This window comes from Cibotium barometz, chromosome 51, assembly GCF_041138505.1.
Source record: "Cibotium barometz isolate CiBa-2024 chromosome 51, ASM4113850v1, whole genome shotgun sequence".
Taxonomy (NCBI): Eukaryota; Viridiplantae; Streptophyta; class Polypodiopsida; order Cyatheales; family Cibotiaceae; genus Cibotium; species Cibotium barometz.
Window position 1 is genome coordinate 46004154 of NC_141096.1, and position 68856 is coordinate 46073009.

Below are 68856 nucleotides of genomic sequence, written 5' to 3' on the forward strand. Positions count from 1 at the left end.
AGGATATCATCCATAGTTTAATTTACATGTTATCTCTAGCCATTAGACTCAGGATGACCAGATGAACTCACACTCAACTTGGTATCCAATTTCTTGAATACTTCATGCCAAAAATGTCCAGTGAACTTTGAATCTAGATCACTAATAATATCGACTAGCAGACTAAACAACTTTTTAATAAACAAATGAGCAAGCTGTATAGCTTAGATTTCTCTTTTTTAGGAATGAACCTAGCTAATTTGGTGAGTTAGTCCATAAATGGCATTATTCTCCCTCAAAGCCTATGGTAAACCCCAGCCACAAAATCTACAGAAATACTCTGCCATTTCTTTTCAAGTATCTTCAACGGCATCAACAAACCACCATGTCTCAAGCACTTAGCTTTATTGACTGAGCATTCTAGCATTTTTGAACATATTGTTCTCGCCCAAAAAAAAAATTTGGCCAAAAGAAATCTCTTTTTACCAAATTCTCATCAGTCCTTAGCACACTTGGATGCCCACTAAAAGATGTTTCATGACATTCAACAAACATAATATGATTCCTCACACCATCAACATCAGCATGTACATAGACTTTTCCCTTTCAAAAGAACAAACCATTCTGAAAAGAATACTCCCTCATACTAATAGAAATAGGGGTCATTCCTAACCTGGAAAATATCCAAGATCCTACACCAAAGAATCCATCATGAGGATACAAGCTCTTGAGAGAGCAAACCATTCTGAAAAGAATACTCCCTCATACTAATAGAAATAGGGGTCATTCCTAACCTGGAAAATATCCAAGATCCTACACCAAAGAATCCATCATGAGGATACAAGCTCTTGAGAGAGTCAAATATGTCAAACTAGATCTCAATAAATGAAAATTGATTCATTTAACCGATTCAAGTCAAAGAATCTTCCACTTTATTGTTAGATCCTTTCCGATAATGAATCTCGAAATCAAACTCTTGCATAGGCTTAGACCAATGAGCCTTTTTCCTCCTTAGCTCTAGAGAATCGCAAAAGTATTTCATAGATGAATCATTCACAAATACCATAAAAGTAGAGCCATAAAGATAATGTCTCCACTTTTTCAAAGAACGAATAACAACAAAAAGCTCTTCCTCATGCATAGGCCACTTTATCTGAGGATCAATCAGCTTTTTACTTTCAAAAGCAACTAGCCTACCATCCTAGAACAACTCCAAAAGCATACTCACTAGCATCCGTTTCAACCATAAATGGTTTACTTAGATCCATAATTTGTAACGTAGGAGCAATGGTTGCTTGAAGTTTTTATTCATTAAAGCACCCATCCAACTACTCAGTCCACTCAACAAGCTTATACTTCTTGTACTTGCCTTTGTCTACCCCTTTTGAAAGATTTGAAAGAGGCGTAGCAATTGTTGCATAATTACAAATAAAAGTATGGAAGAAATTGACAAAACCTGAAAAGGATTTGACTTAGGTAATGGTCTTTAGGATGGGCATTCACAGACCTTCCTAATCTTCTCATAATTAATATAGATACCATTAATAGTGATAACGTGTCTAAGGTACATCAACTCTTGTCTAAAGAAATCATATTTACTTTCTTTACCAAACAAGACTTCCTTTCTAAGAATATCTAACATAATTCTTAGACGATGAGCATGTTTCTCAAAGGTTTTACTATACATGAGGATATCATCTAAAAACACAATTCACAAACTTTCCCGATATGGATGAAATAAATCATTCATCATCTACTGGAAAGTTGCTGGTGCATTTGTGAGTCTAAATGGTAAAACCAAGAACTCATAATGCCCATATCTAGTTCTAAACCCACTCTTAGAGACATCATCCTCAAATATCCTAATCTGATGATAAGTTTTCCTTAGATTAATCTTTGTGAAGTATCACGCTCCACAAAGCCGATCAATAAGGTCACCCATCCTTGGCAAAGGATATTTATTCTTAACAGTAAACTTATTAAGACCCTTGTATAATCAATACACATTCTCTTGGTCTTATCTTTCTTGTCCACACTAAAAGAATAGGTGCACCCCACGGCAACTTACTCGATCTTACATGCCCCATATGAAGGTATTCCTGAAATTATCTATCAAATTCATCCTTGTCTTAGCAATCTCTTGCTCTTATCTTTCTTGTCCACTAAAATAATAGATGCACCCCACGATGACTTACTATGTCTCACATGCCCCATACGAAGGTAAGATCTTGCCACCAAGAGAAGGCATGACCTCTCGGAAACATTTCTACCCAGATAATTTTATGCTCCTCTGAGCAACGAACAATGGTGAAATGTGTCTCCCAACAGCTCACCCAAGCTCTAACAAAGTATGGATAACTCTCCTTCTTCTCCCTAGAAAACAAGGAGTAAAAGGAGGATACATCCCAAAAGTAGCTAATGGCCCAGCCTGTGGGGTGATCCATTATTGTTCACTTTGGCCACTTGAGTTGATAGATCCTAGACTTGCTGGAATAAATTCTAAAGCTCATTCGAATCGATAAGAATTGTATGTGGTTGTAGCTAGGTAGTATCCCCCTCACCCACTGTAGCTTGAGAAACTGCAGGGTGAGGACCACTAGTGTCCTATCCCACTACAACACGTCTATGACCGAATTGGTCAGAAGGAGAAGCTTCTATGTTTTCAACCAAACATTTTCAAAAGCTTAGGTTTGGTTTATGTGTAAATAATTTCCTTTAACCTAAAAAATTCAACAAAGCTTTAGTTTTCTTCACTAACTTTCAAAAAATTCAACAAAGCTTTAGTTTTCTTCACTAACTTTCAAAAATTTCATGCATGAATTTTTTGGGAAAATTTTGACATAATTTTTTTGTATTTTTGAGGATAATGATATTTTTAAAAATTAGCCAAACCCATGTGCTTCTCATGGCACAAACCAAATATTAACAACACAATTATACATATACAAATGTATAATTTCTTCCCATATATAAAAATAAATAAAGACATAAAAATCAAATACGTGACTGTAGCAAATCACTCGCATCTATAACACATTATACTAAGAATATACATACAAAATACACATTTTATCAAGAATGTACAGGCAAAAAAACACATTTTCACCCCAAAAAAGGGTATGAAATATGTATTTTTAATGTGTTGGATATTTATAAATAATTATATTTATTATTAAAATTTAGTTGATTTTTAAAATTAAACTTTTTGAAAATTTGAAGAAGAAAAAATAATCTAAATTTTTTTACACTTACTTGGAATTCAAAAGTTTTGTATGTCAGTTTAAAGGAGGAGAGGGGGTTTGTTGATGAGTTCCGATTTTACTGTCTCATAAGCACCCAAAAATCTTGCCAGCAAAGCAATAACATGAGACAGTAATCAAATACTTTTTCTCTCAAATCTTTATCAAGCAATAAAAGACTCAACTTTCTGTTTGAATTTCTTCGGAAAAAAACAACCAAACCTCTTGCAGATACATCAACCAATCCTCTACAATGAAAAACAATAAACACAAGAATAAGAAAACATTTCTTTTAAGGATTAGTCAGGCTCTGATACCAAATGAAACACACGAGCATGAAGTTTCACTTGTTTGCTCGCCCAAGACTGACTCTCACTATTTACCATGTTAGAAGCTCATCCCTCCCCAGTACTTAGCATTGTTGTGTATCAACATAATATCCCAAAGTAATAAAGGGAAAATATAAGGGTTCCGCCACCCAACCATGGGCTCCAAACCACACGTAGTGGTAAGCCACCCACCGAGCTAGACACCATCACAACCCTAGCAATCCCGTGCCTACATACGCATGCGTGTCCCATACCATGCACCCCCAACCATCACTGGCACTACCCACCAAAGAGGGCTAACCACTAGCTGCGACCCTTGGGATGCCCCAGTCCCAAGGTAGAGCTCCACAACTGGAACTCATCACAAATAAGCCATAATCCCAACTTTATAGCCACTTGACCAGCTCACACTGCTATAAGAACCATAGGCTGGTGGTAAGCCACCCACCGAGCTAGACACCAGCACAACCCTAGCAAGCATGTGCCCACAAAACATGTGCATCCCATACCATGCACCCAACCATCACGATTGTCTCACTAACATTGCCCACTTGTGGGCTAACCACTAACTAGGACCCTTGGGATGCCCCAGTCCCAAGGTAGAGCTCCACAACTTGAACTACTAAAAAATGAGCCATAATCCCAAATTTATAGCCGCTTAACTAGTTTACACTGCTATAAGAACTATCCAGCAAGCCTCTAACACTAGCCACATTATGTCCACACAACACGGGACCTAACAAAACCTTTGGCACCCTTTGTAGTGTTTGACATCAGCTATATCTCCAAAGAGTATGCATCATACAACCCTTCTCTTGGACCATGGCAAACCTTTGGCATTCATCCCAACGTTTAACAAACTCAGCTATGTCTTTAAAGAGCAAGGGCATCATACAATCGTTCTCTTGGACCATGGAAAACCTTTGGCATTCATCATAGCATTTTTAACAGATTTTCCATTGTGTCTCCAATGAGTGTGGGCCATCATAGTTTTTAGCCTAGAGAACCTTGAGGGTTACCGTTCCTTGTCCTTTGCCAATGCCAAAATGAGGTTACTCTCATAAGAACGTCGACAAAGTCATCTTCATGAATGCATTTCCTCATGATGCCCTTCTTATAAAGCATTCCCTCTAAGGCAATCTGGCTTTGTCCTCTTGATGGGACAGTCAATTAAGAATCCATTGGCCAAGAAGTGGGTGATATCTTCACTCTGTGTTCCGGTACATGGTTGATGTGGAACAATGGAGCATGGGGAAAATCATCTTCCACTCCTAGAGGGGGTTCTTCGTTTGGAATTTTGGAAAGGAAATCGGCACGGACATGCACTAACCTCTTTTGCACGGTGATGGTGAAGTCAAATTGCAAAGAAAGGGAAACCATATGGTGGTGCAAAGCTTATTCGGAAGGGTGAATATTTCAAGGTTAATAGAGTCGTGATTTAACATTTGGATGTGAATTTTTTTAAAACCATCACAACAACTCAAATAATGTTTAATGTACGTTTTCTTAACCAATTAAGCTTCGGTGTACATTTTCTTAACCTTCTTTGTGCAAGCATCATTTTTACAAATGGGGACTTGTTCGAGTCGATAAGAAAATTGAGTTGCATGATGTCCACATGTGGCCACTTAGAGATGTATTGTGGCCTCCTCTCACATCGTCGATGGTAGTCTAGTGTTGTGCTCTTTGATGTGTTCGATATGTCCCATCATTGTTTGTGTGAACCGCTGCCATGTGAATCGCACCTTAGTGGCAAAGTGGAATAAATTCAAAGAAAGAAATAAATGAGAATTCAACTTGGGACTCCCTCGTGTCTAAAAGGCATGGTGCATTTAAGAGGGGGTTCAAGTGGGATCGATGGTTGAGGGGGCCCGATTTTGGGTGGGGTCGATCTGGGCCGTCAAATTCCTGAAAGTAAACTAGGGCCGCCCGATAGTAAACTAGGGCCCCAAAGTAAACTCCCACATAACAAAAGAATATATTAATATGGGCCGGATACCCTAGCTAGCAGAAATTATAGCCTAATGGTAAGACTATGGCCTCCCTAGCGGAACGTCGTGGGTTCAAATCCTTTCTTTTGTATTTTGAGACTTACGCAAAAAAATTATAAGTCCAAACTCGGGAACTAGAGTAAACTAGGCAATATGGCAAGCTCGACTTTACTGCGGAGTGGCCCTAGTTTACTTTGGGGCCTCAGATCTAACTAGGGGAGGCGAAACATGACATCTTTTGCATTTTGAGACTTAGGCAAAAAAAAAAAAATCTAAGTCCAAACTCGGGAACTAGAGTAAACTAGGCAATATGGCAAGCTTGACTTTACTGCGGGGCACGGCCCTAGTTTCCTTTGGGACCCTAGATCTTTTGTAAACTAGGGGAGGCGAAGCACGACATCTCAAAAAAAACTTGGCAATCCGATGGCCCAAATCGCCCCCGCCCAAAATCGGGCCCCTTAGCCGTAGATCCCACTTCCTTTTCCTATGTGTCCGCAGACTCTCCCTGGCTCTTAGACCACTCCAAACTTGAAGGCATATCACCTCACAGGCTCTTTGCTGCCAACAGTTACAAGCCCACAACTAACTCTGAATGACTTTCCTCTTGAGGATGACTAGCTCTGACCTAGCTGAAGTAGAATCTCTCTTTTCTAAGTCAACTAGCACTTCTAGTTGCTCACACCACTCAAACCACACAAAATCCCATCACAATGGATACTCAACTGATAGCACCTGAATCACTGCTGCCACACAGAAAGCACTCAGAACATAAAACCTTCCTACTGCTAATAGTAGCTAATAGCTCTGACTATCATACGAGGCCCAAAAACACTTCTTACACACTCAGACAAGTCAGCTCAAGATCCTGGTTCTGATGTTCTGCTTACACAGAACTAACTTTATATACTTTCTCTTCTAATTCTAACTCATAATCAATTGTGGCACAAAAGACACTTAATCTGCCCTCTCAGAGATCCCTTCTCCATCATCTCACTCAACTCAACACAAATAAATCATCAAGGCACAAAAACAAACTACAAAAAACACAAGCTCAAAACACTCTACCCTTCATTCAAACCAAACAAACAATCTCAACAAGCCTGAGACCTTGGTCTTCAAAAAAAAGAAAGCACAAGAAACTTTCTGGATCTACCACAAATAGACCTGCAACTTCAAACTTCACATCATCATCATCTTCATCCTCCACTAACCAGCTTTCAACTAACAAATAGGTATAGTCAAAGAAGTTCTAATCTAGATCACGTTTGTAATAAAGGTTTTGCTTAGAGAATCCAAGAAACACCTTGGCCAATCCTTTGCTCGACTACCTCCTTGTGCTTTGATCCAAACACTCCTCCCTCACTGCATCTGACTCTTCTTTGTAGACCTAGAAAGACATGTAGGCATCTCCAACGTGCTACACTGAGACCTATAAAAGCCCACACAACTGTAGTTCTTTCCTGGTGGTCTCTCCAACCTTACTGCTATCAACCACACTTGATTAATCACCCCTTTTCCTCTTCAAGCCCTGTTGTTTGCCGCCTTTGTTCTCTTCTAGAAGATTATGCCGCCTGGCTTCCATGATTGCCCGTATTGCTTCTATTTTGGTTTAGCACATTTGCATTTTTCCTTTGCCTGCCACATGTCTTTGGCTACCTTGGATTCACACAACACTATCATACACACAATCTATATATACACACATCATGTTTGTGAGGGGCTTAGATTTCCCCTCACAACATGCCAAACTAGAAATGCGCATTCTCACTTCTGAATGCATGTTCATAAGTTTGCAGGTATCCAACCACACATGTTCATATGTTCACAATTATACTGGGCCACACATGTTCCTAGGTCCTGACACATGTTCCTAATGCCGTGACGCTTATAAAACCTCAGAATATCCAAGATCACTAAGGTCACCCCTATAAGAATGATATATACCAATCCATGATGCTCCTATATGGCCTACATCCCAAGATAGATCTATCTCCAATAAAAATGGATCTAAGTACATATCTAGATCAAATGAAAATCTCTCTAGATCCGTATGCATAATCCTCTCTCCTACGAGGTCTCACCTCAACAAAATTGTGGCTATGCTCATGTGCAATGCCTGACTACCCAAACATATGCACTAAACCTAAGTGAATGCTACCAGATATGCTATGAGAGCTAGGAGTAGAGATAGAATCATAGATATTCCCGTGAATAGAAGACCTAAAAGAGTAGCCTGACTTATCTAGCACTAGGAACTTAGGTCTATGCTCCTCATGCACTATCGTATGCTCATCAACATGTAAGGTATCATCATCCCCAATCTCAAGCATGCCAATGGATGCATCACTAATCAAAAATTGATCCACATGATAGTCTAATGCATCTATATCTCCTAATGCATCACTATGATTGACTGGAAAGTAGGTAGACATAGGCGTATCATCAATCATAATGCTCAGAATGTTCACTGTCATCCCTCCCATCAAGATCATGCCCACATGATCATGTGCATATGTGTCAGTGGCATCATGTGCACGCGTATCAATCATCATTTGTATGTGTGTACGATAACATCAATATCATCAGTGTATGTTTGTGTGATACAACAATATCATCATGTGTATGTGTGCATGATACATCATCATGGTCATCTGAATCTGAGTCGGCATAGTCTACATCCTCGAAAACATAGTCATAGAGGCTCAAGAGTGTGGGACACTCAAACAAGGAAGACTCATCCCATGTGAACAATGCCGCACCATCTATGTTGAGGTGGCACTGAAATAATAAAATCGCCATGACCACAACATGTGGACCATCTGTCATGTACACTCACCTCATGAAACAAATACCTCGAGTCATGAGGTATCAATGCCTCGAGCTCAAATAACCACCGATGGCATGAGTAATCCGTCGCATCATAGCATGAAGTTGGCGAGTAAAGATCTAGAGGTCTAAGTCTCAAAGTGCCAAAGGTATACGTGAAAGCGGCGAAAGATGTGTGATACAAAGCACAAAATGGCAAGTCAAAGTAGCGATCCCGTAACCACAAAGATAGTGCCATAGCTGATCTCATGCAATTGGGATTAATAATAGAATCGAAACTGTGTACAGAGTGTTGATCGTAAGAGGGATAGAGGTAATAAGAAACACCCATATCTACATGTGAACACTCCCCACAAAGCACACAATATGTGTAAACACACTCACAAAGCACTAAGCATGTGAACAATACCCAATGAAAGCTTAAAATGTGCGAGCACCCCACAAAAAACTGTGCTCGTGTGTGAACAAGATCCAAAACCACATAGGAATCACCACACAAGTGCCCAAAATCATGCAAATCCACACCACAAGGTAGGGCATGTGTGAACACTCCCAAATATGCCAAATTGGCCCAATGTGTGTAAATAACCTCCTCGAGGCTCACCCCATGTGAACAAGCCTCAAAACTACCACGTTGTGCATGAACAACCTCCTCGAGGCTCAAGGCAAGTGAGCGAACTCAATCATTGCATGTGAACAGTCCAAATCCATGTGGATCACTGTGGATGTGAACTACCCTTTGCTCCCAAAGAAAAAGGTAGATGAGTGTGGAATGAAAGATTAATGGCTGGGGTATGTGAATAAAGAGACCAAAGGATTAATTGGAAGGTGGACCAAAGTATAGAATGGCTCCCTTTTCACCTCACACTGGCAGCAAACCCTAAACTAAAAGAGCTATTAATGTTTTTATCCTCCTTCCTCACTTGTGTGTGCTAGAACAAACAGGCTGCCTAGCTCTCAGAGCCATCGGATCGCCAAAAGTAAACGCGGGCCGAAAAAAAACTCGGCCTATGAAGTAAACTAGGGATCCTAGTTTACTTCACAAGCCGAGTTTCTTTTGTGATGTCCGCACTTGGCTTGTGAAGTAAACTAGGGATCCTAGTTTACTTCACAGGCCAAGTTTTTTTTTTTGAGATGTGCTTCGCCTCCCCTAGTTTATAAAAGATCTAGGGCCCCAAAGTAAACTAGGGCCACCCCGCAGGTAAAGTCAGGCTTGCCAAATTGCCTAGTTTACTCCAGTTCCCGAGTTTGGACTTATAATTTTTTTGCCTAAGTCTCAAATTGCAAAAAAAAGGATTTGAACCCACGACTTGCCGTGAGGGAGGCCATAGTCTTACCATTAGGCTATAATTTCTACTAGCTAGTGTATCCGGCCCATATTAATATATGATTTTGTTATGCGGGGCAGCCCTAGTTTACTTTGGGACCCTAGTTTATTATCGGGCGGCCCTAGTTTACTTTCGGGGATCTGACGGCCCGGATCGTCCCCGCCCAAAATCGGGCCCCCTCAGCCATCAATCCTACTTGAACCCCCTCTTAAATGCACCGTGCCTTGTGGACACGAGAAAGGACGGACGGTGTCAAGAGCTGAAGGAGAAAGTCGGAACAGAGAATAATAATCCAAAGAACACACTGTCAAAAGTAGAAAACACGCTCTCCTGAGGGTACAAATACGCGTAGCGTAGCGTAGCGTAGATTGGAAAATTTAATGCCAAAAGTAAGATGAGGCAGGCAGGCCACGACTGGGAAGCCGCGCCTCGCTGCCAAAAAGTGCCTTTTCCGCATTGCCGATGATATAATAATAAGAGAGCATGGGAATGGGCGACATGACTTTATAACACTGGGCCTCCACTGAAATAGAAAACTTCGATTTTATTATTTTTATTTTTATTTTTAAATAAAACCTACAGTGGTTGTACTTAAAAGATGCGCCACGGGTTGTTGAGATATTTTGCAGGCACAAACCTCGTCTCTCTGTCTGTCTGTCAGTCCACACTGCTGCTGCTGCACTCTAGAGTATAGTGACTCGTGAATTTTATTTAGGGGCTATTCGCCGGCTCCCACGCTTCGCTTTGACTCTTGGGCCGTTCACGGCCCTCTCGTTTTGGCCTAGCCCCCCAGATTCACGGCCTTCTCCTTTTCTACACAACGGTTAACCTAGCGTAATAAAATTTAGAATTCTCGGTTGCAATTTGATGTTACATTTAATTTCTACATTTTAGTTATAAATCCCAACATTTGTATGATTTCCATAAATTTTTAAATCTAAATTTAGGTTAAGCCTAAGCATTGCCTTTAATTTCAAGGGTTATTAAAAAAAACATTTTTTCAAACACATTCAAAAAGCGCCTTGAGAGAACAATGGAGTTCAAGGGGCCACTCAGCCCCCTAAACATACGCAAATTGGATTGGGGAGTCCCATCAATGACCGAGCTCACGATGTAAAGCTAGCTTCACCACCTAATGGCCTTTTTTTCATGCAATGCGTGCATGAACAACCTCTTAGTTAACCATAGCAGCTAAATCAACCTATGGCTCCTAAATCTATATCTCCTTCCCTCTAGTACACGAGTGGCCCCACTATCGATATTGGATTAGAAGATTAAATCATTAAAAAAAGCAAAAAAAAAATCATCAAATCAATATTATTATCGAGTGATCACCAAATCACTATTTATATGTTTATTTTTGGATATTAAGGAATATATTCAATTGTTCTCTTTATTACTATCCAAATTTTTAATAAAAGGTTCCTTTCCAAGATGTCTTCAAGCAAAAGCATTAAAAGTGCTTTTTGATGAGACATCCATTATCATTGATATGATTGATAGCAATTTGAAGATGCTTCTCAAAGGATGTTCATGTGAGTTGATAGATTGGCATCCCAGTGGACAATTTTGGTGGGAAGCCACCCAGTTCATCGAAATTTGCCACTGGTGGGTCAATAGACACAAGTGAGCGTAGGATCTCAAGAGAAGCTCCTAATGACAGATTGCAAATACCACTAAGGGTGTCCCCATGATCTATTTCAAAAGTAAAAGCTACATAATAAAAGCTCTCTCTGCAAGTTGGGCGGGAAAGGTTTTTTTTCACTTCAGTTTGCAAGTTAGAAATAATGAAATGAACTTCAGTTTCTCTTCGGTTTGCAAGTTAGAAATACTAAAACATGCTTTTTTAAACCAGCGTTTTTACATAAGCGTCATGCTTATGGGGCAAACTAGCACTTGGCCCACACTTTGTGCTTATGGCAAACTAGCACTTTTTAAACTGTAGTTTTTACATAGCAGCATGCTTATGGAAACTAGCACTTGGCCCACACTTGGTCTCTACATGTGAACCGGCAGTAACCCATACTAACTAATAGGACAAGCTAGTGGTGGGTTGCTCTAGATTGTTGTGGAAACATGCTCTTAGCCTCATGTTGAAGTCTCATATTGTTATACCACATACACCATTGAATTTGTTCTTCAAAATTCATTGTCATTTTTCTATTGCAATATTTAAGATTGATCTGGGAAAAAAAACATAATGCTAACATTACGAGGATTACACATGAAGTTACACATGGACTTTAAATTAGCTTCTTCCACTCCTTCCCATTCTTAACATTATATAAGAAAATGTCCCTCCAAGTGGATGATGCTTCATGTGGAACTTCTCATACATGTAGACTTAATCATAAATTTTCACCCACATGAAGCAAACTCTATTTTCCAACGCATCTCTTCACCAAATCTCTCAAACAAATCTTTTCAACTTTTTAAATCCTCTTTTGTGTTAGAAAACTTGGTTCTAACTATGCCAAAAACTGCACAATTGAGATCATTAAAAACGTCATCATGATACTGGGAAGGTACTAAAAAAGCGCAAGGGCAGCTTACATGGCCCCAGTTAATTGGGTCGTGGTGGGAAGACCCTTTTAAATTGTGAAAAAAAAACACGACAAAGAGCGATTTATTATCCTATTTTGCAAACTGTCTATATGTGCTTGTGGAGTAATAATGGCTCTACTTATTAAGTGTGCAAAGTTCGACTTCACAATTCTCTTTCAAGAAAATGTAAGAAGATTCTTTGTTTTAGACTTCTTTTGAAATCTTTGGTAAGCATATCAATTGATTTACTTTTTGCTTTCATGAAGTCCCTTTGTAGACGCAAATTGTCTGGTAAAGATTGAGCTTTTTTCTTTCTTTCAAGAAAGCTATTAACATTTATCAATTCAAAGCTTAGTAAATTTATTATTATATTGCATCATGAAGGTCAATTTAAAATAATAATCATAATAATATTACTATTCAAGTTAATGCCATGAATTAAAATCAAATTGTAAAAAATATGTTCACTGTATGGAGCATAGGAGCATAGAGGGGTTGGGAAATAGATACCTTTAGCTTAGCCTACAACTTGTTTAATTTATATATAAAAAAAGATGGCAGAATGCCTCCTCATCAAAATTGGTGTGGGAGAATGCCTCCTCAAAATTGAAAATTTCAAGATTTACTACATTTAGATCAAATTGTGAAGAAAATGCTCGCTCAAAGCCAAATGTAAGATTAATAGTGATTTACTTATGTATATGAATGATCTTTTGATATAACTCAAGTTTTGAGGTGTTGATGGACAGGTTCACATACCATTTCGGTAGTTTCCCATGTATGTATCAGCTAATGATGTGGTTTTTTTTCTAGCTTGTCCATCTAGTTCCTTCTTTCAAAAGTGCCATGCTGAAGTCATTTTGAATCTAATGGGTAGTCAACCATTACTTTGAAGGCAAGCCAAATTCTAACATTTTTTTAATATATCTTAGTCTTGAAAATTACACAAAAGGATGAGTTTTTTAGGCCTTGAATGTGCAAAGCAAGGGGCCAAGTAGGATAGATTGAAACGCATCAAATAAAATTCTCTCTCTCTCTCTCTCTCTCTCTCTCTCTCTCTCTCTCTCTCTCTCTCTCTCACACACACACACACACACACACACACACACACACACATCAAGGTGTGTGTACATATTTTGTGCGTCTCGTACTTAAGAAAAATAGGTGCACTATTTTTAATTTTTTCCTTGTGAGGTCTCAACAAGTCCAAAGTGATTCATATTTTCATTGTGCACATTGCATGTCTACCTTGGTCCAACCCAATTCCAAGGTCTCATGTCCTCCTAGCTTCAATATGGAGCAAGCTTTTTCTTTAGCTTGATTATATTTTTTCCACACTTTCCTAGTGGATTAGGCAAATCTCAAAGCAAGATCTTAAAGGTAAGAGAGAAAAGTCACTTCACAAAGTAAGAAACCATGTGCACAGAGGCAAGAAAGCAATCTAAAAGTCAGAAAAGAGAAGTAGAACTAAATAATATGCAATTGTAAATTATGAAAGTTTTACTTTATTTATTCGTTAATCCCCATAAGGATTTCCTTTCTTAATGTCTTGTCTTGGAGAAGGGAAAAGTGAATGGCATCTCACCTTTAATTTCACAAATGCCCACCCATGTACAAAGTTCATCTTACTTAACATAACTTTTAAAGAACAACTTTCTCTATCTTTGAAATTAAAAATGATTGTTGAAAAGAAAATAATCCAATAACACATAAAGGTTTCTTTTACATAAAGAGTCTAGCATATCTATTTGCATAGGACAATGTGAAGAGAAAGACTTTAAATGTTGTGTAAGTTTAGAAAGGTTGTATAAAGCTTCTCAGTCATACTAGGGACACGCCTCTTAAAGGTAGAGAATCATAAGCTTTTTAAAAGTAATTATAAGTCATTATTCCTTACCAAAAGAGAAGTCATGAGATAGTGTACTACACAATAATATATTTATTTAAGTAAAGGAGCTACTTTTTGATGTTGTAACAACTACTAGTTTTTTGGTTTCAAAAGATGGAAGGTGCTCTTCCTAAAACCATATTAATGATTCAATCTACTTTTGCATTTTGTGCTTTCGAGCATCTTATATGTGGTGTAGAATAACATGTAGGATCCGTTTTCTCAACATGGAAATTAAAAATATTCACTTGAAAGAAAGTAAAGCTTTTATTGTAAATCTTTATGCTTGTATTGAACAATATTATCACATATCTTAATGTGCTAATTCTTTAATCCTTTTTAAAAATATTAGTCTTCCACCAATCATCTATGACATGAAGATAGTTTTTAAATGACTTTACATATTCCTTATGTTAGGACCTACTAGCTTCATTAGCTTTAAATAAACTTTTCAACATGCAAAGCCTTTGGAGTCAAATTTTTATTGAGAGGACACCTACACAACTTCAAGCAAGATTTCGTACTTTCAATAAATATCTAACAAGCTCAGTGCATGTCATTGAAGGTACTACAAATTGGTAAATTAAAACTTTAGATCTTTAGTAATAATAAACGAGGATTCTTCTCCCAAATTTGTTTCCAGGATAATGTGCTCATGGGAAGGATAAAAGTAGATAGTTAGAGATATCGTGGGTAGTAGACACACGCATGCACATCTTCTAGGCTATGATTAAGTGCCCACTACAAAGCAATACGAGTCTAGTGGAGTCCAAGGCACCGCTGGGGTGAGCACCCACCATGGATCAGTACGGGTATGGGGGTCTAAGGCACTGATGGGGTGGCACACACACATAGTGCAAAAGTTTGATTGCTTTATTGATTATAAGGGTGACAATTTGCCACCATTTTCTTGAAACTAGATTAATGTATTCTTCAAAGGACACTTTTTAGTTGATTATAAGGGTGACAATTTTGCCACCATTTTCTTGAAACTAGCTTAATGTATTCCTCAAAGGATAATTTTTAAACAAAATATTAAATCATAGTTTCATAACATAATAAAACAAGTACACATTTCAAAGTTCTCTAAATATGTAGTTATGTTAGTAGCTTAATTGAATCTATGCATGATGATTCAACCATGTATAGGCATAGTTTTAAGGCACATGCACTTTGCACACGTCATCTCACCTACCTAGCATGTCAACTCACCCCCACCTAGCACATGTGAACTCACCCACCCAACCTAGCACATGTCAACTCACCCCATCTAGCACATGTGACTTGACCCCACCTCTTACATGCTCCTTCTCTACTCATGAGATCTAGTATTCCCACATACTTCTAACACCCATGTCAATCTCCATATGACTCTCCTTGTGTCAGCCCACATCCACATGCTTTCTACTCTCGCATGCACACACACACACACACACATATATATATATAGAGAGAGAGTTCATACAATATGAGAGAGAAAGAGAGTTCATACAATTTGAGATCATCACTCCTAGACATGCACGTATGTAGAACCTTTCCCTTTTAAGTCACAAAAATTCACACTTCTAGGCTAATCATTGAATAATATTTTTTTAACAAGAATGGAATTGAATCTATCATAGTATTCAAACTCTAACAAGGAATGTACAAGCTTGTTGGTGGATTAAGTAAAAAGTTTGGGGAGAAAATAAACAAATCACAGGAAACATTCCTTTTTTAAAGAAAAGCTTTGTTTCAAAATATCTCACCATAGCCATGAATTTGAAGCTATTTATGATACATGTGAGGGCTACATAATTGGTTGAAATGCTAGAATGGTGCAAATTTGTCTTATATCATATTTAGGCACATGATGTCTTGTAAAAAACTTGGAAACATGCAAGAAATTTGTGAAAAATCAATGGACCAAAGGAGATCTTTCCTTTTAATTCATAAATCAATCATAAGTTATGGAATGAATCTCATTTCCATCATTAAAAAAATGATAGTAGTTAGATAGTACTCTGATCATGTGAAACATGACCATTGTCTCCTTGACTTTTTAAAAGTCCATAAATAGGTTTCAAACATTAAAAAATAGTATCAAGAATTATACCATTAGGTTTCAAACTTTTAATACTCCATAAGCATATTATACAAACATGTTTTAAACATTTAAAAATAGTTGTTTTTTTCCTCTTATAGTTGAATGATTTGGGCTTTTGTCCCATTTCATTTTCTAGAAAAGCAAGTAAAAAAGAAATTAAATTATTTATCCCCCCTCTATCTCAAGAAATGCCATAACTTATATCCCCTATGAAATCTCCAAATCTTCAAACAATAAAGGCTTAAAATAATTTATTAGTTGTAAGGATACCTCCTTTATAAGAAAATCTAAAAAGGTAAGCACACTCTCATAGCTACCTTACAAGCAAACATTCTCAAATCCAAGAACATCAACAGCTTTCTCTTTCCCCATAAAGCTTTGATTGTATTCTTCTTACTAGTTTATAACATCAAAAGTTACTTTTTGAATTAAATCAAGTTTATTGATCTTCCATAATTGTATTTGTTCTTTGTTTTCATATCATGATTTATTTACAAACTTAATATCAAATGGCATTATATGTGTGCCTATTTAGATTGGCAGTCATGTGCACTTGTTCATGTCTATTAAACTTGGTTTTAAGAAAATTCTCGATCGACTCCATACAGATTGTAAAAGGTAGATTGTCAAAGATATCCTCTTTTCAAATATTTGCCAATTAAAAGGTAGATTGTCAAAGATATCCTCTTTTCAAATATTTGCCAATTAAAAATCATATGTAAATTTCAATGTGAACTAAATATTGACACAAAAATTCCATGCTTTGCTCCTTAAAGTAGTTTTTCAAGTTTAAACGACTTGTATATCTATAAGAGAAGCATCGATTGCTTTACTTTATTTGAAAGCAATTACATGACTAGATTTTTAAAAGCCATATAAAAGGGTATAAAAGTTATATGTTTCTCCATGCATCATTATCATTCTATACGACGGCACACCTTTGCAAAAATATATTCATGACTTGGCAACAAAATTTAGTAAGAACCAAGTTGCTTATCCAATAAAGTTTTGAAGCATCTTTGTTATTTACTGGTGATGTTTACAATCCAACGTCCTCTAAGAATCTCTTTTTCAATACATCATCCTCTAAGAACCCCTTCACCATTAACATTTATTTTAAATTTTTTTGTTTATTTATTCGTTGAGAATCAAGCTTCGGTAAATTAGCATGCACACACACACACACACACACACACACACACACACACGATATTTATATCTACATTATAAGCTTCCACACAAGTAAAGCTTTAAACTCAAAAGTGGGATATGTAATAAATTCCTTTATAGGTATGGTTTTTATGATTAAAACTTATCAATGCATGCTTCATAAGTTAAAACTCCATTTTCTATATCAATGATTTTCAATAGAGGTAAGAAAATTATATCTTTTACATTGTATTATGATTTATATAAGGAAGAGAATACCAATCAAAATCATAATTAAAGTAAGCAATAAAGGTTGAAAGAAAAAACTTATAAAATTCATGGGAAATAAATTCCGTTATATGTACTAAAATTTCTTGATATACTTACACTCAAATAAATGACTTCAAAAATAAAAATCATGATTTTTAAAATGTAAAAGGATAAGATCTCAACAAAATCTTCTTTGAGTTGCCACATCACCAAGTAAACCAATTAACATCATGTTTACTTATTAAGTTATAATCCTTCAAAAACTTTTCTTATTCTATACGTAAAATTTGAAGAAAGTAGTTTGAAGTGCATATTTTATAATACAAAAGAATAGGTTAAATGTAAACAAATAAATATTTGGCTATTTTTTGGCTAAGTTTGAAGCCATCATAAGATCTTTGCAGATGAAGCATCAACGTGCCATGCCTTTATTTGTATCCATAGAGGTTTCATAGCATTAAAGCAGCTTTAAAAAACATGCTTAGAAATGTGTTACCTATAAATGCATGCACCTCTATGTTAAGATAAGACTAATCATTACAAGAAAAACATAATTCCATTCGTACAAGTTATGTTTCTATTGCAAAATAATGTCTCAAACTTCTCCTTGGGTTGTATAGGAAAGGTAGTGGTTGATGAATGTAAAGTGTGTGTGGATCTAGTGTCTAATATCAAAGTAGGGTAATGTTCAATTGAATAGTATTGTGGGAAAATTATTGCACTAAAATATATATCAATAAAAAAGTACATTGTTCTTAAAGAAAACCCAAGCAACTCTTCAAGCTACTTGAAAATGACATGAGTAAGGAGGATGATAAGAGTAAAATGATGCTCTTAAATCTACTACCATAAATGCCTCGCCCTTTCAACACAAGATATAGCATTCCTACTTGTTATAGAAAAGATCTCACAATTTAATAACCAAGGAATAGAGGCTAGTACATGGAAGGCGTGTGTTGGATGATCATCTTTCTTGTAAGTGGTAAGCCTAACACAAAGAGCATGCATGACTTAACACTTTCAAAGTGACTATACATGCTATAATGAAGAGAATCCAACACAAGAATAGAATCCCTATTATTATTACAAGGCGTACTTTTAGTGGGGAGAGAGAGAGAGAGAGAGAGAGAGAGAGAGAGAGAGAGAGAGAGAGAGAGAGAGAGAGAGAGAGATTTGTTACCATTTATGGGAGGTAAAAGTTACATATGAAACCAAGAGAGTAAAATGTGTATATGATATGAGATGTGTAGAGAGCATCTCCAAGAGCTTTAACAAACTAAGAAATAGATATGAGATGTGATAGTACAATGTGTATATGATATGATATGTGTAGAGATCATCCCTAAGAGCTTTAACAAAACAAAGAAATAGATGGCATAAACAAGGTAGGTAATGTTATAAAGTATACGTATAAACCTCTCTCTAACCTAAACAACTAAAGCAATCTCTTATTTTTTAGGATGTTGGATAAATAATGTGATTTGTAGTATAAATCTCTTACATTTCACTATTTTGCATATTTTTAGCTCTTGGTGCTCTTGAAGTGATGTCATCGCCTTAATGTGAAGTCTGTGTAACGACACTTTAATCTAAACTCTCAAAAAATTGAGTGCATATTTATATGTATCCCCATGTGAAGTATGTAACGACACCTTGCTCTAGACTGGAAATCCTGAGTACATATTACATATGTATCCCCAAGTATCCTTTCATACTTGGCGACACAGTCACAACGAATGCACACAGTGTGAGTGTGTGTATGTATGTATATATACACATATGTGTGTGTGTACACACGCTTGCACACACACACATATATGTATGCATATGTGTGTGTGTGTGTACATATATACATGTGTGTGTGTGTGTGTGTACACACACACATATGTATATATGTATGTATACATATATATATGTAGATATATGTATATATGTACACACACACACATATATGTATACATATATATGTGTGTGTGTATAGATATGTATATATCTGTATACATATATATGTGTGTGTGTATAGATATGTATGTATGAATGTGTATATGTGTATGTATATATGTATGTATGTATATGTGTGTGTGCATGTGTATACTTATATGTGTGTGTGTGTGTAGAGAGAGAGAGAGAGAGAGAGAGAGAGAGAGAGAGAGAGAGAGAGAGAGAGAGAGAGAGGGAGGTTTGTAGTCATTTTACTTTATTAATACACTATTGAGTAAAAAGCTAACAATGAGATAGCACACTTGTAAAAAAAGAATTTTTGTTGAAGGTGTGGATTAGAATTTATTTCGTTTCAAGTTGAAAAATGGAAGAGAATATTACATAGTAGAAACATAAGAATATAAAATTAAGTGGACACACTAGTTGGAAAAACAATCATGTTAAGTGTTTATGATGGTCAAAAGCACTTAACTTGAGCAAGGTATTCTAACTTTTGACAACCTTTTCCTTAAGGTTCACACACTCTCATACATTAACACATACATGATAACATATCTGGCACCACATTTTTAACACCCCCCTTGGTGCCCAAATCATACATGACGTGACATTCTTTGCCCCCCTTGATGGAGAAACATATACGTCACTTAGCCTACATCATGAGGTGATTACATCAACATGACATGAGACATAACATGAATATAGATATAGAACATAATCATATCTAGAAAAGATGTTCTTTTGGAGCATCATCAAGAGTTGCTTCCATCATTATATTTGATTGTTGCTTCTCCTTTGACCAATAATTCTTCTCAAGGTGACCTACCAAGCCATATGCATCACATACAAGCTTGGGCTTGTTCCGATAATGTTGGGCCATCACATGCCCCATCCTTTCACAATGGTTACATTTGATATTGGACTTGCAATAGAAAGTAGCTTCCCCTGCTGCTTGTTGAGTTTTGTTGTGTACCTTTTTGCTTCTTATCCTCTTCAAACAAGGAGGACTCAACACCTTCAATAGTAAGATTTGGAAGACTAGTAAGATTTGTTACCATGAAAGAAAACTCTTGAGGCATGCTTTTAATTAAGGTGGCTATTGCATCCTTCTCATTCACGGGTGCCTTGATACCTGCAAAGATGCATCATAATACTCTTTATCTTACCAACATGCTTTTGATTAAGACGGTTATTGCATCCATCTCATTCACGGGTTCCTTTGATACCTAGAAAGTTAAATCATAATACTCTTCATCTTACCATCATGCTTCACAAAATGAGTCTTTGAACTCCATATCTAGGCCACAGTATTGAATTTTCAGATTTATTTGGAAAATTTTAGCCCTAGCCCCAAACATTTTCTCTAGCTCATCCTAGGCTTCTTTGGCAATGCTCTTTCTTGTTAATGATGTGATGAATGATATTGTCACCTAGACTCAACCCAATGACGGATATGGCTTTTCTATCCTTGCTAACCCAAAGTTTCATTTGAGCATCACTCCCTTACATTGGTTCATCCACCATTCACAACCCACACCTCCTTTTGCATTAACAAGTACATGGTCTTTGTTTGCCATATGTGAAAGCCTTCCTCGCTAAACTTTTCAACTAGAACTTGGCTTGTCATGGATAATGGAAGGTCTTACCATGATTTGTAAATGTATCTTAGTAGTGTCTACTCCCATACAAATATTTGAGAGGTGATTTACCTCAACATTGGGGGTGCTAATGATGATTGAGGTAAATGGTCGTAAGGTAAATGGTCGTAAGGTAAATGGTCGTGAAGATGTGCAAATGTGACAACAACTGAGCATTTTTCCCAAAAAAAATTCGTGCCAGATGTAGTTGTAATTTGGTGTCCATTCCACCTAATTCCTCTTATCCAGTAATGTGCCTTGAAGTGCCCTAGGTGCCCCTAAGAGCTTGGGCTTTATGCTTGGGAGAATGGGAAATGCCAAGTGATTCAAGGCTAGCCACAGTCTTCTACAATGGATAAGGTTGCCTAAAAATGATTAAAAGCTTGATTATGTCTAATGAAACCACTAATTGGTACTAATTCTGAATGTTGAGGATGAAATGAGTTGCCTAGGCTCTAATACCATGATAAAAAATACAAGAGTATGATGGCTGTGGAGTGTATGAAGGTTGCAAATGAAGGCTATGCTGGATTGAAGATGAAAAAATACATAGTTAGAGCATAGTATTAACCCTAATTAGAATGATCAAGATATGAATTAGAACTAATCAAGAACTCACGACTTGCATTGATGAAAATGGGCTTACATGCCACTTGCTAGCTATCCTCCACTTGCTCTCTTGCATCATCCCTTACATTATCAAGATTATCCCTTTTTGACCTGCTTCTAGACTCTTCTTTACCATTTACACTTCACACATCATTCAAACCTTTGACAACCTTTTCCCTAAGGTTCACACGCTCTCATACATTGGCACATACATGATAACACATCCGGCACCACATTTTCAACACAAGAAATGGAACTTAATTATAGCAAATAACAACTCTTGTTATGGGCTTCAATAAATCTCAATTTGGCACTTTAGAAAAACTATCACAATATTGGAGTGTATCCATTAAAGTTTTGGACCATGAAGGAAAGGGCAATGCTATATATACATATGTATATGTGTGTGTGTGTGTGTGTGCGTGCGTGCAGAGAGAGAGAGGGGGGGATACCTATACATAAATATGTATGTTTATATTAGATATATAAAAACTTATATATATAACACAAACACACACATATTTATGTATAGGGATACACAAATATGTGTGTGTGTGTGTGTAGGTATATATATATATATTTATGTATAGGTATATGCACATACACACACACACACACACACACACACATCTCTGTATATATAACACAAACACATACTATACATAAATATGTGTGTGTTATATATATATATATATACATATATAGTTTATATATAAATATACACATATTAACACACACATATTTGTGTATACCTATATACAAATAACACAAACACACACATATTTATGTATAGGTATACACAAATGTGTGTGTGTGTTTGTGCTATATAGATAGAGATGTGTGTGAGTGTGTGTGTGCATATACCTATACACAAATATGTGTGTGCTTATGTAAAGTTAATATGTGTGTATTTATATATAAATCATATCATATTAACATGACCGTTTGCATACCATTGGTAATTGAAGGGCCATTACTTGTACTTTGCAACCCTTTAGCATTTCCATCATTTGAATGCCTTGCATTGCCCACATTAGTATGCACATGGCCTTAATTTACAAACTTAGCATTAATGCCATCATTCTCTTCATCAATTGTGACATGTTACCTAAGCTCCACATCATCTATGTACTCCCCATTGTCATTGTCCAGCATCTCTTGAAGAATATCTGGGTTCTTTCTTTCGGCATATTTATAAGCTTATATTACACACAGTTCACTAACCAAATGACTTCTGATTTTTGCACCCACCAATAGCTTGTTGTTGTGAAGTTTAAGAGACATGCTTCAAGAAAATACAAGGAACAACGTCAAGGAATAACATCAAAACAAGCTCCGTTTACTCTCTGTTTTTGTTTTTCTCCACCGAAAAGCATGTAGCATATATATATATATGTGTGTGTGTGTGTGTGTATATATATATATATATATATGGGCACACACACTATACATATTTATGTATAGTGTGTGTGTGTGTGTGTATATGTATATATATATATGTGTGTGTGTGTGTGTGTATATATATATATATATATATATGGGCACACACACTATACATATTTATGTATACCTACCTACACATGTTTGTGTTCTATATATAATATGTATACAGATACAAAAATAAACACACATATAATACATATAGAGCACCCATGCCAGACTTTCGGTAGATTTGTATTTAGATGGTTGAGAACCTAAGCCAGAAGAGGCTTGCATGGACCTACAATCACAAGAAAATCATAGGTGACCAAATCATCTAAGGCATGCATGATACATGTACTTATAAGGAATCAATATCCCTGATTCCACATTTAAAAAAGATTAGAGTTGATATACCATATACATACATAGTATGCCAACTCGTGCTATCTTCTCTATCCTCCACCATTGTGCACTAAAGAACAATCCACCCTCTACCACTATCCATTGCGAAACTTTGGACAACCAGAAAAGAGTTATCTCTCTCTCTCTCTCTCATAGTAGTGAGCCTCACCTAGCCCATCCTCCACCATTCTTAACCACCCAATAGCTTGCCCTCCCCTCTATCTTGCCAAACTTTATACTCTCTCTCTCTCTCTAAAAGCAAAAAACTAGAGTTCTATTACCAAAGAGCAATGCACAATGGGAGGATGTACTTTTTTTTCCCACTGTTTCACACACACACACGCACACATCTCTCTCTCCCTCTCCCTCTCTCTCTCTCTCTCTCTCTCTCTCTCTCTCTCTCTCTCTCTCTCTCTCTCTCTCTCTCTATGGTAGGGAGACTCTAGACCTCTAACTCTAATTTACAACCCCTGAAAATTTTAATCCCTCTAGATCCTTTTTGTATCCTTCCCACTCCTCCCACCTCTCAAAGGCAATGGCAAAGTGTGTAAAGTCCAAAGACAGAAGAAGAATGTAAAAGAAGAGTCTAGAAAAAGTTGGATTCTTGTTGAAAGAGAGATCTTAGGTGATTTAAAGGGATTTGATAGAGAGAACCATGGAGGGAAATCATGGATTCAAGCTGCCTTGTTTAGGTTATAAATTGTTGTACTTCTTTCTTATTTAAGAGTTGATTGAGACTTGTTTGTGCTTATCATTGAATTCATTTAATCATAATTATATGTATTGTTATCTTGCTTATTTAACTATGAAATTTAATCTTTTCTTCAATGCCTAGCTCATAATCTTAGTTTTGGTATTCAAGTCTTGTTATGGTAATATTAAGATTTTATTAAGATGGGATTAAATCATATTTTTCTAAGAAATCGGATTCAATAGTATGTTTAGAGAATAAGTTAAGCTCCTTGTAGCCTTTTTACTATATCTTGACTTGAGAGAAAGAGGAGAGACACTAGTAAGGTCCTGTGCAAAGTGGAGCAATATCATCTCTTTCCTTCTAGAATATAATCTTAGTAGTAGGCAAGCGCCATCAATATAGTGGGAAACATTTTCTTTGACTAATAATAATTGTTTCCACTACAAATTGTGTGTAGATGTTTATATGGCAGTGATGTGTGGACGTATGCTAATTATTGGCCAGGGTACTTTTTTCCTCCTCCTCAGGAGGTTTTTTTCCCCTCGAGTGTGTGTACAAACTCTTATGAGAGTGTATTAGTGACCTTATCATGCCACTACACTTATGCTTCACTCATTCCCATTAATCTACTTTGTGTGTTGTGACTGTTTGTATCTCTTCTTACTTGATGCATCTCTTTATGTGTTACTATCTTTGTCTCTACTCCAACAAATGGTGTTAGAGCAGGTTCTACTCTTGCCTCTTTGCTCTCATCATCACCTCCTCTTCTAATTGTCTTAGATTGAGCTACCCTCTTAGATGGAGAAGCTATACTCTATTGTGTGTTGTTATAATTCTGACCAAGTTAACACCGTTTTTTTAACTTTTGGGTTGTTTCGGGGAATGTTAAGGTTTCTGTAGATGCCCAGGGGAGTGTAAGTTTGAACTGTCTTTGTTCGATTTTAGGTTTTCTGTTGTGCAACATCATAAATTTGGTGTGCAGACATTGTGTACATATACCATTAGTGTTATAGGGCCATCATCGCCATCGTCATTGACATCACATCTTCAAGCTCATCATCAACAACTTCATTAGCATCATCATCATTGTTATCGACTTTTTGCATCCTTACCACTAATATTTCTACGGTCTGTCATTTTTCATTCACTTTGGAGGTATCTTCATCATCAGTGATTTGCTACTGGCAGTCATCTCAGTTGCATTTAGTGAGCATTGACAATACTTACATGCTATTGGTATAGGGTTTTGATAGCGGTGCTACTTTTCACTGCTACAAATGGTGGATTATTTTCCTCCTCCTCATCAAGGAGGCACAGTCACATCTCGTCATATCCAGTGAAAGGATTTGGTAAGGTTTGTGACATACATTAAAAAGAACTTGCTGTCAGAATCTGCCATTGCTAGGATAGGCCTAGTGGTTAGGTCTATTGATGAGACAGGTGTTGAGTTCATGAAAAGAGTTACAGAGACGTCACTGTGGTATCCGATACCCCAAGCCATGGGCTTTATAGATTGAACATGTATGAGAGATTGACACATAATGCTAAGTTCAGACTGCCACACGTGCTATGAGTGACGGGGAGCTATGGTATGTCCACTTTGGTCACTTGAATTTTGGTAGCTTGTTGTGCCTTAAAAGGCAAGAAATAGTGTCAGAGTTGCCACAACTTGAGGCCCCTATCAAAATTTTCTGTGAGGATTGCATTTTGGGCAAAGATGCAACGTGCATCATTTCCAAAAAATTGATCACTTATGTGCTAAACAAATGCCCTAAAAAGGCTTTGTAGAAGGCTTGTCTTCAGTATATTAGATCTCTAGTAGTTTTGTAATTGAGCTTCACACATATATCAAAGGTAACACAATAATGAAGCTCATCGCAATACATTGAAGCAACAATAGAGTACATTGACATATCTTTGACTAGAACAAAAGCTTAAAGTTTTGCTCAAACTCATGGGACAACTTCCCTTTGAACACTAGCACCTCTCCATACCTAAACAACAAAAACATGGCTTCATGCTCATGTGTTGCATTAGTGCACACATAACTCATCACCCCTTGGATCAATTGAATGTGCATCTCAACATCAGAGCTAAGTAACAAAACTTAAGCATGAGGAGGTGACATCACAAAGTAGCTTGGGACCCCATCCAAAGCTCCAGCCCATCAATGATTATAGCTCCATTAATAGCCCCATGATCCCATTCAAGCAGTGGTTTAAGCTTCCGTGTATCTTTTTTAAGTTTTTAGGATCTATCTAGATACTGCTTAATGTAAAATACCCCTTAGACTACTATAAGGTTAAAAGTCACATCTTTGGAGAATGGGGCTCTTCATATGTTGTGTAAAATGGGAAATTAACTATGAAGCGAATATATATCACCATTGCTTTCTACGCTTTCAAGACTTTCACATCAACTGCTTTGCCAACACAAGTGCAAAGTTAGTTCCACTAATCACTCATCATTGTGTTGTTTCAATCATGGAAACATCACTAAGATTTCAAAAAACATGTAGCTAATCATAAATGAGAAGAATTAGGTTTACCCTTGATGGAGGAAATCATGGAGGTAGTTGTGGACTTGAAGATGCCTTGTTTGGATATAGCTTAATGTACTACTTACTCATTTGATAGCTGATTTCCAACACAATTAGAGCCTTGTTTATGCTTATCATTGAATCTATTTGATTGAGTGTGTCGTTATCTTGCTTCAAATTCAAGCTTTTCTATGATCCTCCCTAGCTCATAATTCTATCTTGCTTTACCTCCTCATTATGTCTTCCTTTACCTCCTCATTATGTCTTCCTTTACCTCCTCATGCACCCCTTCTACATTACCCCTTCCCTTTCTCTTCTTCTATCCACCACCCCCCCCACTCTTCCCCCCTTTTGCTCCCCTTGGGTTCCCTTTATGAGCCACCTCCCCCTCTGGGGGGGGGGAGAGAGAGAGAGAGAGAGAGAGAGAGAGAGAGAGAGAGAGAGAGAGGTGTTCCCAAGCGGATGAACTTTAGTAGGAGGGGGGGGGATTTCTTGGGATTTTGGGTAGATTGGGTACGCTAGGTGTGTGATGCAAGGGGGTAGGTGGGACATTTGATGTGTCTTGCCCACTTAGCCGCTTCACCCATTTACCTACCACATGGCCAACAACTCCACAACATCAACACATGTGGCAATGCCATTAGTGGAACTGCTTATAGTTACATACATACATACATACATACATACATACATACATACATATATATATATATATGTATGTATATATATATCGTATGTATGTACATATGATATATATATGTATGTATACATATGTATATACATATATACATATATCATTTTTGCATGCATGTGATATATGTATGTATGCATATGTACATACATACATACATACATGTATGTATGTGTGTACATACATGTATGTATGTATGTATGTATGTATGCACATACATACATACATGTATGTATGTGCAAGGGCATGTGTAAAGGTCCATTAGTTTCACTTCTTGCCCCAACAAGCCTTTCCCTTATACTTTTGGCTACTATGTCTTGATGGGAGAGATCCTTGGCATACTCCTCAAACCTCTTAGTTACTACTTCCACTTGTAGTATCTTCTCAGCTTGAATTCTTGTAAGCTTTCTAAATATGAGATTGTTCTTGCTTTCCTATATGATTTGTTTGTCTATTGCTCTAATCCAATACCATACTCCCTCTAGTGTTGGATTCATTCTTTTAGTCTCATGGTAAGATTTGCTTTCGTTGCATGGCCTCCTTCATCCTAGCTGTTGTTATCCAATTTTTCATTCCAATTCATAGGGCTCGTACTACTTGGAATTCCCAAAGTAAATGGAAATGAGCCTCTTTGTACTTACAGCACAAGGGACAACAATCAATAACTTTTGCCTATTTAGAGATCTTGTCCTAGTTGGAAATTTTTCATACAACACTCTCCCCAATAAGATGTTCAATTTAGAATGTCCTGCTGCCTTCTGGAATGAATATATGCATTGTCAAGGGCTTTATTTATTTTTTATTTAGTTTCACAAAGAATACTTTGTTTGTTTTCCAACTCTATTCCAGTATGGGCTTGATACTATTATTGATTATAGGATAGACTAAGATTCTCCAAACAAGGAATAGAGATCTCCTTTATTTACTCTTGGTGTGGAGAAGGGGACACAATGTACATTTACACTTTTTAATGGTCCAAAGCCACTTAAGATGTGTAAGGCTCAAGCATGTAATTTAGGCCCTTTACAACTGCATCTAGGAAACTTTGAATTTTCTCCTAAAAATCTAGAGGGAGGGAGATGGAAGGGGGAGACTCCCCGTCCACAAACTGGGGTGGGGCAGATCCCCCAAAGGTGGGGATTCCTCCTTTGTTTTTTCCATGAATTTGCACACTAGAAATTCGAATGTAGGGAGATGGATGGGAGAGACTCCCCATCCACGAACTTAGGCAGGTTTGGGGTACCCTTTCCCCCTAAAATTTGGGGGATGGGGGCAATGTGTAAACGGCTACGTTTCCTAAATTTTGGTGAGAAACACCGGTTTATATACACTACTCACACACCCAACTATGGTTACAGGATGTGCAACACTGTAGAGAGCACAGATCGAACCTGCACCACCGACTAGGACTTCGTCCACTTAAACCACTCCACTTCAGCCGTGTTCGTAGAACGGCTTCTTGTGACAAGCTTGGTGAAGATTGCTGGTTAGGACCCTTTTTATAAGAATGACTTATAATGATTTGAACGGAGTTGTAACTTGGATGGCTTTTATGGAACAAAGATATTTTTTGGAGAGTCGAGAGATGGAAATAGAATGGCAGCCAGATTTTTGATAAGGAGTTAGTACTTTCTCCTTTTTGAAGCCGTAATTATTGAGGCCATGGGGCCGAGGACATGTTCGTTCGTACCCTACTGGGCTGCCACGTACATCCGGTCACACGTGTGGTATTCACCTTCGGGAAATAAGATACTAAACTAAATAGAGATGGTAGAGTACATACAGCAAGGAAGGAAGCCATTCCTATTTTACCCAACGCACCATTGGGTAGGGACCAGGGTTGCCGCGTTGGGGCCTACACGTGCAGGCGGCGAGGAGGCGGAGGTGTAATATTCGGGATCACCGGGTAACGCGTTCACACGACTCCCTCCCCTTCCCTTCCTTCCCCATCACGACTCACGAGCTCCCGAGGGAGAAGTGAACTGAAACTGTACAGTACTTCTAGGCCGCCTATACATGATCGCGTTTGAGGTAGGTAGAGATGGACATTGATTGAAGAGGAGGGGAAAGTTGGGCATCATTTACTTACGGGTGTGAGGAGAGGCTACCTTGGAGGAAAGTGGCTTTTTGTTGTGTTGTTTGGGATGAAGAAGTAGGCTTGTATTCAATGAAATTCTGGAAACTCGCTTGGATCTTGAGAGAGGGGTTGACATTTCGCAGTAGCAGTAGCAGTAGCAGTAGCAGGAGTTGAGCGAAGCACAGAAAGGTGCATCTTGCGACGGATCGTTAGCAGCACATTTCGGAAAGCAAAGGTTATGGCACAGGTGGAGGAGGTCTGATTTGGTCCCCAGTCTTGGACGCGATTGCTGGAGTCTTGGTGCCGAATTCTTGTAAGGCTTGGCCTTGTGGGATCTGTGCTTGGTGTTAGGGTAAGAGGAGGAGGTGGTGCACGTAGAGGGGAAGGAGGAGGAGGTGGTGGTGGTCTGCCAAGATGCGAGCTGGAGTTAGCACGGTGCAGCAAACGCTGACCCCCGAGGCAGCGGCCATCCTGAAGCACGCAGTGGCGGAGGCGTGCAAGCGTGGGCACGCTCAAGCCACCCCCCTCCATGTGGCTGCCACTATGCTTGTAGCGCCCAGCAGCCCCCTGCGCCGTGCCTGCCTCCAGACCCACCCGCATCCCTCCCACCTGCCCCATTGCCGTGCCCTTGAGCTCTGCTTCAACATCGCGCTGGAGCGACTTCCGGCCGCGCCAGGCCCCCTTCCGTGTGGGCAGCCCTCCTACTCTAATGCCCTTGTGGCAGCCCTTAAGCGTGCCCAGGCCCACCAGCGGCGAGGCTGCCCTGAGCAGCAACAGCAGCCCCTCCTGGCTGTCAAGGTAGAGCTGGAGCAGCTTGTCATCTCCATCCTGGATGACCCCAGTGTCAGCCGCGTCATGCGGGAAGCTGGATTTAATAGTACTGATGTGAAGAACCACCTTGAGGATGTGGTCAGCCTCATGGCTACTCATCATTCTATCACTCACAGTGTAACAGATGCTGTCCGCCTTCCCTTGGGTGCTGCTGCCATTGATCAGATGGCCTTTCGAGGTACACCATCCATATTTGGGAGTTTTGCCCTTCCTCACCTGTCTCCATACACTGGGTGCGGTCTGTCACAGGAAAGAAGTGATACCCAATTTCACATTCGCTCTCTAAGGACACAGTCACCCTATATGAACTCTGTTCTCCTAAAGCCTGGTTGCACAGAATCGCTACTCAGTGGAGGTGATGATTGCAGGCGAGTGCTGGATGTCCTGATGAAGAAAAAGAGGAGGAATCCTGTGCTAGTGGGGGACTCTGCGGTCAGAGTGGATACTGTCATCAGGGATGTTGCGCAGCATCTGGAGAGAGGTGATGTGCCTGAGCAACTCCAAGGTGTCAAAGTTGTCTCAGCAAAGCTCTCATTCATGACCCTGATGAGTGCTTCCAAGGAGGATTTACAGGCACGGTTCGTGGAGTTGAACAATTCTGTGCGAGAGCTCATATCCGTTGGAGGTGCAGTTGTTGATTTGGGGGATTTGCAGTGGCTGCTACAGCTGAAGGCTTCAGCATCTCGATTTTCAGGATTCTGCCCTGCGCAACATGCAGTCTATGAAATAAGGGAACTTTTTGCTCGGCATCAAGACTGTGGGTGTATTTGGTTGATAGGCACAGCTACAAATCAAACATACCATAGTTGTCAAGTCTTTTATCCAGCTTTAGAGAATCAGTGGGAGCTACAACCAGTGCCTGTTGGTGCCTCAGGACAATCAAGTCTCTCTTCCAGGTTACTGCACACCATATACTCTTTAGAAAGGAAAATGAAGACTTGCCTCAAGTGTCCTGTGTGTGGTATTTCCTGTCTTTTACAGAGATCCAGTTTGTGTGTGCACATCGTTTTAAGTTTGGGAGCCTGTATATACTACTAGTTTTCCTCATAACGTAGATCAGCTTGGCTCAAAAGCTTGTTGCAGTGTTGGGCTGACACTTAGTGTCTGGTTAGTAATGCTGAAGTGTTTCTTTCTAAGAAGTGTGCTCTGACTGCAGGTACAGGATGCAGGAAGCTGGCATCAATGTTACAGATTCCTCACTTACGCTGTCACTACTTCCATTGCCTGTTACAGCTTTGAAATTGAGTTCACCTGATGAGGAAGGTGGAGAAGAGCTCACCTGCTGCTCTGATTGTATGACAAAGTATGAGAAAGAGGCTGTGCTGCTTCGCGAACAGAAAGAAGTTGGGCAGTCAGATTCACCCCAATCTTGTTCTTCTTCAGTCGAAACCCCTAGTAAAGTTCCCCCTGTTGATCAGACTGTGCAGTCTGCAAGTACCACACAGCCAGTGCTGCCCTTGTGGCTCCAAAAAGCTCTTCCCAGCAGCAGCACAAACATCACAGCTTCTGTTGCTTCATCTATTGAGGTTAGTGAGCTATCTTCTACATTCATAAGGCAAAAGAATTTTTTTCATGAATCATGGCTTTGGTGATAACTTGCTGTCATTGCACGTTAGTGCAATTCCGTTGATGTATTCTCTCCCTTGTGATCTGTTACAAACTTTTGGCATTCCTATCTTTTGTTTCGGTTCCAGGCTGTGATAAGCATGAGAGTCAGATGGCTCCATGCAGAGGACCGAACTTCTCTTGAGAGGGAGGACATTGGTAGCTTCCTCATATCTTGTTGTATGCTTATTAGTGGAGTAAAGCATACCCTCCTATATGCTGCAGATCATGTGCACTTTGGAGGTTTTTGTGATCTTGTCTGCTTTACCTGTAAGGACCACGTCCTGCATGATTACCAGTGGTTAGCTTTCTAATACTGAGTAGCATGAGGAATCTGGCATCCAGCTCACTGCCCAACCATTCAGCCTCTTAGGCTCACCCCCCCGAGTTGGAGGTCTATAGGTGTCTAGAGCCATAGCTTATATGTGCATTAAGTCCTTGTTATGACACCAACTTGATTGTGCATTATACGGTTATTACTTTGTGAAAAAAACTGGTTAATTTTCTTTCTAGCATTTTTTTTTTCTGGGTGCTTTTTAACGAACAAGCTTTTTGTTCTTCCCATAGCTATGTTGCATGCTTCTCCTCCCTCTACACAAAAAGCAGCGAATTGATTTTTCCGTCTTGTGTGCATTATCTCCTTGGTTGGGGAGTGTTTCTTAAACCTTTTTACGTGTGCAAGGATTATTGAGTGAAGTATATACTACACTTTTGTGCAAGACCAAAGAGAAAAGTTGGTTTCGGATGGAATGGGGTAGCCCTGAAATGAGGGTGTTGACTTGAGTTGTTTTGGATGGCCAAGGCTTTCCATGCCACACTTTGTGCTCCTTGTCCATTAATGAATTGGAATAATTGTTTTTCACTAGTAGCAATCATATTCTTGTATCAACCTGTAAGGGTCCATAGACCATGCCCAAGGATCATTTGACCTAGAAATGAGGTTTCAAAGACCCGACATCGCATGACCGCGGTAGATTGTGGCCAATGATTCACCACCCAATCATAGGTTTAGTGCCTCGAGCTTAAGGTCTGATTGCCGCGAGCTTGCTTGGTACCGATGGCCCCAAACCACCCACATTGCAGTCCCATGGCCATGAGGTCTTGCACGCCCTAGGTAGCCCTCGTGTCTACCACGTGGATACCTCAATAACTCATAAGTGCCCCCAAGATCACTTATATAGCAATGGCCCTTGCTTTATTTATAAGCTTTCTTGCTTATTTTATTAAGCTCTAGACCTCATCTTGTTAGCACCCTTAACCCATGTGTGAACCCTCCATTTACCACCCAATCGGTCCACCCGTGCTTTCTCATTATGTACGTACATTGGATTGGCGTACATGGCAGTTGCATATGCCGGGGATTGATGCCACTCATGTGATAGCGGGGACTTGGCTTTCCGCTGGGACTTGTGCTTGTGTGTACATGCCCGGAAATACGTGGAGGATTGGTGTTCCATTGGGTCAGGTACCTTGTGTACTTGCCTGGAGTACGTATATTTTTTTTGGTATAGTTTCATGAAGGGGGATTGTCCATACCAATGCTGCATTGCATAACATCTTTATGTGCTTGCTTGCAATTGAAATTGCATGCTGTTTTCATGCTTGCCTAACCAATGCGTAGTTTCGGGTAAGGGGATGCCCGCCCGTGAATGTCATGTGCACAGTGCGTATCTACCGTGTGCTATACGCATGCAAGACTAGTTTCGAGGCTTGGGGAAGCTTGGAACTAGGCAGGCTGATTGATGAGCTGAGTTAGGGAAATACTAACGGGCGGGCACCCAAGTATGGACGGGCGGGCGGCCAAGTGTGGACGCCCGATGACCGGCCAAGAGCCTATAAAAGGGTGGCCAAGGTTAGTTATTGTATGATAGAGAGTCTCGCGAGTTTGTGAGAGCTCTATGGTCTTGGAGCCTGGATCTAGTGCAGACGTGCACCTGCTTTATGCAGCCGAGGCCGGCAGCAATCTCGAGGCCCGCGAGGGCAGCTTCGTGGCGGTACGGGACGTCACGAGGAGGAGATTTGTCACGTGCATCCCGCACTTGGATGCCTCGTAGACATTTCTGTACAGAAGGTGCAGGACCTGGGATGGTGAACTGGTCCCATGTGAGCCCAGTCCGGGACGAGTCAGCCAGGGATCCATCTCAGTCGTCCGAGGTCAGGTGTGCATTGTCCTGCACATGAGTCCAAGGTCAGGTGTGCATTGTCCTGCACATGAAGCAGTGCCAGTCCACGCTGTGAGTCTCCCTCTGGAATGATGTCGGATGTGCTGTGTATCTGGTTTGCAACTGGATGCCAGACATCTGTAGGCATGTAGTTTGCATGTAGAGATGGGGACAGCCCATAGGGCTACCCCAGGACAAGGGTTTGCATGTGCATACTTAGATGGGCATGGGGGAGGTGTAGAAGCACCCCCAAGGGGCCAGGAGGGCCCAAGACTTTGCCCACCAGCCAAGGCAAGGGCTGGAGGGGCAGTCGGCCAGCTCCAGAGCCTCTGGACAGGCAGCCGACAGAGGTTTAAGCCCTAGACAGTAGGCAGCCAGGTGTAGGGGCAGTCCCCACACCCATGCGCAGCATGCCCAGCAGCCAGGGGCTGTCCCAAAGTCATGCGCAGGCTGGACAGGTGTGAAAACACTTTATTAAAGTGTGAACACAGATTATTACAAGACTCAGTCGTGGGGCTGTTATGAGCAGGCCGACTGGATGATAGGAGGGGTATAAAAGCCCAAGCCAAGATCTCAATGGGATCATCTCATAATTCACCAAGAGCCTCAAGCATTCAAGGGCCAGGACAGCCAAGGGTTTGCTAAAGCTAAGGGGTGAAGGACTGAAGGTCAAGGGCAGGTTTTCCAGCCAAGAAAAGGTCAAGTACTTTGTATTTGTTTCAGATTTACATCATTCTAATAAAGCAAATACACCATCCGTGGTGGGGGCCCTACAGAGGGTAATTGGGACCCAATACTGTGTCCTTCTCCATCTCCCCCTTCTCTCTCTATTTTCTGCACATCGTCTTTCAGTTTTGTGCGTTAATTCCGTCGCGAAAAGAGTGCTGTTTTCTGAGTTTTGAAGTACCGATCCTTCTCCGAAGCTTCCGCATATCACAGTGGTATCAGAGCCTACTTCAAGGACGAAGATTCAGCAAAGAAAACCAGAAAATTTTTCGCTCGTGTGGTTGGTTTTTAGACGCCGGTGGACTACCCCTTTCGGAGTGACTCCTGTCCCTCGAAGGACGGTTGGTTTTTAGCCTCCGGAAGCCCCCGGAAGCCCCCGGAAGTCTCCCACACAGATAGTGGATGGTCAGATTGCGTTCCGGAAAGGAACTGCATATTCTCGCTATGGCGAGCTTTGGCGACGAGAGAGAACCAGAACCATGGGACCAGAGTGCACCAGGCAGCCCAGCTAGGGCACCCAGCTTGAGTGTACAAGACATGTTCCAGCAGATGATGCGAGCAATCGCAGACCAGACAACCAAGTTGGACGAGCAGAAGGCGCGGATTTTGGCTCTGGAGGAGCGTTCTCGCTCTCCAGCGTCGCGTTTTCCATCTCCTCCTCCCTCTCCTTCCGTACCCCAGATACCAGATCCTCGTCACAGGGACCCTCTCGAGGGGTCACAGCCGCAGTCAAGCTCCTTGCTTGAGATGCAGATACGGGCATTGGAGATTCGACAATGAGAAGACGAAGCCATGCGACGAGTGGAACACGGGCGTTACCTCCGAGCTTTGGACGCCAGATTGACACCGGCGGCGCCCTCGAATCATTTTCCCGAGAAAATGAACTTCAGTAAGTATAATGGTAAACTCGATCCCACTACTCTGTATTCATGGTTACATCAATTTGAAGCTTACTTTGCCGCAGTTAGGAAATCAGATATTGACAAAGTGATCTTAGCCAGTTGGTATTTGGAAGGTGAGGCCATTCCTTGGTGGACTCAGTGGGCTCATGCCCACACCAGATCAGGTATGGCAGCTTATGGGTGGGACGAGTTCGTCCGTGACCTTAAGCAGCGGTTTTTACCGCCCCACTACCTTGAGCGACTCGAAGACGAGTTCAGGGGAGCGCGTCAGAACGCGCAACCAGTCCTTCAGTTTGCCAATAGAATTTCGACCTTGTGTCTACAATTAGGCTTATCTGATGCGGACAAGAAAGGGCAGTTTTTGTATGGCCTGGACACGCACATCCAATGGGAGGTGCGTATGTTTAGACCAGCCACCTTTGAGGACGCACTCTCGCTTGCGCAGAGTGCAGAAATGAAACACAATGGTGGCAAGCCTAAGACTTCCCAGCCGGCTTCTCCCAAGGCTAACACCTCGGGGGGCAAAAGCCAGAACCAGACGGGGTCTTCCCCAGGACAGAGCCCGGGAGCCTCTGGCTCCAAGAACTCGAACAATGCGTCTAAGCTTACTCCAGACCAGAAAGCGGAGGCAGGCAAGACAGGTGGCAAGTTGAGTGCTGAGGAGCTTGCTCAGTACAGGAAGGAGGGTAGATGTTACTTTTGTCACACAAAAGGACATACTTCTCGGGATTGTCCGAAGAAGCCTCCAAAGGCCGCCGCCGCCTCCACAGCTTCCGTGGTGAGCACAGCTCCCACACAGACCCCAGTGGCTACCCCTAGTTCTTCAACCCCCGGTGCTTCAGTTGGAGCAATTATTAGCCGGGAGCTCGAAGATAAGCAGAAGGGCGCCCATGACCAGGAGTATGAGCGCAACGAATTGCTCAAGTCCTTTGGCTACATAGGTGGCCAGAGAGTCGTTGTCTTGTTTGACAGCGGCAGCACGGAGGATGTGATCACGGAAGAGGCCGCTAGGCGTGCCCGTTTCGAGCTCACTCCGGTGGACAAACAAGTTGAGGGTTTTAGCACAGGTATGACTACGAGCGTCAAGTATGAAGCTCTAGGTGCTAAATTAGTCATTCAGGGCATAGAGTTCGTGCGTGATTTTATGGTTGCCCCTCTTGTAGGAGCAGACATAATTTTGGGGATCCAGTGGTTTCACAAGTTTCTCCCTGATGTCAAGTGGGACAAGCACACGTTCCAGATTGATCGGAATGTGTCAAACACCCCTGTGACCATTAAGTGTGAGCCAGGTATTCCAAACTTTCCGCTCATAAGCCACTTGCAGGCTAAGCGAGCAGTCAGGAAAGGCGCACAGTGTGCGATGATTTACATCCAGACAGCCCAGACGGTGGCCAGTGCTTCCGAAAAGTACTCGGTTCTCCATGAAAAGTTCCAGAAGATTTTTCTTCGGGACAGTCTCCCTCCCCAGCTTCCCCCGTCCAGACCGGAGGATCACAAGATTGACCTCCTCCCAGGCTCGGAACCCCCGAGCAAGTTTCCGTATCGCCTTTCTAAGGCAATGGAATCGGAGTTGGACCGCCAACTCCAAGAATTGTTGCAAGCTGGCTTCATCCGCCCCAGCGTGTTGCCGTTTGCAGCACCGATCCTGTTTGTCAAGAAGAAAGATGGGTCTTCTCGGTTGTGTGTCGATTATCGTGCACTCAACAAGCTGACTATCAAAAGCAGATTCCCGATGCCTCGAATTGACTATATTCTCGAGAGGCTGAATGGAGCTAAGGTGTTCTCTAAATTGGATTTAAAGAGTGGGTACCACCAGGTTCGGATTGTTGAGGGGGACATCCCCAAGACAGCTTTCCGTACAGAACGGGCCCACTATGAATTTGTGGTCATGCCATTTGGTTTGACGAACGCCCCAGCTACATTTAACCGCATGATGATGCGTATTTTCCGGGAGTTGATCGGAGTGTGTGTGTTCATATTTCTGGACGACATACTCATATTTTCAGCTACAGTTGAGCAGCATGACATTGATGTGGAGAAAGTCCTTAAGTTGCTGGAAAGCAACGAGCTCTATATCAATGAAAAGAAGTCAGAATTTTATCTGTTCCAGGTACATTACTTGGGATATATAATCAGTGCCGAAGGCATTCGACTTGATCCGGCTAAAGTGGCCGAGATTGTTAACTGGGAAGTACCTCAGACTGCTTATGACATTAGATCATTTGTGGGTATATGCCAGGCATATTCCACCCACATTGACAAGTTTTCTGATCTCTCGGCAGACCTCACCGATCTGCTAAAGGGAGTGAAAACAAGGAGGCAAAAGATTCGAATGACTCCACGAGCGTTGGAGGCATTCCAGAACCTCAAGGTGGCTTTGTCAGAAGCGCCTTGTTTAGCCCTTGCCTCATGGGACGAACCATTTCAGGTGATCACCGATGCGATTGGAGGTGTATTGCGACAGAATGGTCATCCAGTAGCTTACATGTCTCGTAAGTTACTGCCCGCCGAAAAAATGTGTGGATACCGTCGCTTCAAGATTCTACTGGCATTCTTGCAATTTTTTGCATTGTCCATCACAATTTGATACTCAGTCTACGATCGTGAGCTCCTAGCAGTCATTCAGGCCTTGAAACATTGGAAACATTTCCTGTATGGCCGTGACTTCGAGGTTCGCACTGACCATCAGGCATTGCGCTGGATTCAGACAATGCCAAGTGCACAGTGGAGTGATCGACAACACCGCTGGAGTCAGATATTCCAGCAGTTCGGTGGAATGATTGAGTACCTTCCATTAAAGGCCAATCCAGTGGCCGACGCTTTGAGCAGGAAGGGACAAGTATCTGCGATTCAGACCACTAGACTAGACCTTGTTGGTACAGGACTAGAAGACATGAAGCACACGTATGCGAATGCCGAGGAATTCGGTACACAGTGGGAACAGGCATTGGATGCCACAGGACCATGCCATTTTCTGATACGCGATGGTTGGCTTTACTACAAAGGCCGACTGTGTGTCATGAAATCATTCCGGGCAGTTCTTCTCCATGATGCCCATGACGCCATTACAGGTGGTCATAGGGGCATGAATTCGACTCTGGAGAAGTTATTGGCCAAAGATGAGGCGTGATGTGTTTACTTATGTACAACGCTGTGACATTTGTCAAAAGGTGAAAGCTCCTCGTGGAAAGAAGATAGGGTTGTTACAGCCTTTGCCAATTCCTGAGGGTCCTTTCCAAGACATTTCGATGGACTTTGTCACAAATCTGCCTCCCAGTCCGAGTAAGCGCAATACACAGTGTTTGACTATTGTTGACAGGTTCAGCAAATTTGTGATGCTTATTCCTTGCAGGGCCAATGTGACCGCCGAAGATGTTGCCCAGCTTTTCATTCGGCATTGGTACCCGATTGGTGGGATTCCTAGGACCATAGTGTCAGACCGAGATGCCAAGTTTACCAGTCATTTTTGGAGGGCATTGTTTGATAATTTTGGTACTAAGTTGAATTTTTCCAGTGCATTCCACCCACAGACAGATGGCCAGACAGAGATATACAACCAGTTGGCCTTTGATGTGCTGAAGTGTTATGTCCACGATCAGCAAGGTAAGTGGGAATCGTTTTTGCCTTTAGTTCAAGCTGTTTTAAATGACTCTTTTTCTTCAGCTATTGACAGGACTCCATATGAGGCAGCGTTTGGAAGACCTTTCCAGTCGTTGTTAACCAGGACGTCGTCTTCAGTATCGGAGGCGAACAGAGTGACGGAGTCTTACCAGGAGATCCTAGAGTCCGTCAAAGACAGATTGGCTAAAGCGCAAGAGGCCTACACTCGACAGGCCAATAAAGACCGAAGGGACATGAAGTTTTCGGAAGGAGATTGGGTTTATCTTCGGATTATGAAGCAAAGATTGAAGCAGGTGGGCAAGCGATGCCCAAAGTTGTCTTTCAGGAGCTTCGGACCTTTCCCCATCCGGAAAAAGATTAATGAGGTGTCTATGCAGTTAAAGCTACCTCCGAGTTGGACTATGCACGATGTATTTCATGTCAGTTGGTTAAAGCCATATGCAGGTCCACCCCCTTCAGAGGTCAAAGACGAAGCGGAACCAGACATTATTGATGAAGCAGAAGTAATGGTTCCAGAACAGATCCTTCTGCACCGTTTCAAGCATGGCTCAGGCCGAAGACTACGACAGTTCCTCACGAAGTTTCAAGACCGAGGAACTCATGAAGCGGTATGGCTCGACAAGGAATTTTTCGAAGATTATCCGGCTTTATTGACGGATTATTTGGAGGCTATGCAGCTTCCGTCAAGTTAAGCAAAAGGGGATGTCACGTGCATCCCACACTTGGATGCCACGTAGACATTTCTGTACAGAAGGTGCAGGACCTGGGATGGTGAACTGGTCCCATGTGAGCCCAGTCCGGGACGAGTCAGCCAGGGATCCATCTCAGTCGTCCGAGGTCAGGTGTGCATTGTCCTGCACATGAGTCCAAGGTCAGGTGTGCATTGTCCTGCACATGAAGCAGTGCCAGTCCACGCTGTGAGTCTCCCTCTGGAATGATGTCGGATGTGCTGTGTATCTGGTTTGCAACTGGATGCCAGACATCTGTAGGCATGTAGTTTGCATGTAGAGATGGGGACAGCCCATAGGGCTACCCCAGGACAAGGGTTTGCATGTGCATACTTAGATGGGCATGGGGGAGGTGTAGAAGCACCCCCAAGGGGCCAGGAGGGCCCAAGACTTTGCCCACCAGCCAAGGCAAGGGCTGGAGGGGCAGTCGGCCAGCTCCAGAGCCTCTGGACAGGCAGCCGACAGAGGTTTAAGCCCTAGACAGTAGGCAGCCAGGTGTAGGGGCAGTCCCCACACCCATGCGCAGCATGCCCAGCAGCCAGGGGCTGTCCCAGAGTCATGCGCAGGCTGGACAGGTGTGAAAACACTTTATTAAAGTGTGAACACAGATTATTACAAGACTCAGTCGTGGGGCTGTTATGAGCAGGCCGACTGGATGATAGGAGGGGTATAAAAGCCCAAGCCAAGATCTCAATGGGATCATCTCATAATTCACCAAGAGCCTCAAGCATTCAAGGGCCAGGACAGCCAAGGGTTTGCTAAAGCTAAGGGGTGAAGGACTGAAGGTCAAGGGCAGGTTTTCCAGCCAAGAAAAGGTCAAGTACTTTGTATTTGTTTCAGATTTACATCATTCTAATAAAGCAAATACACCATCCGTGGTGGGGGCCCTACAGAGGGTAATTGGGACCCAATACTGTGTCCTTCTCCATCTCCCCCTTCTCTCTCTATTTTTTGCACATCGTCTTTCAGTTTTGTGCGTTAATTCCGTCGCGAAAAGAGTGCTGTTTTCTGAGTTTTGAAGTACCGATCCTTCTCCGAAGCTTCCGCATATCACAAGATTGGTCGGTACGTCAACCTAGTTAGCTCAGCTCGTGGCTCGGTGGGGACAGCCAAGACTGTGGGCTCGCCCACGGCTGTCATGGTTGGGAGGTGAGTCAGGCCTGCACCCCCTTGCTTGTTTGTTTGTTCGTTTGTTTGCAGGATTCGAGTTTCGAACCAAGATCGATCACGAGGGAGGATCCGTGGGGATTTGACAGTGGTATCAGAGCGTACCTCGTGAACGAGCAAGTCGGTAGGTAGAGAAGAAGAGGTCGAAGAACGGTATGTGTTAAAAAGCTTGCTGTTTTTTCTGTGTATACTGCAGTTTTTACTCCTTGAATGCATTTGATATATATTCTCCACCTCTATCTGAGCGGAGTGTTTGGACTTTACATCCACACATATTTTCAGCCATTGCTACAAAGTGTCGAAAGCATGTGAACACATCTGCTTTCGCTTTCAAGGGGTAAGCCCAAGCAAACCTGGAGTAGTTATCAATGAATGTGATGAAGTAAAGATGCCCCCTATGGATGGTGTCCGCATTGGACCACATACATCACTATGTATGAGCTGTAATTTACTTTCAGCTCTAACAGCTCTATCTTTGGGGAATGGTTTTCGTTGCATCTTTCCCAAAATACACCCCTCACATACATGTCTTGATGGAGACTCAAGAGGCGGCATATTATCAACCATATGATGCTTTTGCATAAGCATCAAACTCCAAAAATTTACATGCCCAAAACGAGCATGCCATAGCTCTGCATCATGCATAGCAGGAGTGTGGGCAGCCATTGTATTTGCATCATAAGTACGCTTGTCATAGCTCTCCAGCTTATACAAGCCTTTGTATCGTGTTCCAGAAGTGACTATTTCATAACCCTTTGATGGGTCTTTTACCAAACACTTCCCATCTTCAAATCAATGTTGAGCAAATGTTCTTGCAAATCTTTCACTTTGGTGAGATGATCTGCCATGGAGTCACCCTCATCCATAGAAAGAAGATCCAATTGCCTCTTCAAGTAGGCAACTCTTGCCTCGTTGCGTACCTGATACATTGCTTCCAATGTGTCCCATGCAAGCTTCGATGTCTTGCAAGAACGAATGTGCAGAATAATAGTCCTTTTCACTGAAAGGGCTATCAATGACATGGCCTGTGCATCTCTAGAGTCCCATCTCTTCTGCTCTTCAAGTAGGCAACTCTTGCCTCGTTGCGTACCTGATACATTGCTTCCAATGTGTCCCATGCAAGCTTCGATGTCTTGCAAGAACGAATGTGCAGAATAATAGTCCTTTTCACTGAAAGGGCTATCAATGACATGGCCTGTGCATCTCTAGAGTCCCATCTCTTCTGCTCTTGTGTGGGAGCAGGTTCTACATGAGGAGCTCTTTGAGCACCTCCCCTTTGAGGTGTGGCTGGCTATATGGTAAGTGGGCGCGAGTCATCACCACACACGATGTCCCAAAGCCCTTTGGCTACCAGCAAATTACGGATCATGAAACTCCAGAGGGAGTAGTTAGATCCATCCAACTTGTCCTCCTGGGTGAGCACACCAAATACATTTGTAGCATTCTGTGCCATGTCAACAAAATATACCTGTGTTAGAAGTCATCTCCTGTCTATTTGTATACACCAGGGCCTCTGTTGTGGGTGTGCCCGCCCGTATATCATTTTTCCACACTCCCCGTATTTTTTCCGTATTTTTCCCATTTTTTCCTAGTGGCTGGAGGGCTGCCAGGTGATGCCAGGAGCACTCTGAAGCTGGCCGACTGCATCTGTAGCAGTCGTGGGCTGTCTGAGTGCTGGCCGACTTGTTCTGTGCAGACGTGGGGCACCAGATGCTGGCCGACTGCTGTTTTTCAGCAGTCGTGGGTTTTGTCCAGTCGTGGGCCTCTTTTAGAGCTGGCCGACTGCCCTCATGGGCTTGTATATATTGCCCCCCATCCTCCTCCACTTTCTCATTCAGTTATCTCCGGGATCTTGTGTATAGAGAAGAGTTTACACACATCTCTCTGTGTTTCTTGTGCTGATTATTTTCTGCAGTCTACTTGCTCTTGTCTACCCAAGTTTGGATATCATTTCCGCTGCATATTCTGACATGGTATCAGAGCCCTAGGCTCTAGCAGATCTTGGGCGTTTTTCTGAGCAAGAGGGGGAGCAACAGGTTGCTGATCGGTGGACTGTTTCGGGCTGAACGGGAAGTGAAGGTGCAAGAGGAAGGCGGGCAGAGGGGCTGGACAGCCACTTGCATATATTCTGATTTTCAGATTTTTTCCCACCCACCCACCCTTTCAGGTTACTCTCCGAGATGGCGGATTTACTCGAGATGGCAGAGAAGCACGTGAAGATTCCGACTCTTCCCACGTTCCCAGTGGATCGGCAGTTGGACGGGTCCAATTATGGCATCTGGAAGGTCATGATGGAGTCAGTTCTGGAGTCATATGATCTTGCTGATTTTATTATCAAAGGGGTGCCAAGGCCGGAAGCTGAGGAAGGGGAGGTTTTATCCGCGCGGAAGGACCGAGAGGCACAGGCACAAATGTGGGACCGTGTCAACGCCAGGGTCCGGTCATTTATATTCCTCAATTGCACACCACAGGTGATCAACCATGTGAAGCACATGACGCTGGCGAGAGGCATATGGGAGCACTTGGCTTCTTTGTACAACAGGGTGTCACCCATGAAGCGGATATCCTTGGAAGTGCAGATGCGGGTTATGAACCCTGCAAAGTCTTCGACGATGCGGGAACACATTAACAAGCTACAGGCCCTTCAGCAGGAAGTCCTTCAAGCTGGGAAAGAGATATCGTCCGAAGATATGGCCATCACGTTACTTTCTCACTTGCCTGGTCAGTATTCCGCTTTCTATTCCTCGTTGATCACGAGTGGCAGGCTCAGCACCATTACTTGGGAGGAGCTTGTGCCAATGGTCTTGGACCAGGAGGAACGTTTTACGAACCCTCCTCACGGCGGAGGTTCGGAGGCCTTAACTGGCCAACGGTCGAAAGGCCGTAATACCAACAAGGGCAAAGGGAAGGCTTCACCAGATAAGTCTTCCGAGAAGAAGCCTGATCCAGAACGAGAGAAGCTAAAGGCCGAAAGATCTTGCAATGATTGTGGCGAGAAAGGCCACTACTGGAGGAAGTGCCCTAAGCGGACAGGGAAGAGTGCTGAGTCCTCAGCCTCAGCTGCGAAGACTCCGGCATTTGTGCACTTGGAGATGGTGGACTCCGATGATTCATCATCTTCGAGCGAGGAGGCAGTTGGCTTCCCCGCAAAGGATACTCGGGAATGGATTCTCGACAGTGGTGCTTCCAGGCACATGACTCCATCCCGTGACTTCTTCCTGGATCTGAAGCGGCAGTCAGGTCGTATCTTTATTGGTGATAACTCCACTATTCCGATTCATAGTGAGGGCCGGATGGAGATCATTCCCGACGGCAAGGGGGGCAAGCATGCTTCCCGTGTTCTTTATGTCCCTGCTCTGGGCTTTCATCTTTTGTCAGTGCATGAGGTATGCAAGACTGGCTTTCGGGTGGAATTTGAGGAGCATTCAGTTGCTCTAAGGGACCGTGAGACAGGCAAAGTTGTTTGGGAAGGCGGTGTGGAGAACGGTATCTACAAACTCTCTGCACTCTCCTCACTGACAGGCTCTCAGGTCGGAGACTTGTGGCACTTTCGTTTTGGCCACTTAAATGTGGATGCTTTGCGGCGCGCCTTCCGGGACCAGATGGTGGTTGGCTTGCCAGATGTTGGTAGTAGGCAAGGACGCTGCAGTTCTTGCATACGTGGTAAGCAGCACAGGGAATCCTTTCCGAAGCAGGCTTCCACGCGGGCTTCGAAACCTTTGGAGTTGATTCACACTGACTTGTGTGGACCACAGCAGATACCATCCTTGGGAGGATCTCTCTACTTCATGCTGCTTGTTGATGATTGTACCAGATTCACGTGGGTCTACTTTCTTTCACAGAAGGACCAGGCTTTTGCTCGGTTCAAGGATTGGCACGTGATGGTGGAGAAAGAGTCTGGATTTCGGGTCAAGACTCTCAGGGCTGACAAAGGAGGGGAATTCTCCTCGACTGTATTCTTTCGGTTTTGTGCAGATCATGGCATCAAGAGGGAATTGGCCAATACCGGATCGCCTTCGGAGAATGGAGTTGTTGAACGTAAGAATAGGACTGTGGTGGAGATGGCGAGGACCATGCTGGAGCATCGAGATCTTCCTCGTCCACTTTGGGGTGAGGCTGTGGCGACAGCTGTCCATACCATTAACCGCTCTCCGACGACTTCTGTACCCCATATGACTCCATTTGAGGCATATTTTGGCAGGAAACCCGATGTCTCGCACTTCCGTGTCTTTGGGAGTGACGCGTATGTACATATTCCGAAGAAGCAGAGGGGGAAGCTTGACTCCAAGTCCCGCAAGCTGGTATTTGTGGGGTATAACTCTCTTTCCAAGGGATACAGGTTGTATGATCCAGAGAGGAACGAGATTGTTGTCAGCCGGGATGTGGTCTTTGACGAGCATGTTCCAGCATCCACTGTCGAGGAGCCGCCACTTCTTGGAGATCCAGAGTCTGATGATGATTCCCAGTCTACCACTCCAGTTGATCCACCTCAGTCATCACAGGAGGTTGAGCCCGCAGCTGGAGTTGAGCCCCCGCGACCACAGGAGGCTCCACGATCTGTTCGAGTACCTAGGTGGTTGATGGACACCCTTCAGGAGTCAGGTGTCACGGAGCTACCCTCCGAGTGGACCACAGAGGACGGCCCTCGAAGATCACATCGAGTTCGAGATAAAAGCAACACGGCGGAGCTTCTTCAGGTGAACTATGCTCTTATGTCTCGTATCATACGGGATAAAGAGCCCACTTCCGTAAAGGAAGCCCTTTCACAGGATACTTGGAGGGAAGCCATGTAGGTGGAACTTGACGCCATCGAGAAGAACAACACTTGGGAGTTGGTACCGAGGCCGTCGAAGCGGTCAGTCATTGGTGTCAAATGGGTCTTTAAGACCAAGTACGCGGCTGATGGGTCGGTGGACAAACACAAAGCCAGGCTTGTGGCTAAGGGTTATGCTCAGCGGCCAGGCATCGACTACGAGGATACCTTTGCACCGACAGCGCGGATGACCACGATTCGGACCGTTCTTGCCCTTGCTTCTTCTCAGAGGTGGCCCGTGTACCAGATGGATGTAAAATCGGCGTTCCTTAATGGTGACCTGCAGGAGGAGGTGTACGTTGAGCAGCCTCCAGGCTTCATTGTTCCAGGATCGGAAGGGATGGTTTACAGGTTACGTAAGGCCTTGTATGGTCTTAAGCAGGCTCCGCGGGCTTGGAATCAAAAGATTGATTCCTTCTTTATTCGGACTGGATTCCAGAGATCGGTTGCAGATCCGAACCTGTATCTCTTTCGGGAACGCGGCATGGTCACACTCATCATCCTTTATGTGGATGATCTCATTCTCACCGGCGGTCATGTGGAGCACATTGGAGTGACGAAGGCTGCCTTGTCAAAGGAGTTTGAGATGACCGACTTAGGCTTACTCCACTTCTTCTTGGGATTGGAGATCTGGCAGACCCAGAGGGGGTTTTTCGTCTCTCAGCAGCGGTATGTTCATGAGTTGCTTGAGGCCTTTGGGATGGAGAACTGCAAGCCTATTACTTCGCCGATGGACCCGAACACAAAGTTAACCGTTACAGATCCTTGTGAGCCAGTTGATGCCTCGCAGTACCGGAAGTTGGTTGGTTCATTGATCTGGTTGCTGAACACCAGATTGGACTTGAGCTTCTCCGTGGGGCTGTTGAGCTCTTTTATGCAGACGCCATTGAAGACTCATTGGGACGCAGGATTGCGGATCTTGCGGTATCTGCAGAGTACGAAGGATCTGGGACTCTTTTACATAGGAGGGAATGGAGTCAAGCTCCAAGGTTGGAGTGACTCAGATTGGGGAGGAGATCCAGACACGAGGAGATCTACTTCAGGATACACTTTTACCCTCGGCTCAGGAGCGGTTTCTTGGAGCAGCAAGAAGCAGCCGACTATTGCCCTTTCTTCGACAGAGGCAGAGTATCGGGCTGCTTGTGGTGCTGCTTGTGAGGTTGTATGGCTGCGGAGGCTGCTTGGCGAGATGGGGTTTCCACAGAGGGAGCCCACAGTCATCCAGTGTGATAACCAGAGTTGTATAGCTATTGCTCGGAACCCGGTTTTCCATGCCCGGACCAAGCATATAGAGATACAGTATCACTTTGTTCGTGAGAAGATCTTGGCGGGTGACATCTTGCTACTTTATTGTTCGACGGAGGACAATGCGGCGGACCTCTTCACGAAGTCTCTACCTCAGGCTACGCTCAGGCGGCACTCCAGCTCCCTGGGGTTGGTTACACAGCCAGGAGCTGAGAGGGGGTGTTAGAAGTCATCTCCTGTCTATTTGTATACACCAGGGCCTCTGTTGTGGGTGTGCCCGCCCGTATATCATTTTTCCACACTCCCCGTATTTTTTCCGTATTTTTCCCATTTTTTCCTAGTGGCTGGAGGGCTGCCAGGTGATGCCAGGAGCACTCTGAAGCTGGCCGACTGCATCTGTAGCAGTCGTGGGCTGTCTGAGTGCTGGCCGACTTGTTCTGTGCAGACGTGGGGCACCAGATGCTGGCCGACTGCTGTTTTTCAGCAGTCGTGGGTTTTGTCCAGTCGTGGGCCTCTTTTAGAGCTGGCCGACTGCCCTCATGGGCTTGTATATATTGCCCCCCATCCTCCTCCACTTTCTCATTCAGTTATCTCCGGGATCTTGTGTATAGAGAAGAGTTTACACACATCTCTCTGTGTTTCTTGTGCTGATTATTTTCTGCAGTCTACTTGCTCTTGTCTACCCAAGTTTGGATATCATTTCCGCTGCATATTCTGACAACCTGCAAGCAAACCAAGCACCAATGTGCACTGCCAGGCAACCAAATGTCCTGTGCAAATGTATGCCTGCAAACCAAAGCAAGTGTAAACCTGCACCAAATTGTCCAATTACACACAATGTATATACATACTCGACAAATCACAGTTGTAATGCCCAATTACATGCTCCAATCTCGAAAGCCCCAATTTTTATGCACTCCAATTGCTTCAATGTGCATTTAATTGGCCAATTTTCACAAAAGCCCCAAATTTCTGCAACTGAAATAGGTTCAATTTGCTGATTTTGACCTCAATTTGGAAAAACCCCCAAATTCCAAACCAAACAAATTGAATGGCACCACTTGCAATTTTTTTGGCAGAGGGTAACTTTTGGCAAACCCCAAAAGATTGCTGAACCTGCACCAGAATGCCTGCAACCTTTTTATTTATTTTTGTTTATTCTGAAATAAAAGTACTGGCAGGCTAGCGCGTGGATGAATGGCATAGTACGGAATGGGCCTGGCGTCAATCGGCCAGGTACAGGTGTGGCACCGTGGGCTGGCTGGCTGGCTGGTGTGACCACCCGCATACGGAGGCGTAGGCGCTGGGCGCGAACAGGGGACGGAGGCGGCAGGCGTAGGGCGAGCATGGAGGTGCAGACGAAGGCCGCAGGCAAGCCGAAACAGGCGGGAGTTGTCTGCTGGGCACGTGTTGGAGGCGATAACTGCTGATGGCTCTGGGCGTCCGGAAGGGAGTAGGGGCGGCGGCGGCGGCGGCTATGGGCGGCCCGAATGGAGCAGTGACGGACGAAGGCGGATGGGAGGCGGTGGTCCTGGCTGCACTATCGCCGCCGGTTGGAGCAGGAGGTGCCGCCCGCGGGCTGAGCGGCGGCGGTTGGCTCCCGCTAGCTGTTGGTGGCCGGAACTGGCTGACGGAAGCAGCAGCGACAGAAGTTCGTAGTCTTGGACGGAATTTCACAGTCTTGGACGGAAATTCACAGTTTGCAGGTTTTCCGGGGGCAGAATTCCAGGGCCAGCTCCCAGCTCTGATACCAATTGTTGGTGTTGGACTCACACACTCACACACACAAACCAGCACATTAGGGTTAGGTGCAGGATAGAGAAGCCCACACACAGAAATGTGTGTGTGAGAGAGAGAGAGAGAGAGAGAGCCGAAAGTGTGGTATGCACAAAATGCAAGTCTACCCTTGCATGTGTGCCACATCCATATAATATAGAAGTACGAAATATTATATGTAGAGTGTCCTCACACTTGATATCCAAGGGGAAAAACCACATGGGAAAAAGTGCCCTTGGTTAAGCCTTGTTCACACATAGCACTACCATAAGTGAGCATATGCCTACAATTGGATGGGCCTCAATGATAGGCATAGAAGGATTGTCAGGTAACTGACAGATCTAAATGAAGGCAGAGGCTTTCGCCCGCGGCGGCGGATGGCCTCGTCTAGGCCATTGTTTCTTCTTCCTTCTGGAGGAGTGGCCAGAGTCAGCCTTAAATGTGACCTAAGTGATATTGGCCGAGGGGCTGGGATGAGGTGTAAGGGAAGACCAGTTAGACATCTCTTCCGGGGTGGTGAAAGAAACTGACTGGGAGGGTGGGGCTTGAGCAACCTGACCAGTGGATCGCCACTGAGAGGATCGTGGCCAAGTCGAACCATTGCCTTGTTGTTGGATCCTTGGCGGGGAGCTCTATAGAGTAGGTGTTGGAATACTACCCCCTCTTGATCTCCAATTTGGGGCATTGCTACCACCTTGGTTGTTTTGGTGGTTGGAGGTAGTGGTGTTGGAGGTGTTGCCTCTATTTTCCTTGGATTTAAAAACACACTCATTATCAAAATGTCCAGGCATTTGGCAATAAGTGCAAAATCTATTCTTTTTGGGAATATTTTGCCATTGGAGAATGGGTGTTGATGCAGGGTTTTTGGAATCAGTATTGTTGCCGAGAGGCTTGAGTTGCTGTACCCCTTTCCTTGTTCTTTTTGATTAGAGGTGGTATTGGACACAAGGGCCCCCTCTTGAGTGGAGGAGGAAGAGGATGACTTCTTGGGATGAAATTGGTCATGCAACCGAGCGAAGCGCGAAAGTTGGCACTCACTTGCGAGAAAGAGCTTTTCCATGGTTTTCTTCATGGACAAGGCTATAGGAGTTGTGGAGATTACTCATGGGATGAGCGAGTGTTTCTTGGACTTGCACATATAGCTTGGACATGGAGAACTTGGGCATAGAGCTTGGACATGGAACATGAAGCTTGGACATAAACATGAAACTTGGGCATATAGCTTGGGGATGAAGCTTGGACATGAACATGGAACTTGGTTATGGAACTTGGACTTGGATTTGGACTTGGACTTGGATCTGGACTTGGACTTGGACTTGGATTTGGATTCATTGGATTTAGATTTGGTACTAGCCCGGTGAGAGATACTTGTGGGTCATCCCCGTGGTGTGCTCGACATCAGAGATCTTGTACGTTGACATCGACATCGACATCGGTTTGGATATCCTACATTGGCATATTTGTTTGTTTTGTATTCATTGATTGTATTGATCCTGGCCAGCGTGCCCATGGATTGTTCTTGAATAAATTCCTGAAAGGGGGTGGGGTTTGTTCCCCGCTCAATGCGGTGTACTGTGCAAGATCCCCAATCCCTTTTCTCTCCCCCCGTCTCTCTCTATATCTTTATATTTTTATCTCTTGGACACGTGGTTGAGTCTGTCACGGCACGCCCCGCTGGGCTTACAGACTTTGACGCAAGGATGACCGGCTTACAGACTTTGACGCAAGGATGACCTTGCTTGAGGAGCAGATCTCGAACCTTACCAACACCATTGTTGTTATGCAGGCAACATTGGTGGGTTTGGTGAGACAGCAGAGGGAGATGGGAAAGCTTTAGTTGCATCCTCTTTCACTCTAGATCCCTATACGGAGGAGCGGAAGAAAGACTCAGGAGATAGTTGACTACCTTGACACTAATCTATAGATTAGGGATCTAGGTACATAACACATCCATAGGCTTCTCGCCATTGTCTTGCCAAGGCATGTGCATTCTTGGCCCACACATTGGGCCTTTTCCAAGCTGGAGGGTTGAGATTCATCATGCCCCTCCGCTATGGCATTCATGTTGACGCTATCAGTAGGATGAAGAGGTGTATGTGCATCCCGAGGGCAGGGAGAAGGTGAATGCACAGACACCTCTTGAGTGTTGGCCTCTCTCCTTGGATCCAGTTTTGTCACATGCACTCTGCACTCAGTGCATGGTGACAAAGTGGCTTATCAGCAGCAATGCAACATTTGTACATTATTAGAACCTAGTAGGATGATATTTGTCGTATGCCGTGATCCCATTGTACATCCTCAGTCCAGGATAAGTCAGGCACGAGCTACGTAAGTCATTCCTCAGCCTTAGCGGGTTAGTCAGCCAGTCAAGTCCCTTAACCCACTTGGAGAGAATCATTCATGCATGTAGAGTTAGTAGAAGCCTTAGGGTTTGCATTAGAAAGCACTTTGCATCCTGCATAATATGCATTCATATGCCAGTGCATCATTTAGAACATCCCAGAAACCTTAGGGAATTTACTAGGATTTATCTGGTATTTTTTCCATATTTTATGGTATTTATTTAGCATTTAATGTCATTTATAAATATAAACTTTATTAAATAAATGACCAGCCAACTTGACCAGCCCCTAGTTAGTATAAATAGGCTTGCATAGGGCTTAGTTCTCCCATTCAGTCTTCAGTGAGCTAGGCACCTTCATCCTCAGCATGAGGAGCATTCCCCGCCTTCAGCCTAGACTAATCCATCCCTCTTGAAGCTTCTGCGTTTGCTTCTCGAGCCTTGAGAACCTGCGTTTTTGCTTCAGTCAGCCCTAGCAGTCTAACGCACCAGTACAGCAGTCCTTGTACCTCAAAGCAGCAGTTCAGTAGATCATTCATCCATCAGTTTCACAGTCCCTACAGCCATCAGGCGCAGCCATCTGTACTCTAATGCAGCATACAGCCCATAGGCGCCTGCATACAGCACCCTGCCAGGCCCCAGTACAGCAGGTACCTCTGCATTTTGAGCATAGATCACCACCAGCCCTACAGCCATCAGGCGCAGCCATCTGTACCCTGACGCAGCATACAGTCCATAGGCGCCTGCATACAGCACCTTGCTAGGCCCGAGTACAGCAGGTACCTCTGCGTTTTGAGCATAGATCACCACCAGCAAGTATTCAGGTCAGTTCAGCTCTGCGTTTGCAGATCTACAGCAGTTTCCAGCATTGCGTTTCAGTCTGCAGTCTGCGTTTCAGTCGAGCATCAGTTCTACAACAGTATTCTGCCTTCTGTGCGTCATCCATACATGCAACAGTCATCTGGTGAAGGTAACATATCATTCATAAGCATTTACAGCATAGTTACATAGCTTTGAACAGTCTACCGCAGCTCTTTCCCAGCCTCAGGTGTGCAGCCCTTCCTTATGCCCTTGGGAAGAGTGCATCGACTCGAGATCAGTTCATTGAGGTGTTTCTACAGCTGTGTACAGTTCAGACAGGCTTCAGATCCTTCGAGATCTTGCGTTTGGCTTATCTATAGTCCACAGTCATTCTCTCTAAAGTAATAAAGCAAATACTATCTTGGTAACGGGATAGGGGGCCCTTCAGTGGGTAATTTGGGACCCAATCTGGTGTACAGCTCTCATATCTCTCTCTCATATCTCTTTAAAGTTTGAAGTATTAAAGTGGATTGCTAAACTCACGAAACTCAGGATTCAGAAGATGGTGTGAGCATTTGTGTGACAGGATCTTCCAATACAAAGACTTCCGCTGCATATTACATTGGTATCAGATTTAGATTGTCCACACACCTCGTATCCTAGCGTGGGGGCATCCTTGGATGGTTAGATTGCGTTGTGGCACGACCACCGACTTCAGCATCATGTCTACAGAAGAGAGTACTCATCAGCCCGGAAGACGTCTCCCCCCGAAGGAGACCATGTTCTTCCGCCTACAGCAGACACCATAGCTCTTCTGAGAGCTCAGAACCAGCTACTCATGGAGCATCTCCAACTCTTGGAGGCAGCAGCAGCACGTCCTTCTCCGCCTCCAGCAACACCTGACTACATCTCCCTCTTCTTTTAGATGGAACAACAAAAGGAGAGAGGATGAGGCCTGAAGGAAAGAAGAAAAAGCAGAAAGACGGGGCTACGAGGAAGCCCAACGCATGATCGACGAAGACCGGCGTTAGGCTGAACTCGTTGCTCGGGAACACCAACGTGAGCTTGATCGAGAACGTATGTTACTCGAGCACCAACGGGAAAAGGAGGCCATACACTTGAGGTATTAGCAGCTCTCCCCAGTCTCCCTAGTCATAGGTGTCACCAGCCTGCAATCTGCAGCAGCATCAACCACCGTCATTCGCAGTCAACCAAACTTCAGTAAGTATGATGGTAAGTGTGATCATTCAGCAGTTAATCAATTTATTCATTAGTTTAATGCTCATTTTCCATTAGCTAGGATCACAGATCCACAAGATAAAGTCCACTTAGCGGCTTCCCATCTCACTGGTGAGGCAGTCATTTGGTGGCAGCATTGGTCTAGTATTCATACAGACCAGGCCACAGGTGTCACAGCCTTTGACTGGGACATCTTTGTCCATGACTTGAATTTAGATTTCTCCCGTCCCAGTACATGACCGGTCTGAAAGATGAGTTCTATGGACTGAGACAGAACGGATCCCCAGTGCTTCAGTTTTCCGGAAAGGTTATTACTTTAGCATAGCAGTTAGGGCTATCTGCGCAGGCCAAGATGGAGCAATTCATCGTGGATTGGATCCTAATATTCGGTTCACAGTTCGTAACTTTGAACCCAGCACATATGACCGGGCTCTGACTCTCGCTCAGAATGAAGAAATGAAGATGAACGGAGGCTAGGCCAAGCAGTCATCATAGTCCAGTACCAAACCCCAACAGGGGAAGGGTAATTCGTCTTCTAAAGACACTAAGACAGACACCAGTCCTAGCTCTAGTTCAGGGGGTAAGGAATCCAAGCCTAAGAAGATCCCTGAGGAAAAGGCTCAAGCAGGCATCACTGGAGGCTATCTTGCTCCAAAGGAGCAAAGACAGTATCAGTCAGAAAATCGATGTTTTTTCTGTCATACCATTAGGCATGTTAAGAAGGATTGTCCAAAAAGGCAAGTGGAGCAAGCCTCCAAAGAGCCTTCTGCCACAGTTGCCAGTATCCCCCGCTCCTCCAGACCCGCCTGCTACCACCAATGCAGTTCAAACTTCAGATCTTACCTTCTATGCATCCCATGCCATCCGTGGTACTTGATGCTAAGCGGGAGGGTGAGGCAACAACCACACACAAAAGCCTGATCCGAGCTTATGGCTCTGCCAAGGGCCGACAATTCATAATCCTTTTTGACATGGGCAGTTCTGAGGACACCATCTCTTCCCAATTGGCTATCAACATGAGCTGTACCTTAGTGCCCTATCATTTGGAGGTGGACGGGCTTACACTTGGTCTCCGCACCCACATTTCCCAGAAGGCACATCAATTTGCCTTTGAAGTTCAAAAGGCCTCATTTCATTGAGATTTCATTGTCGCTCCTCTTTTGGGATGTGACATGATCTTAGGAATCTAGCGGTTTCGCCAGTATGAACCTATTCCCAATTGGGGGAGGACACCTTTATTATCTCTAAAGGTTTTCCTGAGCGTATCATGATTCGGGGTGATATGAGCATTCTTGGCATCCCTATGATTTCTCATCTCCAGGCCAATCAAGCTATCCACAAGGGAGCAGAAGGAGCATTGATTTATGCTCAGACAGCTTCTATCTCATCGATAACCGCTGTCTCATCATCTTCAGTCCCTCAGTTGGCAGATCTCCTTTCTCATTCAGACATTTTTAAGGATGATCTCCCACTTAGTATCCCACAGTTAGCAAAACCTCCTAGCAAGTTTCCCTCTTGTCTTTCCAACATCTCTGGAAAAGACTTAGCAAGCATAGAAGATCAGTATGTCAATTCCGCAGAGTTTGGTACTCAACTCAGTTTGGCCCTCAATTTTGAGCCTGGCCATTATTCAGTTCATAGATAGGCAAGTAAGTTTAGACGAGATATCCACTTCCAGGAAGGGGATTGGGTCTATTAGTGTATCATGACACAAAGATTGAAACAAGTGGGCAAACATTGTCCCAAGCTTTCATTCCGTAGTTTTGGCCCTTTTCCAATAGTTAAGAAGTTAAGTAATGTCTCTAGGAAGTTAAAGTTGCCTACCAGTTGGACAAGGCATGTGTTTTCCATGTTTCTGGCTAAAACCATATGTTGGTCCAGAAGTGTTTGATGTTTTAGATGAATAGTAGCCAGACGTGGTAGACTGAGAAGGATCTCTTGCTCTTCAAGCTACCTTTTGAGAGCCTCTATCTCTGGCTCTTTGTAGCTCACATTTTGTAAAGGCTCCTTTGGTTTGTGGACCACCTTATGCACCGCCGGTGATGCACTTATGTGGGAAGGAGAGCGCTGTCCATGTTCTCCCATGAGTACAAATCAAGTGGTAACTTGGGCAAGATTTTTCTATGCAAGTTTAGTACAGTCCCCATCGTAATCAAGAAAATCATATTCATTTAATAGCAAGTGATGCCTTTTCGGTCTGCACCCCAGACCTCCAGCTGGTTAGTGCACAAACACAGCAAAAAATAGTGCACAAAAAACATTATTTTTTAAATTCCTCCACCTCACAAAGTACGATTTCTCAAGACCAAAAAGTGCCTTTCTCTATGCATGAGTCAAACTCATACCTGAGGATGAAGATTGCACACATGAAATGCTCTAATGGCTCTGATACCAGTCCCTTGTACTCGTGAGCAGCATTACCAAGGCAATCCCACACACGAACCACCATAGGTATGGTGGCGGTGGCTTGCCACCCAACCATAGCTCCGCGACCATGCTCTTCCCGTGAACCCCGGCGTCCCATGCCACCAGAGCCCAGTTTCCAACTGTGTGTCTCAAGCCATAGCCAAGGTTTCGCTTGGGTCTTGATTTCTAGGGAGTCCTCCCTACGGGGGATAGCCACTTATGAGCTAATAACTTACTCATATAAGGCTTGGGCTATAAAGAAAGCAGAATGGTGCACTTATCAATAAATATACCTTCTGACTTCAACATGGACCCAAAGTGCTTATAACTCATTATCCATTGCATCCTCATCTAGACCTGCCCCAGGTATATGCTTAGCCTCAAATCATATGCTGGCCACGTTACAACCTCTTGGACCGTAACACAACTCTTGGGTCCTTATGGGAAAGTAGTCTCTGTACAATGTCAGTCTAATTGAGAGAGTGTTAGACTGGACTCATGGTGTAGTCAAAGCGTATTTCTGATGACTATTATTCTTCCCTGCTTTTCCAATTTGTAGACTCGTGGAGTCAGGGAACTAATTTGAACTTCATCAGTAGTTATCTACGTTTGTATGTGCTCATGGAGGGAATGGAAAGTCCTAGAGATGCTCAGCTTCATCATATGAATAAGCATCACCATGAGCACCCAAATGTTCAGAGGTAGAGAAAGCAAGCCTAAGTCTGCCCTCTGCTGTCTCCCCATTGTGATCATTCCACCACCTTTGCATCACTTGGATCCATCATCCTCTCACCATTGATCTTCTTGGTCGAGCTGAGTAAGGATAATGTGACGTGGAATATTGATTGTTAAGGGGACGATACAAGAGAGGGAGAGAAAGAAAGTTATATCAAATGTCTCCTAAAGACCCTATGAGACTAAAGTGATACTATGCTATCCATGGTATGTCTCGTCATGGAGAGAGAGAGAGAGAGAGAGAGAGAGAGAGAGAGAGAGAGAGAGATTGCGTTAAGCCAAGTGGTCTATTGGACTAAGAATGAGTATTGTGATCCATTACTAACTGGATGTCAGAAACATGAAAAAAGAAACATCTACCAAAGGAAATGGGTCCACGACTATGTAGACCCGTATATATAAAAGACCCATAGGGTCTATGAGACTAAAAGGTGATGTGTAAATCCATAAGTAAAGTGGATGTCAAAAAAACATGAAAATGAAAAACTATCTGCCAAAGGAGAGAGATGATCAAATTTCTTTGTTGCAGGCCAAAGACAAGATACTGCCACTGGCTCAGAGATTGCAGGAATTGCAAAAGAAATGGAATCATATTTGTCAGAGTCTTCATGTTGAACGTGTGCCTTGTTTAAATGTGTCTTTTGAGACGCAGCAGCAGCTATCCCCTTCGTCCAGTCAAGTTTCAGGGGGAACTTTGGGTAGATGTCAGGTGTGCATTTCCCCTCTTACTTCCAAGCGTGTGCTCATAAATTTTAGTGCAGTCTCTGGTTTGTCAGTGTAATCTGACCTTCAAACATGTGTTAACCTACAGGAAGGGGCATTCAGATTACTAAGAAACAATTTATCCCGACCTGGCAGTGCCAGACCAACTGTGGACCTGTACCCTACTGTGAATGGCAACCATCCTTCCAGAGCAATGGCCTCAAGCCTGCCTATCTCCGTTTTGCAGAATGGGCTCAGTGACCATCATCTACAAGTCAGTGTGCACAAAGAACGTGTACAGGTGGACTCAACAGGTTGCAGTCCCTCAAAGATTAGGTTGCCTTGGCAGTCACCGGCAGCATGTTCTCTGAAGATGCCAAGCACTGAAGCAGCCGCTCCTTGCTTTGCTTCTGATTCTGAACAGAGAGGGAACCCGCCTAGAATTTTCCAGAAAATGGATCTAGATGCTTTGAGTCGGCTTTGCAAAGGACTTGCAAAGAGAGTTGGCTGGCAGCCAGGGGTTATTTCTACTATTGCAAACACAGTTATGCAGTGCAGATGTGGCCTTGTGAAGCGGCGTGGGGTCAGTTTCAAGCGTGATTCATGGTTACTTTTCTTGGGGTATGATAGGCCTGGTAAGAGACAAATGGCAGAAGCATTAGCAGAACTCATATTTGGGAAGGAAAAGAAACCAATTTGCCTGACATTCGGCAGGCAACAAGATCTCAGCTCTCCCTCAGCATGGAGTTTGGGTCTCACTGTGCCCTGCAGAGGGAGAATGCCCCTGGATCAACTAGCTGAGGCTGTGAGGCATAATCCATCATCGGTGGTATTGCTGGAAGATTTAGAGCAAGCTGATTCAGTGTTCCGATCCAGTTTATTATCGGCCATGGAGAAAGGTAAACTGGTGGACTCTAGTGGAAGGGATGTAGGCTTCAACAATGTTATTGTTCTGATGACTAGCAGCATCGGGACAGACTCTAGTGAGTTGAAGTGCACAAGACTACAGATGCAAATTGCAAATAAAAGTTCTGCTTCTGATTCAATAGCAAGGCTACACCCTGGAATAAAAGATTCTGGATGCAGTGCCAATAATGGGTATCCAGAGAAAGCTCCTGAGCAAGAGTCTTCACACAAAAGGAACAGAGATTGGGATGCAGAGGATGCGTCCGAAATGAAGGTTCTGGGCTGCCAAAACAAAAAGTCCAACCTGGGGTGGGCTTTAGATCTTGACTTAAACATGTCAGCTGAGGAGATTGAGATTGTTGACGCTTCTGTCTGTTATGCAGCTACCCACAAATCCTGTGAAGTAGAAGGTTTTATCGGGCCAGAATTGAACGAGGAGGAAGTGCTGTCAAGTGCCCGAAAACACCTAGGAGAGTTTTGTGACCTTGTAGATGCAGCAGTTGTCTTTCGTTCTCCTTTGTAATCTAGTGTCCAGGCACCTCTAAGAAATCTGTAAAGCCTCACTTTTCAGTGTGTGCTTGTGGAATTTGGTTGTTCCTTGTCCATTCTCCAATTTTTTAAAGATTCAAATTCACTATATTTTCACTTCAAGGTTTTTCTTCTTTCTCATTGTAACAATGGCACATGTATATTGTTAAAAATGTTGGCACATCTTGTGGTTTAAGTCCAGAGCAGATAAAATGTCCAAGGTGCTATCTTCAAAGCATATGCAGAGAGGCAGAAAATCTACAATTTTTTAGCAAGTGTGCTTGTACTTTGAAAGCTTCAATTGTGCACGCTGGTGTGAAATGGAACTGAGTAGCATCTTCATGGGATACAATGTGGAGTCAAGCCTATCATAAGCTTCATGACTCTCAAGGAAAGAGGAATATTGTGAGCTCCCTTGTGGTATCAAAAGAGCTGTATTCTAAGAGCAACCACGTTAGATAAAAGAAGAGTTCATCATGCAACAAAGAAAACCTTCACCAAAGTACGAGTACAACTTTATACAGATCAATCTCCCCACCATAATCAATTGAAGAAATATGCTGACTTAAACAAGGTCAAGAGCTATTTGTTAATAAAGCATATTATGTCCCTTAGGGAAAGAAATCTTTTCACAAGGTAAATGATGCCTCATTAGGACGAAAAGAAGGAAATTTCATTGATGCCCTCTTACTATGGTTGTCCTCTAGCGAAAGACCATAAGACAAAAGACAATGGTATCACACAATCATGACTTAATACACAAGTGTTGTTCTCTCTTCGCCTTGCTCGCATGCTTTAAGATGCTTGTGTCATGTTGTAGGCGGCCTTTCTTGCAGCACTTCCTTAGCAATGTATTTTTGAAAGAAAAGCTTCGAAGGCGGCTTCATCATGAATGATGGCAACTACTCATGTATATTCTATCTATTAACCATGGACAACCAAGGAACAAGGAGAGGAGAGAAGAGAGAAATCTTGGATTTTTAAAAAATAAGAGTAAAAATCCCTTCGATTTGATCCTTTGAATTCCCTTTGATTTGACCCTTTGTATTATGGCGCATTTTGCTTCTTAATGTCTTTTACCTACCGCAACAACTCGCGGATTCATTCCTCACAACAGTGCACAAAGGCTAGCCAAAGCTAAAAATAAAAATATATAAAAAATCTGAGTAAATCCTAGGGACAAACCTGCCCTCTCTACCCAAAACAGATGCGCTACTTGACTATGCTACACTGCGTGGGTCTTCCCCGGTAATGGTTGAGGGCCAGCTACAGCGACGATCGATTAGCGCTTGGCACTCGATCTCTCATCACTCAATCTTGGGAAGGGAAAAGGGCCATTCGCCTAACTAGAAAGAAAGTCTTATGTCCTTGGAAGTCTTATTGATCTAATATCTAAATAGCCTAAGAACAAATGAATAGCTTTTAAAGTTGCGATGATCTTTTGCTCCCATCATAAAACGACCACTCCTCATTGTAAAAGAAAAAGAGTAGCCTCCACCAAATTGTCAAGCTATCTACGTGTCCACTTGTCTTGATATATATATATACTAGTACTCAACCCACGTGTTCCTCTGGTATGTAAAAGACATTAAGAAGAGAAACGCAGGAATGGAATACAAAGGGTCAATCGAAATACAGAGGGTCAATGGAAGGGATTTTTTTCTCTTATTTTTTAGAAATCCAGGATTTCTTTTTTGAATACAAACGGTCAATCGGAATACAAAGGGTCAATGGAAGGGATTTTTTCCTTTTATTTTTTAGAAATCTAGGATTTCTTTTTTCTCTCCTCTCCTTGTGCCTTGGTTGTCCATGGTTTATATATATATATAGCTTCAAGAGTCCAATATACCTTGGACTCAATAATAGCCACTATCACTAATGAATGGACTTCTCAAGAGACTTAGATCTCTTTTATTTAGAAAAACTTCCTTAAAATACTAAACCTTTACCATCATTTACGATGTGTATGCACTCTTCTTTTTATTGGGTATTAATTAATTTGCACAAAAATATTCTAGCCATTTAGAGAAAAACATGGGTATTTTTTAATTTGCAAGGAATCATTACCTTTCTGTAAGGTTCTTTCACCTGATTTTTTGTTTTTTCAATATAGACTTCTGAAGTATTAAGTAAAATAAAATCATATACAAGGAGATCTCAAACCAAAAGGTAGGGAGATCTTAACTAATCAAGGGCACTGTGCTGCCATAAAAGCCCTGTAGGAGTGGAGGAGAAGAAAAAACCATGGTTTCACTCTCTCATAAATCTGGTGTGTTTTGTTTATGTAGCTCTTGAAGATCCCTATATGTGGGTGTAGGTGGCCAAAAGAGTGTGAATGATGTCACTTCAGATACTGCAAATACATTGGGTGTCATAGACATGAATACCTTGAAGGCCTCATCTTCCAGTTTTGCCACGCTATGATACTAGCAATAATCTCTCAAGTGGTGCCAATGCTTAGCGGAGGTGGTGTGTATCACACAACTGGGGATATCTTGAAGCAAACATCTATGAGGTACACCCCTATGGACATGTATAACATAATTTGACCCCTTGCCCTAAAAAAGAAGCTGTGGGCTAGACTGTGTCAACCGTGCGATAGCACCCCAAGTAATATAGATAGAATCACTCCTCAACCTGCCCAAGAGTTGAGCTATAGATACCTAGATCCTCTGTACTCCTTTGCATGTCTATCAGCAATGATACACTATCTCGGATAGAGAAGGGCTTCTAGGACAAGAGGGTCCACGCCAAAAATAGATCTTCACTCGTTGGTGGGGGCAACCCACTGTGTAGAAATAACCTAAAGAAGTAGGATATTTGGCTCCTCTTGTACGAGTGCTAGAGCCTCTGCCATGGGAGGTGTAATTTCATACACCTTCCAGTGACATTACGCACAATGTAGGTGAAGAAAGGTATCCTCCTCATGGGGTAGTCACATCAGTCCATTCCTATAAGATCCTCCCACAGATTAACCATGACACACATGCCAAAACCGTAGTTTGTGAGACTGCGAATTACCCTCGGGCTAAAGTTCCACTCCACAAGTCCATTCCAGTCAAGCCTGGTGTCCCATAACACTAGAACCTGCCCACAAGGGCCCTCAATAAGACTACTTGGTGATCCTCCATGTCCATGGCAAGAGTAAGCCTCTTAGTCCAGGTGCAAACCACATTGAATCAATAATAAACCAAGACTCACTTATATAGTGCTTATTGCTGCTTTATAAATAGCAGCCCAGTCACATAAATAGCCAATAACCTTGGATTTATTAAATTTCAACCTTAGCCACTTGATTTTGTTTGCTTTTCCTAATCCCAAGGCTCCCCTAGCCTTACTGGATTAGTCCTCGACCCGAAGGGTTAGTGCTAGGTACATAATATTCCTCCCCACTTAGGTCATACCCCTCATGGAATTGGAAACCTAAAATTACGGAGATAAATAGCTGCTAGCTGTAACATTATACCCATCCTTTCCAAGATCTAGTAAATCCTTGTATACCTAGGGGATATCATACCTCCCTCTTAGAGGGGTTTTTTTTGGTGAGTATGTTCTAGGCGAGCGCTTTTTTGAGCATATTCTAAAAAGATTCTCTCCCTTCATCAAGAGAGGATGATGTGTGTGTATAGGTGCGTACACATATATACCTTCGTGTACACACACACACACACACACACACACAGACACACACACAGACACACACACACACACACACACACACAACTAGTGGCCCAACACATTTACTCAAATTATCAGTGAGCCTTTGGGGTGTGGGTTGTGCTCATGGAGTAGTTTAGGATGATGGGGGCTCAAATTCATATGAGGAATCTAACATCTCTTTTGGCTGGAAGCCTGTAGTTTTCGTTCCATCCAATCCCTAAGGCAATTCCATAAATTCATATTTCCTTTTAATAAGGTTCCAATGGGCATTTGGATGTGGGAAGAAACAAAGGCTGATAGGTCGGCAAGGTCACGTTGATGAGAAGCTTCTCCTCATGTTCAGGGCTTGGTTCATAGGCTAGACTAGCAATAGTATATGGAATTTGAATTTGGTCCTTATTTGACGGGTGTTGAGGTTGAGACTTGGGTGCCATAGGAGGATAAAATACCTCGGCCAATTTTGTATAGGCATCGTGTGAGTCTTTGTTGGACTCTGTGACACTGTCTGCATCGAGTTGTTTGATGTGAACGTGGGATTTGGTCTTGGCCGCGTGTGGAATAGGCAATAGAGGGGCAAGATCTTCATTTCTTAACGTCATGTTGGTGAACGGATCTTCCGCGGCCTCGAACATAAGCCGGGGCTCCTGTTTTACCTAGTGCAAAAGTTCAGGTTCTTGTCCCAGACATCGAGTAAATGGTTCTACAATGAATTACCTTTCGTCGGGTGTTTGTGCGTATAGGTCACATGTATGGGTGGTTCCTTGAGTTGAGCCTAGTATTCCTATACCAATGCTTGGGCTTGCTGAAGATGGTGCTTCTCAATTATGGGATTGGGATATGCGGCAAGCTGCTTTTGTTGTTTGGTTAGATTTTGTGGGGCTACTTGGGGAAGTGGCATTTTGGCACGATCATCACTCCCGTAGGATGATGTGGTCTTTGTTGAGCCACTGCAGATGGTAACCCGATCTTTAATTTGGGCAATGTTCTTAGAGCATTGTTTCTTTTTAGATGGGGCACATTCAGTAGCTAAGGTGCTAGACTGCTTTGGTTTATTGGCCTTCTTGAGTTTGGCCTGAAACCGTGTGACTACATTCAATGGGACAGTGGATATCTTCCCATGTTGAATGCTCAACACATTGAGGGAAGACATGACTTCGACCGTGGAGTGAGAAACTGATTGCAAAAGGCAATCCTTGAAGTAATGGTTGATTCCAGAACTGTGACATTGTGGTGTCATTGGTAGGCTTTTCTTTTGAGGGCATTCAGCCACTCTATGGGGTCCTTGAGAGGAAAGGAAACGTCGAAGAGGTGGTTTCCCTGTGCGGGTGCACCTATGGTGTGGACAATTGGTTTAGGGTCCATGTGAGGCACATGCAAAGGGAGATGATGTGTTATGGATGCCTGAGGGGTATCAGAGCACATGGGCTCCCCGCCGCAAAATGGACCAGGTTTGGATGTTTCCATGATCAATGGGGGTTGTCTTGAGAGGAAACTGTTGGAATGGAAAGATGGGCACTGAAGAAGGTTGTGGTGGCGCTATGTGTGAGTGGTTAGGTGGGGGTGGTGCCACTAGTAATGCATGATGCCCAGGAGGAGGTGAGGGTGGCCAATTGCATGGAATGACTTTCTCGCATGTTGTCATCAAGAAATATCACCCATTTACAGGCTTGAGCAAAGGTTAAGGGGTCCTTCACTAACATATGTTCGTGAAGCTTTGGATTGTATAAACCCAAAAGGAATTTCTTGTCACTCAATTTTTTCCTTTATTCGCAACGCGAATCGTGGTACTTAATGTGTGCTATGCAGTCGCGTAAGGTTTCCTTTGTTTTGTTCTAGTTGGAACAATTGGATAACGGGGCTCCATTTAGGCCCGTATGGTGCAAATCCAAGAGTGAAGGCCTCTCTCACTACTTTGAAAGTGTCATTGTGCCAAAGATCCAAGGATTGGAACCATGGCACCGCCTTGCCTTCAAGGCTAAGTCCAAAGAGATGGACCTTTTTTGTATCATCAAAAATTTCAAATGCGACAGATTTGGTCTAAGGAAATAGTGTTGACATCAAAATGACCACATGACGACACTGGTGGATCCATAATGAATTGGAAAAGTTCATAGTTAAAAAGGTTTTCCATTAACTCAAGCTCATTAATGAAGTTTTCTTGGGTACAACAAGGTTTCCCTTAAGAGTAACAAGGCTTTCATGTGACAGAAAGACATCACATGTTTGACCCAGTCAACAGAAAAATCTTTATTTTTTCGATGAAACCATTCCATCCCTAAAATGATGTCTTTATGACCCAAGCTCATGACATGAAAATCAAGTCTTTTTGAGTACAACTAGATGTCTAGCGTGACAGCTTTGACACCTTTTTTGTCCCATAATTGAACTTGTCCTCCAACCATCCTGACCTTGTACATGTGATCATTCCGAGTGGTTTCCAACTTCATTCTCTATACCACAATGTTGTCAATAAAATTGTGAGCAATACCGTAATCAAATAATATATGAACCTGATGTCCATTTATTGTTCCATAAACACGAAATAATTCATTTGGACCAGAAATGTCTTTACTAAAAGTACAATCTAGACATTAGCTTCCTTCGAGATGCGTAATATTGACTTCAGAAAATTTACCTTGAAGTTCTGTAATGTGCACATATTTTTTTGGTATAAACTTCTTTAGTTTGCGACCTTTTGCCCAAGCATCGAAGGTGTTGTAGCTCCATTCAAAGGATAGAATTTCTTCGCGTGTCCCTTTTCTTTGCATTTGAATCATGTGAGATTATCCCTACTCACAAATTTTGGCTTCTTGTTTTTGCTGGTGTTGTCAAAAGTTTTTGGTTTTGGTGTAAAAACCATCTTCCTTTTTTTGTCCACTCTTCGTAAAAGTGAACGTGGATTTCTTTTCATTAGACGATGGTTTAGAAGTGTTGGCGCCGCGACCATTGTCTTATGATAAACCTGAGCTACCTGAATAGCATCCTCAGCCATTTTGACTTTGCATTTTTTTAAACCTTGTACTGATAGTCACGAGCTAGACCGTTGATGAAAATCCCACATAAGGTATGATCATCTGATTTGACTTTGGCAGCCCATTGTCTAAACTTTTGCACATAATCGGCAAATGATTGATTCTCCATGCTATTTTTAACAAGCTTGGTAATTATCTCAAATTCATCCTCTGGTTGGACGAACTCTTTTTTGAAAGCTTCTTCAAAATTTTGCCAAGTGGTAGGAATGGAATCTTCCTTGAGATCCTTCCACGGAGTAAATGCCTTCCTTTCAATAACCCCTACACCATTTGCAGCTTTTGTGCATCGGTAAATGGATGAAAGGCAAAGTGTGTAGTCCACATGTTGAGCCAAGCATCTACACATTCTTGAGTCTTCTCCTTTTTCTCACCGCCGCCGTCGTACACCTTTGGTGCAAACAACGGAGCAACTAATTTGGTAGGAGCAAGAGACGCCGCAAAAGAGCCTTTTTTGCACAGTCAAGATCTGCATCTTCATTGACTCCATCTCATCATGGCATTTGGCAATAGTTGCTTCTAGACGCTCTGTCACTTCCATAAATTCACTCTTTCCAACAGCCTCCTCTTCTTCAACAACTTGGAATTTAAGATCTTTCCTTCCTGAGTTGGGATGATTACACATCTCGTTGAAATTATCATTGATTAAGAAATCAATGTGAGCCATGGTAATAAGGTTCTTCAAAAATCACGAATCACTTAAGCCAACTTCACTTGACCACCCTTACCCAAAATGATCTAGCGAATTAATTCACTAGAATTGACTGCATATAAGAAAAAATGCTTTAATTAGCATTTGGTGGCTAAACAATGATAAAAAATCATGAAAACACCGTCTAGAATTACTCCAAACAGAAATAACTACTATTACGAGGTACACGCGCATTAATTATATGCGAATAACCCGCATCTATCTAATGTCAACACGTGAAAACGTACTTCAATACTAAATAACCCCCGAAAATATTAAATTCTCGAGAAAAAAGAATTATCATGATTTTTTTCTGATTTTTCTTATTTTTCTAGGGCCTTAAAATTTACTAATTTTGAACTCCACCAAATCCTATCTTATGGCACTCCAAATCTAATTTTTCTAGAAAATTTTAGCGATAAAATTCACCAAAATACAATTGGTATACAAAAAATACCAATTTCTAGGATTTCTAAAATAATTTTTTAGAAATTTTCCTAAGTCTGGCAATTATGAAAAAAAATACCCCAAGAATCCCATCGATCACGAAATCTTTTAATTTTGCCCGACAATCCTCAAATCCAAATAAAATCTATAATTTTAATGGAATTTCTAATTTTCTAAGAAAAAAATAGATTTTTACAAGAAATTGAACGGTCATAGGTGCTCGAACGGACACGCCACATGCCGGACAGCAAACACGAATATTCCAAAAATTGGAAAAATCCCTTGTTTAATTTTCCACAAATTTTAAAGATTTTTTCACAAATTTAATTGTACCCTGAACGGACGAGAATACGAACGGACACAAATTTTGGAACCTGAATAGTCATCCCCGAAATGCGGACAACCAACGGTTGCGAAAAATGAAGACAAGAAACTCTCGGAATTTGAATGGTAAAAAAAATTTGGACCCGAAAGGCCAAAGTTTTTTTAAAAATCATGAAAATGAAGATTAAAAAAAAAGCTTTTATAAGGCTCTCTTAAAAAAAAAAGAATCAACGTTGTTTTGCTTGCAAAAATCCCCCCTCTTCCCTCTTCTGTGCGTGACTGATCCTCCTAAGAGTGGGGAGGCCCCAAGCCTCTCCCCCAACTCCCCTCCACCATCTTCTTCTCCCTCTTCTTCTTCCTCATCTCTGTCACCACCCCCACACAGTGTAAAAAAATGATTAATTTTCTTAATCATTGATTAATTTTTCACCCTACTAAGAGGTGTTCACACATAAGAGAAGGAGAATAAGATAAAAAATTGAAGAGTGAGAGAGACACCCGCATGCATATGGGAGAGAACCCGACGGATTGGAGCAATGCATCTTTGTTGATTTCCAACAGAAAACCACAGATTGCAACCAACACGCTTGCGGGGGAACCCACAAAAAAACGTTAAAAAATCCTAAATTACCATAAATTACTCAAATAATGTTTTAAAAATTAGGAAAAATTCCTTAAAATTGTAGAGATGTAGGGAATCCATTCTACCGAAAAAATACCCACAATAACATGTGCTATATGTTGGTAAAAAATTCGTAAAATGCTTATTTTAACCATAAAATTAGAGAAAAATAGCATTTTCACTCACAGAATTTCCTTGCATCGTCAATACGTTCATCCAACTCTAGAAGCACCGCGTTCCAACTTCCATGTTGATGTCACAATGAATAAGACACCAAAACAAACCAAAAAATAATATTTTTTTGCTTAGTAAACGATAAAATTTACTTAAAAAATGCTAAAATTTTGGTATAATGAGAGAATTAAGAGGAGAAAATACATCAAAAGTTAACTAGAGACTGCTCTGATACCACTATTAAAACTCCATGGATCTCTCTATCTAATCACTATACATAAACACACATAATCCAGGCATATACTTATCCACCTGACCACCCCCGAGCCCAAGGGTGCACACATCAAAATAATGAAGAGCCAAATACCTAACCTTGGTGTCCCATACCACCAAGAGGTATGTCTTCAATCTAGCAGCACATAGCTCTAGTATGAAATGGCAAGAGAGTAGGTACTATGCTCTACATAAGAGAACATCCCTTGAGAGTGCCCCATGCACCTATTATATAGGAGAGCTCTCAAAGGAGAGCTCTCAAGTGACTCTTGACTCTTCATTTCCATGTGTGACTCTTGGTTGCCTGATATCCTAACCCCAACCCAAGGTTACGTCTAACCCTTGTCCCACTAGGCATGTTCCCAAGCTCCCATGCTCACATGCCTAGGGTGGGTAGAGACACCCTCTCTCTCTATCCTTCTCTTTCTCACTCTCTCTATCCTCCCTATCTTACTCTCTATCCTTCTCTTTACTCACTCACTCTCTCTATCCTCTCCCCCTCTCTCTCTATTCTTGTCTTGGCTCTCGCTCTCTCTATCCCTCTCTCACTTTCTCTATTCTTCTCTTTGCTAACTCTTTGGTAGCTCTCTCTATCCTCCCCCCCTCTCTCTTTCCTTCATTTCCCTCTCCCTCCCTCCCTTTCACTCTCCCACCCTCCCTCCCTCTCTCTCTCTCTCTCTCTCTCTCTCTCTCTCTCTCTCTCTCTTGGTAGCTCTCTCTATCCTCCCCCCTCTCTCTCCCCTTCATTTTCCTCTCCCTCC

General features: G+C 42.6%; 1 protein-coding gene across 1 annotated transcript; it reads left to right on the forward strand.

The window, feature by feature from the left end:
• The first annotated feature begins 29331 nt into the window (after window positions 1-29331).
• LOC147609684 (protein SUPPRESSOR OF MAX2 1-like) lies at window positions 29332-58998 on the forward strand. Its single transcript, XM_086788041.1, has 4 exons — window positions 29332-31368; window positions 31629-31998; window positions 57269-57448; window positions 57551-58998. The coding sequence occupies exons 1-4, from the start codon at window positions 30056-30058 to the stop codon at window positions 58868-58870; spliced, it is 3183 nt and encodes a 1060-aa protein (XP_086644167.1). The 5' UTR covers window positions 29332-30055; the 3' UTR covers window positions 58871-58998.
• The last annotated feature ends 9858 nt before the right edge of the window (window positions 58999-68856 follow it).

Bases quoted from the DNA above. Each gene is read 5' to 3' on its own strand.
- LOC147609684 (XM_086788041.1), top strand. From the start codon at position 30,056: ATGCGAGCTGGAGTTAGCACGGTGCAGCAAACGCTGACCCCCGAGGCA. The intron at 31,999-57,268 runs GTTAGTGAGCTA...TCTTTGTTGCAG, and splicing joins CTGTTGCTTCATCTATTGAG to GCCAAAGACAAGATACTGCC. The intron at 57,449-57,550 runs GTGTGCATTTCC...GTTAACCTACAG, and splicing joins GAACTTTGGGTAGATGTCAG to GAAGGGGCATTCAGATTACT.